The sequence below is a fragment of the Eretmochelys imbricata genome, chromosome 24 (assembly GCF_965152235.1).
Source record: "Eretmochelys imbricata isolate rEreImb1 chromosome 24, rEreImb1.hap1, whole genome shotgun sequence".
Taxonomy (NCBI): Eukaryota; Metazoa; Chordata; order Testudines; family Cheloniidae; genus Eretmochelys; species Eretmochelys imbricata.
The window spans coordinates 19,504,804-19,574,657 of record NC_135595.1 but is presented as its reverse complement, the minus strand read 5'-3'; the positions used below and the strand labels follow the sequence as shown (position 1 = coordinate 19,574,657).

The following is a 69,854-nucleotide window of genomic DNA, read 5'->3' as shown; positions in this document are numbered from 1 at the left end:
CCACCGCCGGGTGTACCATGTGAATGTGATGAAGCCATATTATGCCAGGGGGAATGTGGTGTTGGCCGTGTGTGGACAGTGGGAAGAGCAGGGAGATGACCCTTTAGTAGATCTATTCCCTGAGACCAGAGCTGGTTTCCCCCTGGAAACAATTCCCCTCTCGGATCAGCAAAGCCCTGCCCAGCAAGCTGAGGTCAGGGGGGTGCTGCATCCGTCCCGACAGCTGTTTTCCAACCAGCCTGGACGCACTAATCTGACTGTCCACCGGGTGCAGACAGGGTCGCACCCACCGATAAGATGCTCCCCCTTCCGAGTCACAGGGAAAACTGCTCAGGACCTGGAAAGAGAGGTCCGGGACATGCTGGCTTTGGGGGTGATCCAGCCATCGGCCAGCCCTTGGGCCTCGCCGGTGGTGCTGGTCCCCAAAAAGGACGGGTCGGTCCGGTTCTGTGTGGACTATCAGAAGCTCAGTGCCATCACTGTATCTGATGCCTACCCCATGCCCAGGCCGGACGAGCTCCTAGACAAGCTGGGAGGAGCTCGGTACCTTACCACCATGGACCTTACAAAGGGCTACTGGCAAGTGCCGCTGGATGCAGATGCCCGGCTGAAATCGGCCTTTATCGCCCCTCTGGGGCTCTATGAGTTCCTGACCCTGCCTTTCGGCCTCAAGGGAGCGCCGGCCACCTTCCAGCGCCTGGTGGACCAGCTCCTGAGGGGGATGGAGAGTTTTGCCGTGGCGTATATTGATGACATCTGTGTCTTTAGCCAGACCTGGGAGGACCATGTGTCCCAGGTTAGACAAGTGCTGGACCGACTCCAGGGGGCTGGGCTGACTGTAAAAGCGGAGAAGTGCAAGGTGGGGATGGCGGAAGTATCTTACCTGGGCCATCGGGTGGGGAGCGGCCGCCTAAAGCCGGAACCAGCCAAGGTGGAGGTGATCAGAGACTGGCCTGCTCCCCACACCAAAAAGCAGGTCCAAGCCTTTATTGGGATGGCAGGATACTACCGAAGATTTGTGCCCCACTTTAGCGCCATAGCCACCCCCATCACTGAGCTATGCAAGAAGGGGAAGCCAGACAAGAAAGTGCCAGGAGGCTTTCCGGGCGCTGAAGGAGGCTCTGGTCAGTGGCCCAGTTCTGGCAAACCCAGACTTTGACAAGCCCTTTGTGGTGTTCACCGACGCCTCTGACACGGGACTGGGGGCGGTGTTAATGCAGGAGGATGGAAAGGGGGAGAGACACCCCATCGTGTACCTGAGCAAGAAGTTGCTACCCCGGGAGCAACACTACACGGCCATCGAGAAGGAGTGCCTGGCCATGGTGTGGGCCCTCAAGAAACTAGAGCCCCGTCTCTTCGGGCGACACTTCACCGTCTACACTGACCCCTCTCCCCTGACCTGGCTGCACCAGATGAAAGGAGCCAACACCAAGCTCCTGAGATGGAGCCTGCTCCTGCAGGATTACGACATGGACGTGGTCCACGTGAAGGGAAGGGCCAACCTGATAGCGGATGCGCTGTCCCGGAGAGGGGGCCCCGAACTTCCCCAGGTCACTGGTCTCAGTGACCCCGCTCAGTTCAGTCTAGAAGGGGGGAGAGATGTGAGGATGGGACGCAGCAGGGAGGGGGGAGTGTTGACCTGGGAATGTGCCCTGGGGAGGGGAGACCTGAGAGCCTGTCACCTGAGCCGGGAGGGGGAGGGGGAGGTGACACCTCTGCCCAGGAATGTGGACAGAGGCTGCAGGAAGGAGCCTGCTGGGGGGGTTTAGTTTCAGTTTGGGGCTGGGTGGAGGAACACAGGGAACCCCAGGGCTGGGGTCTAAGCTCCCTGCTCCCCCAGAAGGACGTGATTGAGGCGTCCTGGTTGTACCCACAAGCTCTGTTGTGGACTGTGTTCCTGTGGTCCAATAAACCTTCTGTTTTACTGTCTCAGTGGATCCCAGGAAGAGGGGTGCAGGGCCTGGACTCCCCCACACTCCGTGACACACGCCCAGCAGTGCTCAGCGGATGCTGGGCCCCGTCGCCCTGGGCAGCATCTTGCCCAGTCTGGCTGGGCTCCTGGCAGTGAAATTCCTCTCCTAACGCCCCCTCTGTGTTGCCCCCCCTCCGCCAGGGGGAGCCACCCCACAGCTGAATGATGCCCTCATAGTCCGTGGGTCTCTCTCCTCTCCCCACGCCCACCCACGCCTCAGTTTCCCCATCTGAGCCCAAAGGATAATGAAGCTGAACTGCTTTTGCAAAGATCCAGGGAGTCAGGGCCCCAGGCAAAGCCCATTACAGCCAGAGTGGGAGGAGGGGGCGCGTGTGTCTCTGGACAGACTGTGACGTCCTGTGGAACAGCGCTGAGTCTTATTGTATTCCACAGCAGCCCCTGAAAGTCCAGCGTGGGGACAGAACTGGGGACAGCGTGGGGACAGCCTGGCCTCCCAGCCCCCACTGCTCTACCCCATCAGCCCCCACTCCTCTCCCAGAGCTGGGATAGAACCCAGGAGTCCTGGCTCCCAGCCACCCCGCTCTAACCACGACACACCACTCCCTTCGGAGAGCCAGGGATAGAACCCAGGAGCCCTGACACCCAGCACTCCCTGATTTAACGCTATCTATTTCCAGAAGTAAAGGCACTGAATAAAGCTGGGTCCTAAACTGAAATTCCCCAGAGCTCGTGTGTGTGTTTGGACAAGTTGCCACACCGCTGCCCGCATCTGCACTGAACCCAGGTGTCCTGGCACACACACCCCCGGTCTCGGTCTCCGGGAGCTGGGACATTGGATTAAGCTTGGCTGGAGCTGAATCCAATATCCCAGCCTCAGCTCCCAGAGACCAAAGAGGCGGAGAGGGGGAAGGGGTCTCCTTTGTTCTTTCTCCTTTTGATCCTCCTGTGCAAAGGGCGTCCCTGGGACATTCCCCAGCCTACAGCCTGGACCCATGACCTGCCAGGGCCCCTCAGTTCTCCATCCCAGGGGTGGGCAAACTATGACCGGGGGCCGGATCCGGCCCTCCAGATGGTTTAATCCGGCCCTCGAGCTCCCACTGAGGAGTGGGGTCCGGGGCTTAGCCCGCTCTGGTGCTCCAGCCAAGGAGTGGGGTGGGGGGCTTGTCCCGCTCTACACGGCTCCCAGAAGCAGCAGCAGGTCCCCCCTCCGGCTCCTATGCGTGGGGACCCCCGCAGCGCCCACTGGCTGGGAACTGTGGCCCATGAGAGCTGCAGGGACGGCGCCTGCGGACGACGTGGCGCCCAGAGCCTCGGCGTAGGAGCCAGAGCGGGGACATGCCGCTGCTTCGGGGAGCTGCTTGAGGTAAGCGCCGCCCGGAGCCTGCACCCCTGAACCCCTCCTGCACCCCAGCCCCCTGCCCCAGCCCTGATCCCCCTCCCTCCATCTGAACCCCTGGGTCCCAGCCCGGAGCACCCTCCTGCACCCCCAACCCCTCATCCCTAGCCAGAGCCCTCAGCCCCTCACCCCCAATTTCCTGAGCAGTCATTGCCGGCCATACAATTTCCATACCCAATTGTGGCCCTCGGGCCAAAAAGTTTGCCCACCCCTGCTCCAGCCTGCAAATCGCTCCCCGTTATATTGCAGCCAGACCCCTCCCCCACCCCTCAAGAATAACACTGCAGAGCGACCCCAGCAAACCCCCCAGCCCAGCAAACCCCCCTGCCCAGAACTCCCAGCGCCCTCCGGGCCAACACAAGCTCCTAGAAAGTCCACTGCTGATTCCTTGAAAGGAGACGCCCCGATCCTGTCGGCCCAAGGGAAGGTCCCAGACACACCCTGCTTTAGATCGAACACTGAGAACCAGGGAAGGGCAGGAGCTAAGTGATTACAAGCCAGAAAAGGCAGAAACGGTCTGTGTGAGGGGTGTGATGGCGCCTCCCTCTGGCCAAATGTGGCACAGCCCCAAGGTTCACGTAGCCCAACCGGGGCAGGGGGGATCCCAGGCCTGCCCAATCCTCTGACTGCCGGCTCAGGGCCCTCCAACGAAATAAACGGGCTCAGAGGAGCTCCCACCCTGCCAGAGCCCGGAGCACCTCCCTACCTCCCCCCGGGGCTCTGCGTCCCTGCACCTTTGGGGGCTTGCAGCCAGCCGCTCCCTCCTCTCTGGCAGCTGCTCTGCCCCACGGCTTTCCAGCCCCTTTATTCCTCCCAGCTGTGGTTAGCAGGGCACGCATTAGACCTTCAGTCTCTGGAACACCATGGGGTGCGTACGTCCCAAGACAGGTACAAAGAAATCAAAGGTCAAAGGCAAGCGATGCCTCCCTTCACAGGCTAAGTCAGTTCAAAGCAAAGGTTTCCTGGCTCCCAGCTCCCACCTGTTGCACCCCCATTCCCCTTTCAAGCCCGGGGAATGAACCCAGGAGTCCTGGCAGGAATCTCAGCACTGACGGGCAGGGGAACATTTCCAAGCAGGATTACATGTGGATGGGGGTGGTGCTCCTCATCGGGATGACCCCAAGCCCGGGCGAGAGATGGAGGAGGAACGAGAAGAAGGAAGGACAGACGGACTCAGACCCGCTGGCCAGGCCCCTAGCGTGGGCTGTGGGAGTCCCAAGCTCCAATCCCTGCTCTCCCCAATTCAGTCGGGGGACATGGCCCCGGGTTTTCCTCTCGCTGGTTTTACCCACAAATTCCATCCTGACCCCAGAATCCGCCATCCACAGCGGCACGTTCCCCAGGTGAAATCCCGCCCCCACCACCCGGCTCCCTGTGCCTGGGGACGGACGGGACTCACCTGTGGCCAGGAGAGTGGACAGCAGGCAGAGGGGCAGAGCCACCCACATGGTGCCCAGGTGTTTGCTGCAGTGAGCAGAACAGCGAGGAAGCATCTGGCTGTGGTTTTCTCAGGCAGGTTGGCAAATACCTGCCCCCTGGGGCATCGGCTGGGGCTGCCCCATGACATCCTGGTGCGCCCGGAGATGGGAGATTTCACAGCCCTGCATGTGACACTGGCTGATCAGGTGATGCCAATGTGTACTGAGGCCAATTCCCTTGTGCATTAGTGGAGATCAGCGGTTCTCAGCCAGGGGTCCGTGTACCCCAGGGGTACGCACAGGTCTTTCGGGGGCACATCAGCTCATCTAGATATTTGCCTCGTTTTACAATCAGCCACTTTAAGGCACGAGTGAAGTCAGTAAGAGCTAAACTGTCGACCCCTTGTTCACATTGCTCTATGTACTCTACACTGAAATGCCAGTGCAGGATTTGTCCTGCGTTCCCGCCCAGTTATTTTATAATGGTGGAAATGAGAAAGGAAGCAGCTTGTCAGCAGCAGCATGGCCGTGACATTGTGCATTTTTATGGCTGGTTTTGTGAGCAAGTCGTTTTTAAGTGAGGGGAAACTTGGGGTACCCAAGACACATCAGACTCCCGCAAGGGGTACAGCTGTCTGGAAAGGTCGAGAGCTCCTGGCCTAGATCAAAGGCATGGCGAAGGTAGAAGAGTGTGTTTGGAGTTTCGATTTCATGAAAACCAATGGGCCGTGGTATGGTTTTCCCTTCCCCGTCTGCTCTTTTAACGGAGTAACAACCATTCACCCTGAGCACAGCCCTGGGACTCACTGACCCAGCAGAGATGCCGGAGGGATGCTAAGGAGGAACTTTAGCACCAGAAAAGTGCTGACCCCAAAGGCAGGGGCCATCGTGTGTGCTGACCGCCGCGTTCCTCCCTCCCCCCATCGAAGGCAAAGCCCACGTGGGTGGGGGCCCTGCCAGCTTGTTCTCTGGGAGAAGAAGCTGTAAGGATGGATTCAAGGAAGGATCCTGCCTCACTGGGCCGGCTGGACTCTTACAGGGACCGGAACCGGATGCAAAGCGGGGATCCCTGGAGACCGTCTGGGGGCACCTGAAAAGACTTGGGAAAATGGCAGTTTCTTCCATCACCGCCACCGTTTGGAATTACAGACTGCGACTCACCTGGGCATGAATTTTACCGGCTTTAACCCCTCGTGACCCTCATTCCCTTTCCTTAGCTCATGAACCTTTAGCGAGTTTCCTACAGACCTGGCTGCCAGCGTTGCCTTTGGTGTAGGATCTGGGGTCCCGTGGCTCTGGGGTAAGTGACCAGTCTCCTGGGGCAGGGGACAACCTGGGTGGGCTGGTTTGGGGTGTACGTGAGGTTTCCTCCCAAAGTCCGGCTTGTCTGAGAGTATCTGAGGGGACTGGCTGTGACTCCGGGGTCAGACGGGGGCAGCGATCCAGGAGTTCACGCTGGGTGAAATCTGCTCACAGAGCACCACCGGCTGGGGGGATCTGCCCTGTTTCCTGACACCTTCCCTGAGCCCGGCACTCCCAGTGGAGCCGCCCCAGAGAGCGGGACGAACTGAGCCCTGCAAAATCAACCTAGAAGGACATTGCTCCCCTCCAGGGCGTTCCCGCCCGCCTGGACAGCTGGGTGAGCCACGGCCTCTCCTTCCCACAGCCCTCCTTCCCCAGGGGAGCTCAGCCAGCCGGTGCCTTTCCCCCGGCCACGGGCCTTGCCTTCCGGGAGGGGGTCCAGGCAGGACTCCTGGGTTCCATTCCCTGGCCCTGCAAGGGGAGAGGGGTCCAGTGGTTAGAGCAGGGGGCTTGGGAGCCAGGACTCCTGGGGTCTATCCCTGGCTTTCAGAAGGGAGTGGGCTCTGGTGGGTTACTGGGGGGATTACTGGGAGTCAGGACTCCCGGGTTCTCTTCCTGCCAGCATCACTTGTGCACAGATAGGGACGGGGGGGGGCCCGGTACGGGGCGGTCAGGGGACAAGGAGCTAGGGGGGTGCTTTCCCCACAACTCGCTTGATTCAGCCAATGCAGAAAAGAAACCCGCAATCCCCCCAAAGAGAAGCAGCAGCCGGTGGCTGCTGAAGGGAGGTTCACTGCAGCCCGGCATGCAGCAGAAGGGCAGGACTCCAGACTGGGGCTCAGGGCTCCCCGATGCCTCCACCGGCCCTGGGAGCTGGGTAGCACTCGGCCCGGATCAGCATCTCCACCATGCCCTGGGCGTATTTCCTCTCCCCCTCTCTCTTCATGCAAGCGCCAGGGGAGGCACATCCAGCCACAGCCTTCTTCACGGTGATGTTACCTGGACCGGGGGAGAGAGACGTCATCAGGGGCTCCCACATCCCCTCCCCTGACCCCCATGTGGTTTGTCACACACTCCCCTCCCACCAGGACTGCACCCGGCTCTGCAGGCAGAGTGGGGTCTCGTGCGCAGAGCAGGGGGCTGGAACTACGTGAGAACATAACAGAGGAACGGCCCTCCTGGGCTACACCAAAGGTCCATCTAGCCCAGTATCCTCTGGCCAATGCCAGGTGCCCCAGAGGGAATGAACAAAACAGGGAACCTTCCGGTGATCCATCCCCTGTCGCCCATTCCCAGCTCCTGGCAAACAGAGGCTAGGGCCACCATCCCTGCCCACCCTGGCTAATAGCCACAGATGGACCTGTCCTCCAGGAACTTCTCTCGTTCCTGTTTGAACCCTGTTATAGTCTTGGCCTTCAAAACATCCTCTGGCAAGGAGTTCCACATGTTGACTGTGCATTGTGTGAAGCAGTACTTCCTTTTGTTTGTTTTAATCCTGCTGCCTGTGGTGACCCCCCGTTCTTATGTTAGGAGGAATAAATAACTCTTCCTTATTTCCTTCCTCCACACCCTTCAATCTTCTCAAGACCTCGATCATATGCCCCCTTAGCCGTCTCTTTTCCAAGGTGAAAAGTCCCACTCTTATTAATCTCTCCTCATATGGCAGCACTTCCATCCCCCTCATCATTTTGGTTGGGCTTTTCTGAAGCTTTTCCAATTCCAATATCTCTTTTTTGAGAAGGGGCGACCACATCCGTACGCAGTGTTCAAGCTGTGGGCGTCCCATGGATTTATATAGAGGCAACATGCTATTGTCTGTCTTATTCTCTGTCCCTTTCTTAATGATTCCCAGCATTCTGTTCGCTTTCTTCACGGCCGCTGCACATGGAGTGGATGATTTCAGAGAACTCTCCACTATGACTCCAAGATCTTTCTTGAGTGGTAAATTCGACCCATCATTGTGTATGTCTAGTTGGGATAACGTTTGCCCATGTGCATTACTTTGCATTTATCAACATTGAATTTCATCTGCCGTTTTGTTGCCCAGTCACCCAGTTCTGAGAGATCCTTTAGTACCTCTTCGCAGTCTCCTTTGGACTTAACTATCTTGAGTAGGTTTGTATCTTCTGCAAATTTTGCCACCTCACTATTTACCCTTTTTTCCAGAACATTTCGGAATATGGTGAATAGCACTGGGCCCAGTGCAGATCCCTTGGGGACTCCCACTATTTACCTCTCTCCGTTCTGAACACTGACCATTTTTCCTACCCTTTTTTCCCTATCTTTTAACCAGTTACTGAGCCATAAGAGGATTTTATCCCATGACAGTTCACTTTGCTTAAGAGCCTTTGGTGAGGGACGCTTTCTGAAAATCTAAGTACATTATATTCATGGGATCCCCCTTGTCCACACGCTTGTTGACCCCCTCAGAGAATTCTAGTAGATTGGTGAGGCGTGATTTTCCTTTACCGAAACCATGTTGACCCTTCCCCAACAAATTATGTTCATCTATGTGTCTGACAGTTCTCTTCTTTCCTATAGTTTCAATGAGTTTGCCCAATACTGAAGTCAGACTTATTGGCCTGTTGTTCATGGGATCACCTCTGGAGCCCTTTTTAGAAATTGGCATGTCATTAGCCATCCTCCAGCCATTTGGGACAGAAGCTGATTTAAATGGTAGGTTACAAACCACAGTTAGTAGTTCTGTAATTTGACATTTGAGTTCCTTCCGAACTCTTGGGCGAATCCCATCTGGTCCTGGTGACTTATTACTGTTTAATTTATCAATTTCTTGCAAAAACTCCTGTAATGACTCCTCAATCTGGGACAGTTCCTCAGATTTGTTATGAAAACAGAATGGCTCAGGTTTGGGAATCTCCCTCCCAGCCTCAGCCGTGAAGAGCGATGCACAGAATTCATTTAGTTTCTCCGCAGTGGCCTTATCCTCCTTGGGTGCTCCTTTGGCATCTCGGCAAGTAGGACTCCAGGGTTCTCTCTGCAAATCTGCCAGGGGAGTGGAGTCTAGTGGGTCAGAGCAAGGGGGGCTGGGACTGAGCCAGGACACCTGGGCTCCACCTCGTACTCTGTGTTCAGACCCCGCCCCCATCTGGAGGACTTACCCAGTGTTAATATCCCAGATTCCTCAACACAATGGTCCTCGGCGCCGGTGCAGGCCAAGATCCCCACCGGCTGCTTGTCAAAACGATCCACTATGAAAACCATCTGGCACTGCCGGCCATTGGGGACGGAGCTCACAGTTGGCACTGAGAACAGTTAGACACACACAATCAGCCAGGGGTGGGGAGTCACCACACGCTGGGCTCGATCCCAGCTCGGGGAAGGGAGTGGGGTCTAGTGGTTAGAGCAGGGGAGCTGGGAGCCAGGACTCCTGGGTTCTGTCACCAGCTGTGGGAGGGAAGTGGGGTCTAGGGGATAGAGGTGGGGGGTGAGGCTGGGAGCCAGGACTCCTGGGTTCTCTCCAGGCAGGTGTGGCCGGAGCAGAGCTCTAGGTTTGCAGCAGACACACACCTGGGATGGCCCCGGCGTTGCAGCCGTCGGTGTCACAGCAGGCGATGTTCGCCCGCATGGTGACATTCTGCGCGTAGGTCAGCGAGAAGGGACCGGACTCACAGTTCTTGGGCTCCAGGCACGATTTAGCCGTGTAGGAGAAGGAGGATCCCTCTGTGGAAGAGAAACAGAGAATCACCTCTGAGCTCCCCAATGGATCCCCAGCTGCTCCATCCTCCCTTTTTGTTCCATCCACCCCACCCCCAACTAATCTCATCTTTCCCCCGACCCCCAATAAAATCCTCTCTTCTGTCTGATCCAGGCCCCACAGTCACCCACTGCAATTCCCCATCTCATCCCATCCCCTGTCTATGACATTATCTTTCCAGACTGAGCAGTCCCTGCTCCTGGAGAGGAGCGGAGGCTATTGGTTAGAGTAGGAGGAGGGGGTGGGAGCCAGGACTCCTGGGTTCGACCCCTGGCTTCAGGAGGACAATGGTGTCTACACTTAGTAGGAATCTTCTTTCACTCACCCCGCCTGATCTCTGCCACGACGGTGACGCAGGTCCCTTCCGAGGGGGCGCAGGGCTGCAGGGGGCCGGAGCACGATAGCTCTCTGGACGCACACACCTCGCATTGCAGAGCGCTCCCTGGAGGTTGGAAAAATCCCTTCTCAGTACAAACCCCGGCTCCCCACCCCTCCCCAGGCAGTGCCCGTGGGCGAAATACCACCAGGAACCAAGAGGTGGCGCTGTGGGAGTTGTTACCACCAATGCCTCCTCACTGAACGTGTGGGCAGGCAGATCTTGGAGAAATGCCACCTGCTTTTGCAGCAGTTCTGCCCAGTTCCATTTAACTCTCCGGATGGGGAAAGGCATCTTGCTAGCTGGTCATTTGTATCTGACTCAACACTGCAGACAAGTCTGTTTGCTGCCTGAGTGTCTGTGGCTAGAATACATTTTCAGCTGCTGACGTGGCTATCTGGGGTGCAGCTTGTGCCTGCGAACAAACCCCACTCGTCTGTGTAGACAGAAAAACAAGAATTCGGCTGCTCTGAAGACGGGTTTCTGCCTGGCTTTGCGGTGAACCTTTCACACACACACACACACACACACACACACCCCGCTGTCACTCTCTGCTCCAGGCCTCTGCCTCTCAGAGTTATGTCAGCTCAGCCATACTCGACTTCAGCCCACTTTTCATCGCTGATCCTCCCAATTCTCTTCTTCAGAATACGATTGATGCTTGTTAAGCCTTTGGATAGATGGCTGTGCGCCTCCTGCCAGTGATCCCTGGAGCATCAACTCTTTCCTCTCCATAGCGTGGGGGCCTTTAAATTCATGATGTGCGTGTAAGGTTTTTAAGAAAGAAAGAAAGAAAGAAAGAAAGAAAGAAAGAAAGAAAGAAAGAAATTTGCCCACTTTGGTTTTTTTAGAGCTTTCATGTGGAAACATCAATTAAACCTCAGAACGCCTTCCCCTGCCCCTTCTATGTCCCTAGAATGTAGCAAAGTTATATTATCATATTATATTATCACTATCAAAGAAATATGGAAACTGAGGTAGAAAAAAGATGTGTTCAATTCAGGGTTAGAACCAAGAAGACAGTCGAGAAGTCCTCACTCCTGACTCCCAGCTCACTCTAACCCATGAGACCCCACTCCTCTTTCAGGCCACGGACAGAACCCGGGAGTCCTGATTTGCAGCCATCTCTGCTCAAACTCACTACACCCCAGCCCGCTTCTACAGCTGGGGAATGAGCTCAGGAGTCCTGGCTCCCAGCCCCAACCCGTTGCACCCCCATTCCCCTTTGAAACCCGGGGAATGAACCCAGGAGTCCTGGCAGGAATCTCAGCGCTGATGGGCAGGGGAACATTTCCAAGCAGGATTACATGTGGATGGGGGTGGTGCTGCTCATCGGGATGACCCCAAGCCCAGGTGAGAGCTGGAGGAGGAACGAGAAGAAGGAAGGACAGACGGACTCAGACCCGCTGGCCAGGCCCCTAGCGTGGGCTGTGGGAGTCCCAAGCTCCAATCCCTGCTCTCCCCAATTCAGTCGGGGGACGTGGCCCCGGGTTTTCCTCTCGCTGGTTTTACCCACAAATTCCATCCTGACCCCAGAATCCGCCATCCACAGCGGCACGTTCCCCAGGTGAAATCCCGCCCCCACCACCCGGCTCCCTGTGCCTGGGGACGGACGGGACTCACCTGTGGCCAGGAGAGCGGACAGCAGGCAGAGGGGCAGAGCCACCCACATGGTGCCCGGGTGCTTGCTGCAGTGAGCAGAACAGCGAGGAAGCATCTGGCTGTGGTTTTCTCAGGCAGGTTGGCAAATACCTGCCCCCTGGGGGATCGGCTGGGGCTGCCCCATGACATCTTGGTGGGCCCGGAGATGGGAGATTTCACAGCCCTGCATGTGACACTGGCTAATCAGGTGATGCCCATGTGTACTGAGGCCAATTCCCTTGTGCATTAGTGGAGATCAGCGGTTCTCAGCCAGGGGTCCGTGTACCCCAGGGGTACACACAGGTCTTCCGGGGGTACATCAGCTCATCTAGATATTTGCCTCATTTTACAACCGGCCACATTAAGGCACGAGTGAAGTCAGTACGAGCTAAACTGTCGGCCCCTTGTTCATATTGCTCTATATACTCTACACTGAAATGCAAGCACCAGAAAAGTGTCGACTCCAAAGCCGGGGACCATCCTGTCCTGTCAACTCTCTTCTTCCAAATTTGATTGGTGATCGTTCACCCTTGCCACTGATGGCTTCACACCTCCATCATGCATGCAAAAACTCTGGACTGGCTGAAGAGATCCCATGATCGTTAACTCTTTCCTGTCCAGAGCTTGGGAGAGTTTCAATTCAGTCAGTGAACGTAAGTTTTTAATTGAAGGACGAAAGAAAGAAAACCAATTGGTCCACTTTGGTTTTTTTCAGAGCTTTCATCTGGAAACATCACTTCAACCTCCAAAAGCCTTCTCCCGCCTTTGCCAGGGTCCCAGGTGGGAGGAAGGGAACATTACCCCCATCTTATAATCAGGGAAACTGAGGCAGAAAGAGGCAGTGTCAGACTCGGAGCCACGAATACAGCCAAGGAATCAGATTTCAGAGTAGCAGCCGTGTTAGTCTGAATCCCCAAAAAGGACGGGAGTACTTGTGGCATCTTAGAGACTAACAAATTTTTATGAATTTGTTAGTCTCTAAGGTGCCACAAGTACTCCTGTTCTTTTAAGCAAGGAGTCCGAATTGCTGCTGGCTTCCAGCCTATTCTAGACCCACCCCGTCCCTGACCTGGGGATAGAACCCAGGAGTCCTGGCTCCCAGAAATGAGACCATGTGAGTCAGTGCGATGGTGCAACAGTGTCCCCTCCTGGCCAAGCACGGCTCGGTCCCGGCTCACGCAGCTCAGCGCGGCCCTCACGCTAGTCCCTGTGCCCAGGAATCTGCAAACCCCTCCCGCTGCTCGGCCCTTTTCTCCCTGCGCTCGCTGGGCCAGCGTGGGGCACATACACCTCAGAAGAGACGCCCCACTCCCTCCCAGAGCCGGGGAATGAACCCAGGAGTCCTGGCAGGAATCTCAGTGCTGGGGGCAGGGGAACATTTCCAAGCAGGATGACAAGGGTGGGGGACGGTTTTCCTGGCTCCTGAGAATTTTCTGTTTTTTCCAAGCATTTCCTGCTCCTCATCGGTGCCCGGCTCCCTGTGCCTGGGGACGGAAGGGTCTCCCCTGTGACCAGGAGAGCAGACAGCAGGCAGAAGGGCTGGGGCACCCACATGGTGGCTGGGCATTTTCTGCAGTGACCAGAGCAGTGGTGAAGCAGCTGGCTGTGGGTACGGCAGGCAGGTTCAGAGAATCAGAGAACCATAGAAGATCAGGGTTGGAAGAGAGCTCAGGAGGTCATCTAGTCCAACCCCTGCTCAAAGCAGGACCCACCCCAACTAATTCATCCCAGCCAGGGCTGTGTCAAGCTGGGTGTTAAACACGTCAAAGGGTGGAGATTCCACCCCCTCCCTAGGGAACCCAATGCAGCGCTTCACCACCCTCCTATTGAAATGGTGTTTCCTAATCTCCAGCCTAGACCTCCCCCACTGCAACTGGAGACCATTGCTCCTCGTTCTGTCATCTGCCACCACTGAGAACAGCTGAGCACCACCCTCTTTGGAGCCCCCCTCAGGTAGTTGAAGGCTGCTATCAAATTCCCCCTCACTCTTCTCTTCTGCAGACAAAAGAAGCCCAGTTCCCTCAGCCTCCCCTCCTAAGTCACGTGCCCCAGCCCCCTAATCATTTTCCTTGCCCTCCGCTGGACTCTCTCCAATTTTTCCACATCCCTTCTGTAGTGGGGGGCCCAAAACTGGACCCAGTAGTCCAGATGTGGCCTCACCAGTGCCGAATAGAGGGGAATAATCACTTCCCTCCATCTGCTGGCAACGCTCCTACTGATGCAGCCCAAAACGCCATTGGCCTTCTTGGCAACAAGGCCACCCTGCTGTCTCATAGCCAGCTTCTCATCCACTGTAATCCCCAGGTCCTGCTCTGTGGAAAGGTTGGCAAATACCTGCCCCCTGGGGGATCGGCTGGGGCTGCCCCGTGACATCCTGGTGGGCCCGGAGATGAGAGATTTCACAACCCTGCATGGGACACTGGCTGATCAGATGATACCAATGTGTCTTGAGGCCAATTCCCTTGTGCATTAGTGCAGATCAGTGGTTCTCAGCCAGGGGTCCATGTACCCCAGGGGTACACACAGGTCTTCCGGGGGGAACATCAGCTCATCTTGATGTTTGCCTCGTTTTACAACCGGCCGCATTAAGGCACGAGTGAAGTCAGTACGAGCTAAAATGTCGACCCCTTGTTCACATTGTTCTATATACTCTACACTGAAATTCCAGTGCAGGATTTGTCCTGCGTTCCCACCGAGTGATTTTATAATGGCGGAAATGAGAAAGGAAGCAGCTTGTCAGCAGCAGCACGGCCATGACATTGTGCATTTTTATGGCTGGTTTTGTGAGCAAGTCGTTTTTCAGTGAGGGGAAATTTAGGGTACCCAAGACACATCAGACTCCCGCAAGGGGTACAGCTGTCTGGAAATGTCGAGAGACCCTGGCCTAGATCAAAGGCATGGCGAAGGTAGAAGAGTGTGTTTGGAGTTTCGATTTCATGAAAACCAATGGGCCGTGGTATGGTTTTCCCTTCCCCGTCTGCTCTTTTAACGGAGTAACAACCATTCACCCTGAGCACAGCCCTGGGACTCACTGACCCAGCAGAGACGCCGGAGGGATGCTAATGAGCAACTTTAGCACCAGAAAAGTGCTGACCCCAAAGGCAGGGGCCATCGCGTGTGCTGACCGCCGCGTTCCTCCCTCCCCCCATCGAAGGCAAAGCCCACGTGGGTGGGGGCCCTGCCAGCTTGTTCTCTGGGAGAAGAAGCTGTAAGGATGGATTCAGGGAAGGATCCTGCCTCGCTGGGCTGGCTGGACTCTTACAGGGACCAGAACGGGATGCAAAGCGGGGAGCCCTGGAGACTGTCTGGGGGCACCTGAAAAGACTTGGGAAAACGGCAGTTTCTTCCATCACCGCCACCGTTTGGAATTACAGACTGCGACTCACCTGGGCATGAATTTTACCGGCTTTAACCCCTCGTGACCCTCATTCCCTTTCCTTAGCTCACGAACCTTTAGCGAGTTTCCTACAGACCTGGCTGCCAGCGTTGCCTTTGGTGTAGGATCTGGGGTCCCGTGGCTCTGGGGTAAGTGACCAGTCTCCTGGGGCTGGGAACAACCTAGGTGGGCTGGTTTGGGGTGTACATGAGGTTTCCTCCCAAAGTCCGGCTTGTCTGAGAGTATCTGAGGGGACTGGCTGTGACTCCGGGGTCAGACGGGGGCAGCGATCCAGGAGTTCACGCTGGGTGAAATCTGCTCACAGAGCACCACCGGCTGGGGGGATCTGCCCTGTTTCCTGACACCTTCCCTGAGCCCGGCATTCCCAGTGGAGCCGCCCCAGAGAGCAGGACGAACTGAGCCCTGCAAAATCAACCTAGAAGGACATTGCTCCCCTCCAGGGCGTTCCCGCCCGCCTGGACAGCTGGGTGAGCCACGGCCTCTCCTTCCCACAGCCCTCCTTCCACAGCCCTCCTTCCCCAGGGGAGCTTAGCCAGCTGGTGCGTTTCCCCCCGCCACGGGCCTTCCCCTGGGGGAGGGGGTCTAGGCAGGACTCCTTGGTTCCATTCCCTGGCCCTGCAAGGGGAGGGGGTCCAGTGGTTAGAGCAGGGGGCTTGGGAGCCAGGACTCCTGGGCTCTATCCCTGGCTTTCAGAAGGGAGTGGGCTCTGGTGGGTTACAGGGTGGGGTACTGGGAGTCAGGACTCCCGAGTTCTCTTCCTGCCAGCATCACTTGTGCACAGATAGGGGCGGGGGGGCCCGGTACGGGGCGGTCAGGGGACAAGGAGCAAGGGGGGTGCTTTCCCCACAACTCACTTTATTCAGCCAATGCACAAAAGGAACCCAGAATCCCCCCCAAAGAGAAGCAGCAGCCGGTGGCTGCTGAAGGGAGGTGCACAGCAGCCCGGCATGCAGCAGAAGGGAAGGACGCTAGTCCGGGACTCAGGGCTCCCCGATGCCTCCACCGGCCCTGGGAGCTGGGTAGCACTTGGCCCGGCTCAGCATCTCCACCATGCCCTGGGCGTATTTGTTCTTCCCCACGCTCTTCATGCAGGCGCCAGGGGAGCCACATCCAGCCGCAGTCTTCATCACGGTGATGTCACCTGTACGGGGGGAGAGAGACGTAATCAGGGGCTCCCACATCCCCCCCCAACCCCAATAAGGTCTCTCACACACTCCCCTCCCAGCAGGACTGCACCCGGCTCTGCAGGTAGAGTGGGGTGTAGTGCTCAGAGCAGGGGGCTGGAACTACGTGAGAACATAACAGAGGAACGGCCCTCCTGGGTCACACCAAAGGTCCATCTAGCCCAGTATCCTCTGGCCAATGCCAGGTGCCCCAGAGGGAATGAACAGAACAGGGAACCTTCCGGTGATCCATCCCCCGTCGCCCATTCCCAGCTCCTGGCAAACAGAGGCTAGGGCCACCATCCCTGCCCACCCTGGCTAATAGCCACAGATGGACCTGTCCTCCAGGAACTTCTCTCGTTCCTGTTTGAACCCTGTTGTAGTCTTCGCCTTCACAACATTTCCCGGCAATGACTTCCACAGGTTGACTGTGCGTTGTGTGAAGCAGTACTTCCTTTGGTTTTTTTAAACCTGCTGCCCGTTCATTTCATTTGGTGGCCCCTAGTTCATATGTTAGAAAGAGTAATAACACTTCCTTCACACCCTTCAACCTTTTATAGAACTCTTTCCTATCCCCCCTTAGCCGTCTCTTTTCCAGGATGAAAAGTCCCACTCTTATTAATCTCTCCTCATATGGCAGCCGTTCCATCCCCCTCGTCATTTTGGTTGGGCTTTTCTGAAGCTTTTCCAATTCCAGTAGATCTTTTTGGAGACAGGGCGACCACATCCGCACTCAGTGTTCAGCTGTGGGCCTCCCAATGATTTATATTGAGGCAACACGATTTTTTCTGTCCTATTCTCTGTCCCTTTCTTAATGATTCCCAGCATTCTGTTCGCTGTTTTCACAGCCGCTGCACATGGAGTGGATGATTTCAGAGAACTCTCCATAGAGACTCCAAGATCTTTCTTGAGTGGTAAATTTGACCCATCATTGTGTATGTCTAGTTGGGAGTATGTTTGCCCATGTGCATTATTTAGCATTTATCAACACTGAATTTCCTCTCCCGTTTTGTTGCCCAGTCACCCTGTTTTGAGAGACCCTTTAGTACCTCTTCACAGTCTGCTTTGGACTTAACTATCTTGAGTAGGTTTGTATCTTCTGCAAATTTTGCCACCTCACTATTTACCCCTTTTTCCAGAACATTTCGGAATATGGTGAATAGCTAATGTACTCAATGCTTTTTTGACTCTGTCTTCAGGAACAAGGTCGGCTCCCAGACTGCTGCGCTGGGCATCACAGCATGGGGAATAGGTGGCCAGCCCTCTGTGGAGAAAGAGGTGGTTCGGGACTATTTAGAAAAGCTGGACATGCACAAGTCCATGGGGCCGGATGCCTTGCATCCGAGAGTGCTAAAGGAGTTGGTGGATGTGATTGCAGAGCCATTGGCCATTATCTTTGAAAACTCGTGGCGAATGGGGGAAGTCCCAGATGACTGGAAAAAGGCTAATGTAGTGCCCATCTTTAAAAAAGGGAAGAAGGAGGATGCTGGGAACTACAGGCCAGTCAGCCTCACCTCAGTCCCCGGAAAAATCATGGAGCAGGTCCTCAAGGAATCAATCCTGAAGCACTTACATGAGAGGAAAGTGATCAGGAACAGCCAGCATGGATTCACCAAGGGAAGGTCATGCCTGACTAATCTAATTGCCTTCTATGATGAGATTACTGGTTCTGTGGATGAAGGGAAAGCAGTGGATGTATTGTTTCTTGACTTTAGCAAAGCTTTTGACACGGTCTCCCACAGTATTCTTGTCAGCAAGTTAAAGAAGTATGGGCTGGATGAATGCACTATAAGGTGGATACAAAGTTGGCTAGATTGTCGGGCTCAATGGGCAGTGATCAATGGCTCCATGTCTAGTTGGCAGCCGGTATCAAGTGGAGTGCCTCAAGGGTCAGTCCTGGGGCCGGTTTTGTTCAATATCTTCATAAATGATCTGGAGGATGGTGTGGATTGCACTCTCAGCAAATTTGCAGATGATACTAAATTAGGAAGAGTGGTAGATACGGTGGCAGGTAGGGTTAGGATACAGAGGGACCTAGACAAATTAGAGGATTGGGCCAAAAGAAATCTGATGAGGTTCAACAAGGACAAGTGCAGAGTCCCGCATTTAGGACGGAAGAATCCTAGGCACCGCTACAGACTAGGGACCGAATGGCTAGGCAGCAGTTCTGCGGGAAAGGACCTAGGGGTGACAGTGGACGAGAAGCTGGATATGAGTCAGCAGTGTGCCCTTCTTGCCAAGAAGGCCAATGGCATTTTGGGATTTATAAGTAGGGGCATAGCCAGCAGATCGAGGGACGTGATCGTTCCCCTCTATTCGACATTGGTGAGGCCTCATCTGGAGTACTGTGTCCAGTTTTGGGCCCCACACTACAAGAAGGATGTGGATAAATTGGAGAGAGTCCAGCGAAGGACAACAAAAATGATTAGGCGTCTGGAGCACATGACTTATGAGGAGAGGCTGAGGGAACTGGGATTGTTTAGTCTGCAGAAGAGAAGAATGAGGAGGGATTTGATAGCTGCTTTCAACTACCTGAGAGGTGGTTCCAGAGAGGATGGTTCTAGACTATTCTCAGTGGTAAAAGATGACAGGACAAGGAGTAATGGTCTCAAGTTGCAGTGGGGGAGGTTTAGGTTGGATATTAGGAAAAACTTTTTCACTAAGAGGGTGGTGAAACACTGGAATGCGTTAACTAGGGAGGTGGTAGAATCTCCTTCCTTAGAAGGTTTTAAGATCAGGCTTGACCAAGCCCTGGCTGGGATGATTTAATTGGGGATTGGTCCTGCTTTGAGCAGGGGGTTGGACTAGATGACCTCCTGAGGTCCCTTCCAACCCTGATATTCTATGATTCTATGAATAGGACTGGGCCCAGTGCAGATCCCTGGGGGACTCCCACTTTTTACCTCTCTCCGTTCTGAAAGCTGACCATTTCTTCCTACCCTTTTTTCCCTATCTTTTAACAAGTTACTGAGCCATGAGAGGATTTTATCCCATGACAGCTCACGTTTCTGAAGAGCCTTTGGTGAGGGACCTTTTCAAAGGCTTTCTGAAAATCTAAGTACACTGTATCCACTGGATTCCCCTTGTTCACACGCTTGTTGACCCCCTCAGAGAATTCTAGTAGATTGCTGAGGCGTGATTTCCCTTTACCGAAACCATGTTGATCCTTCCACAACAAATTATGTACCTCTATGTGGCTGACAATTCTCTTCTTTCCTGTAGTTTCAATGAGTTTGCCCTGTACTGAAGTCAGACTTATTGGCCTGTAGTTGCCAGGATCACCTCTGGAGCCCTTTTTAAAAATTGGCGTGTCATTAGCCGTCCTCCAGCCAGTTGGGACAGAAGCTGATTTAAATGGTAATTTACAAACCACAATAAGTCGTTCTGTAATTTGACATTTGAGTTCCTTCCGATCTCTTGGGCGAAACCGATCTCGTCCTGGTGACTTATTACTGTTTAATTTATCAATTTGTTGCAAAAACTCCTGTAATGACTCCTCAATCTGGGACAGTTCCTCAGATTTGTCATGAAAATAGAATGGTTCCGGTTTGGGAATCTCCCTCCCAGCCTCAGCCGTGAAGACCGATGCACAGAATTCATTTAGTTTCTCCGCAGTGGCCTTATCCTCCTTGAGTGCTCCTTTGGCATCTCGGCAAGTAGGACTCCAGGGTTCTCTCTGCAACTCTGCCACGGGAGTGGAGTCTAGAGGGTCAGAGCAAGGGGGCCTGGGACTGAGCCAGGACACCTGGGCTCCACCTCGTGCTCTGTGTTTAGACCCCCTCCTACATCTGGAGGACTTACCCAGTGTTAATATCCCAGATTCCTCAACACAATGGTCCTCGGCTCCGGTGCAGGCCAAGGGCTTGTTGTCCTGACAGTTTCCTCCCCACAGGTAGAAGCATGACGGGCACTGCCGGCCGTTGGGGACGGAGCTCACAGTTGGCACTGAGAACAGTCAGACACACACAGTCAGCCAGGGGTGGGGAGTCACCACACGCTGGGCTCGATCCCAGCTCGGGGAAGGGAGTGGGGTCTAGTGGTTAGAGCAGGGGGGCTGGGAGCCAGGACTCCTGGGTTCTATCCAGGCAGGTGTGGGCAGAGCAGGGCTCTAGGTTTGCAGCAGACACACAGCTGGGATGGCCCCGGCGTTGCAGCCGTCGGTGTCACAGCAGGCGATGTTCGCCCACACGGTGACATTGTACGCATAGGTCAGAGAGAAGGGGCCTGGCTCACAGTTCTTGGGCTCCAGGCACGATTTAGCCGTGTAGGACAAGGAGGATCCCTCTGTGGAAGAGAAACAGAGCATCACCTCTGAACTCCAAAATGGACCCCCAGCTGCTCCATCCTCCCCTTTTGTTCCATCCACCCCACCCCCAACTAATCACATCTTCCCCCTCACCCAGATAAAATCCTGTCTTCTGTCTGATCCAGGCCCCACAGCCACCCAGTGCAATTCCCCATCTCATCCCGTCCCCCGTCTATGACATTATCTTTCCAGACTGAGCAGTCCCTGCTCCTGGAGAGGAGCGGAGTCTATTGGTTAGAGTAGGGGGAGGGGCTGGGAGCTAGGACTCCTGGGTTCGACCCCTGGCTTCAGGAGGACAATGGTGTCTACACTTAGTAGAAATCTTCTTTCACTCACCCAGTCTGATCTCTGCCACGACGGTGACGCAGGTCCCTTCCGAGGGGGCGCAGGGCTGCAGGGAGCCGGAGCACGATAGCTCTCTGGACGCACACACCTCGCATTGCAGAGCGCTCCCTGGAGGTTGGAAAAATCCCTTCTCAGTACAAACGCCGGCTCCCCACCCCTCCCCAGGCAGTGCCCGTGGGCGAAATACCACCAGGAACCAAGAGGTGGCGCTGTGGGAGTTGTTACCACCAATGCCTCCTCACTGAACGTGTGGGCAGGCAGATCTTGGAGAAATGCCACCTGCTTTTGCAGCAGTTCTGCCCAGTTCCATTTAACTCTCCGGATGGGGAAAGGCATCTTGCTAGCTGGTCATTTGTATCTGACTCAACACTGCAGACAAGTCTGTTTGCTGCCTGAGTGTCTGTGGCTAGAATACATTTTCAGCTGCTGACGTGGCTATCTGGGGTGCAGCTTGTGCCTGCGAACAAACCCCACTCGTCTGTGTAGACAGAAAAACAAGACTTCGGCTGCTCTGAAGAGGGGTTTCTGCCTGGCTTTGCGGTGAACCTTTCACACACACACACACACACACCCCGCCGTCACTCTCTGCTCCAGGCCTCTGCCTCTCAGCCACACTCGACTTCAGCCCACTTTTCATGGCTGATCCTGCCAATTCTCTTCTTCAGAATACGATTGACGCTTGTTAAGCCTTTGGATAGATGGCTGTGCACCTCCAGCCAGCGATCCCAGGAGCATCAACTCTTTCCATTCCAGAGCATGGGGGCCTTTAATTCATGACGTGAGCGTAAGGTAGTTTTAAGAAAGAAAGAAAGATTTTCCCACTTTGGTTTTTTTAGAGCTTTCATGTGGAAACATGAATTAAACCTCAGAACGCCTTTCCCTGCCCCTTCTATGTCCCTAGATGGTAGCAAAGTGATATTCTCCCCATCTAAGAAATAGGGAAACTGAGGTAGAAAAAAGATGTGTTCAATTCAGGTTTAGAACCAAGAAGACAGCCGAGAAGTCCTGACTCCCCGCCCACTCTTACCCACGAGACCCCACTCCTCTTTCAGAGCCATGGACAGAACCCGGGAGTCCTGATTTGCAGCCATCTCTGCTCAAACTCACTACACCCCAGCCCTCTTCCACAGCTGGGGAATGAGCCCAGGAGTCCTGGCTCCCAGCGCCTACCCGTTGCACCCGCATTCCCCTTTCAAACCCGGGGAATGAAGCCAGGAGTCCTGGCAGGAATCTCAGCGCTGGTGGGCAGGGGAACATTTCTAGGCAGGATGACATGTGGACGGGGGTGCTGCTCCTCATCCGGATGACCCCAAGCTTGGGCGAGAGCTGGAGGAGGAACGAGAAGAAGGAAGGACAGACGGACTCAGACCCACTGGCCAGGCCCCTAGCGTGGGCTGTGGGAGTCCCAGACTCCAATCCCTGCTCTCCCCGAGTCAGCCTGGGGACGTGGCTCCGGGTTTTCCTCTTGCTGGTTTTACCCACAAATTCCATCCTGACCCCAGAATCCACCATCGACAGCAGCACTTTCCCCAAGTGAATTCCCGACCGCATCACCCGGCTCCCTGTGCCCGGGGACGGACGGGACTCACCTGTGGCCAGGAGAGCGGACAGCAGGCAGAGGGGCAGAGCCACCCACATGGTGCCTGGATGTTAGCTGCAGTGAGGAGAACAGCGAGGAAGCATCTGGCTGTGGTTTTATCCGGCAGGATGGCAAATACCTGCCCCCTGGGGGATCGGTTGGGGCTGCCCCGTGACATCCTGGTGGACCCGGAGATGGGAGATTTCACAACCCTGCATGTGACTTTGGCTGATCAGGTGATGCAATGTGTCTTGAGGCCAATTCCCTTGTGCGTTAGTGGAGATCCGTGGTTCTCAGCCAGGGGTCTGTGTACTCCAGGGGTACACACAGGTCTTCAGGGGGTACATCAGCTTATCTTGATGTTTGCCTCATTTTACAACAGGCCAGATATAAAGCACTAGTGAAGTCAATACGAGCTAAAATTACCTTGGGGAAGTTTTAACCTAAGCTGGTAAAAGTAAGCTTAGGAGGTTTTCATGCAGGTCCCCACATCTGTACCCTAGAGTTCAGAGTGGGGAAGGAACCTAGACAGGTGTGTAGGGGGATGGATGGACAGGCATGAAGGCAGATGGATGGATGGACAGACAGTCTCTTAGGGGAATGGATGGATGGGTGTGTGGGGGGAAGGGTGGACATGTAGGAGGATGGACGGACAGAAGGATGGGTGTTGTCAGGGAGTCCCCGGGCGATGCTCTGGACCTGCTCCCTACGAAGGCAGGCAGGACTCTGGGGAAGTCTCCTCTCTGGGAGCAGCCTGTCTGCAGGACACAAAGCTCACCCGGCTCCACCTTCCTGGGTCTGACCTCGGAGCATTCAGCCTCCTCTGCCATTCCATGCGCTTCCCACAGCCAGTCCGCCCAGGCGGGGTCCTGGGGAAGCCAGAGGGTCCTGCACCCCAACTCCACAGCCAGACGTGACTCTCAGCCAGCCAGTAAAACAGAGGTTTGCAGGGGGGAAGGGCCCAGGCCATCAGTGGCCAGGAAACAGGGTGTCGGCCATTCTCTGTGTCCAGACCCCTGCACACACCTGCCCTCTCGGGCTCTGCAAGGATCATACACCCTTATCCCACCTAGATACTTAAGAACTGCCTAGGGGAAACTGAGGCACCCCCACACTATTCAGAGGAAACATTAAGAACGCTTCCACTTCCTCACAGGTTTATCGGGGATGGATGGAGGGGCGGCCCTGCACAGCCTTGCAAAGCACAGAGGGAAACTGAGGCACTCCATGGCATCGTAGAAATAGGAGCTCAATTTCCACTTTGTCGCATCCCTCTGTGCCGCAAACTGCTGCAGACACCAGCCGGTGCACCCTGCCACTGCCAGCACCTATCCAAGGCACTAGCTTTAACAGGGGGAGTGAGATTTAACAGGGGGAGTGAGATCAGCCAAGGCCACCTCCATGAACCCGAGGCCTTCGGGGACCGGACAAGAAAAGGGGGACGCTGGCACCAGAAATTAAAATGGAAATCCTGCTTTATTTCCCTCCTCACCAGATCCTGTTACCAGTGTAGGAGAAATTCTGTGAGCAACTGCCCTGCTCAGCCACAGCCCTGCCCCGCTGGTCACAGCACCTGCCTCGGTGTCTAGGAGGCAAACGCACTGGTCAAGGGTGGGTGGCGCTGACTTTCCACCATCGGTCTCTGCACCGACCGTTTGCCGGCTGTGGTTTGGACACGCGTGCCAAGGGCTTAGCACACCTGGGCTCCAGGCCCCTCTCTGCCAGCCGCCCTGTGTGACCTGGGACACACCACTTAGGCCTAGAGATTCAAAGAGTTAGGTCCTGCTGAGGATCTGTGCCTCAGTTTCCCCCATCTGTTCAATGGGGCTGACAGCCCTGCCCCATCCCACAAGGTGGCTGTGAGGATAATGCATTAAAGATGATGAGGGGTTCAGATGCCATGGTGATGGGCGCCAGATAAGTATTTAGCTAGACATGCTGGGGAGGGTGGTTAACAAGCTCCCTAGGGATGCGGTGGATGCGCCGTCCCTCGGCATCCCCCAGGCCAGGCTGACTGTCCTCCTGGAAGATGCTTTCATCAAACGCACGTGATCGGGCCCCGTGTAGGGAGGACTTCTCCAGCCTGGGCTATGCGGCAGGTCAGACTAGATGCTGGGTATGGGCCCTTCTGGCCTGGGACGCCAGAAAAAAGGGTGAGGTGGCTCCCAGGAATCACCAGCCCTTGGGGCGCTGGTTTCATCTGTAAATAATTTTTGTATCTGTTTTGCTTCTGTAAGCAGTGTCAGGATGAGCTCCACCCTGACATCTGGTGGTGAGGTGTGGCAAGTTGTGGAAAAGAACTTCAGGGACTGATCTCATTTGCATAAGCACACCCACCACGCCTAGAATGAGGCCATAGCTGCCCAAATGGTCACTTTGGCTGCTATGGGATCCCCAGTGTCTCTGTTATTGGGGCAGGAAGAATAAATTGTTATTATCCTGATTATGGGAACTGTGCTGGGAACTGTACTTGGCCTTTTGTTATGATGGAGGGACTCACCATCAACTAAGTAGCACTCGCTGGGCAAGGGTCATGGGTTCCAAAACTCTGTGAATGGAGAGTGGTTGGGGACAAGTTTTAATACTTGGTGGTATGGGCCTATTGGTGAGGGTCTTACATGTTAATTCTCTCTCCCTTCCTCTCCTGTCTCCACTGTGGAATAGCAGAGGTAATTTTGATTTCATTAGAAGTCTAGTTACAGGCTGCTGAGCTCCGTTTGGGCTAATAGTGCACCAGTACTGAGGTTCCCCTACTACAAGCTGAATTCACCAAAGAGCTGAACTGACTAAGAGCTGAAATCACTGAGCGTTGTGTTAAGTAGTGGGGGAGCCTGAAGTTCTATCGTGGAGCAGTTTGCAGGACGGCTGGAGTGCCTTGTGGACAAGCTGGTGGAGCAGTTTGTAGGACAGCAGGAGCTGCTGGTGGGACGCAGAGCAGTTTGTGGACCGGCTGGTGGAGCAGTTCGTTGGATGGCGGGAGCTGCTTGTGGGCCGCGGAGCGGAGCTGAGCGAAGGAGTTCGTGGGGCGGCTGGAGGAGCGGAGCGAAGGCCTATGGAGCTGTGGGGCGGTCAGCTGCAGATCATGTAAGGTGCCTCTTACCCCTGTCCCATCTCCACCCAGGCTGGGGGGTAAGGCTCCGCAGATAAACTTTCGAACTCTGGGGCTGCCCTGACCAGGGACAGAGACTTTTGGGTCCTTAGACTTTTGGGACTTTGGGTGATTTGGGGTTGCTGGACTCAAGAAGCAAAGGGAAAGGGGCATGCCCCAATTTGCTTGGGGTGGGTTTTTTTTGCTCATGGGTTGTGTTATGAATCCTGTTGGTGTTTCCCCAACATAATGCCACATTGTTTCTCTCTCTTATTAAAAGGCTTTTGCTACACTCAGATTGCCTCTTGGAGGCGCTCAGCAGGGGTCAGGTCCCAGGTCACTGGTTGGGGGCTCAAGCCGGTTTGCATTGTGTTATTGGAATGGATCCCCTAGATATTGAACCCGGCCCTTGTTGCTGCCAACTCTGACGGGCAGAAGGGTTACACTTCTAACCAGAAGCGAAGGGAAATGCAGGCTATTCCTTCTCCTGTGTATCCTCCGCCACGCCCAGGAACATCTCCCTCTTCTTTGTGAAGATTCAATCCCGGACCTGCTCTACGAACAGCTGCAATACCCAGTTCTCTCCTGTCCGTACATCTCTGCATCCCTCCCTGCTCGTTCCCAGTGGCCCAGGCTCCGACTGAGTGTCAAACTGGTTCGGAAAAGGTTCTTTTCTGGAGAAGGGTGGGGTCCCGTGTAGCACCTGGTGCCATAGGGGGGACCCTGATCTCAGGGGAGGGAGGCGTGCAGTGCCTGGCACAATGGGGGGCCCCCAGTAGCAGGCTGGGGGGATCTATGCAGTGCCCAGTGCAATCAGGGCCCCTGCTCTGGGGAGTCTGTGCAGCTCTTGGCACAAGGGGGTCCCTGATCTCAGTTATTGCGGTGCTAGAAATAAGTGGTAACAAAGTAGAGAAGGCACCTGTCCTCAGCCCAGCCCGTCAACCCCCACCGACCCTCTCTTCAGGGTCTTGCAGGGCCGATCATCAACACCGTCTAGACGGGAGGCCGGTGCCCGATCTGCATTGCCCCGGGTCGGAGCAGCTGTTCCAGCACGGAGACCCTGCAGTGCGAGGGCCGTGCCAGCCAGTGCATTTCCATCAGCGGGCAGATCTCGGAAGGTGAGCGCCTGTCCCGGATTCCTTCCAGCCCCGGCTCTCCGGGCCCATCGGCACTAGGACAAAGGGAGGCCCGGGGCCGGGATTTCCAGTGGGCCAGGCCCCCGCAGCCTCCCGGCAGTTCCCCCTTTACCTGGCTACGCCCTTGGCCCAGCTCTAGGCAAGGCTCAGCCCCAGGCTCCCTATGGGGCCAGAGCCTCTTGTCACACCCTGTGGCTTTGCAAGCGAGTTCGGAGCCACGCTCCCCTGTTCCAAAGCCAGCCGGCTTCCCCCCTCCCTGTGGACATGGCTCTGATCCGTGTTTAAACCCAAACCCCGCTCCGTCCACACACAGAGCCCCCTGCCCCCACCTGCCCCGCCCTGCCAGGGCAGCTCAGCCAGGGGAGCCCGCACCCCTACCCGCAGTGCAGCGGTGGCGGATTAGCCAATGGGCCGTCAGGGCCTGTGCCCAGCAGCCTCAGCCCATTGGGGGCCCCCTGGAAAATGGGCACCCCTGCACCCCAAGCCCGGTGCCTGGCAGAAGTGCCAGGTGTCGGGGGGAAGCCCCAGCGCCCGGATCCCAGCTGCGGCTGTGGCCCGGGGACTGGAAGAGCTCTCACCCCCAGCTGGTGACGGGACAGATCTTTCCCGGTCTTGGGGACGTGGGTGGGGGGGCTGCAAGGGGGTGGGTGGACGGGGACAGGACTGTGGGTGGAACTGGGGCAGGGCCACGGGGGAAGGAGCAGAACAGGGGTGGGACTGCAGACAGAAGGGGCGGGCGGGCCCCAGGGCCTGCACAGCCCAGCCTTCCCGGCTTCTCGCTGGCCACCATGAGCCTGAAGTAGCAACCGCCGCCGATGGAAGAACAAGAGACGCATGCAGCATGCGGCCAGCTGCTCCCCAGGGCCGGCCAGCTGAGCTCTCACTGCTGTGACCTGCCCTGGGGTCCCGGTTGCTGTCCCGTGGATGCCGTCCCTCCCCTTGACCTCCAACCTAGACCTCCCCCACTGCAACTGGAGACCATTGCTCCTCGTTCTGTCTTCTGCCACCACTGAGAACAGCCGAGCTCCATCCTCTTTGGGACCCCCCTCAGGTAGTTGAAGGCTGCTATCGAATTCCCCCTCACTCTTCTCTTCTGCAGACAAAAGAAGACCAGTTCCCTCAGCCTCCCCTCCTAAGTCACGTGCTCCAGCCCCCTCATCATTTTCGTTGCCCTCCGCTGGACTCTCTCCAATTTGTCCACATCCCTTCTGTAGTGGGGGGCCCAAAACTGGACCCAGTACTCCAGATGTGGCCTCACCAGTGCCGAATAGAGGGGAACAATCACTTCCCTCCATCTGCTGGCAACGCTCCTACTGATGCAGCCCAAAATGCCTTTGGCCTTCTTGGCAACAAGGGAAGATTCTTTTCTACTTCTATTAAAAGTCTTCTTGCTGGGGAGGGTGGTTAACAAGCTCCCTAGGGATCTCCCTAAGGAAACTCAATGTTTTTTCTTTGTCCTAAGATCCAAGGGTTTGGGTCTGTGGTCACCTATGCAAATTGGTGAGGATTTTTACCAAACCTTCCCCAGGAAGTGGGCTGCAAGAGTTGGGAGGATTTTGGGGGGAAAGACGTTTCCAAACTATGTTTTCTCAGGAACCCAGATAAAGTTTGGTGGTGGCAGTGGAAATCCAAGGGAAAGGGTAAAATAGATTGTACCTTGGGGAAGTTTTCACCTAAGCTGGTAAAAGTAAGCTTAGGAGGTTTTTCATGCAGGTCCCCACATCTGTACCCTAGAGTTCAGAGTGGGGAAGGAACTTGACAATGCTGTAGGGATGCTAACGAAGAACTTTAGCACCAGAAAAGTGCTGAGTCCAAGGGCAGGGGCCATGGCGTGTGCTGACTGCCATGTTCCTCCCTCCCCACATCGAAGGCAAAGCCCACGTGGGTGGGGGCCCTGCCACCTTGTTCTCTGGGAGAAGAAGCTGTAAGGATGGATTGAGGGAACCCTGCCTCGCTGGGCTGGCTGGACGCTTACAGGGACCGGAACCGGATGCAAAGCGGGGGTCCCTGGAGACCGTCTGGGAGCACCTGAAAAGACTTGGGAAAATGGCAGTTTTTCCTTCACCGCCACCGTTTGGAGTTACAGACTGCGACTCACCTGGGTATGAATTTTACCTGCTTTAACCCCTTGTCACCCTCATTCCCTTTCCTTAGCTCACGAACCTTTAGCAAGATTCCTACAGAGCTGGCTGCCAACGTTGCCTTTGGTGTAGGATCTGGGGTCCCGTGGCCCTGGGGTAAGAGACCGGTCTTCTGGGGCAGGGGACAACCTGGGTGGGCTGGTCTGGGGTGTCCGTGAGGTTTCCTCCCAAAGTCCGGCTTGTCTGAGAGTATCTGAGGGGACTGGCTGTGACTCCGGGGTCAGACGGGGGCAGCGATCCAGGAGTTCACGCTGGGTGAAATCTGCTCACAGAGCACCACCGGCTGGGGGGATCTGCCCTGTTTCCTGACACCTTCCCTGAGCTCGTCACTCCCAGTGGAGCCGCCCCAGAGAGCGGGACGAACTGAGCCCTGCAAAATCAACCTAGAAGGACATTTCTCCCCTCCAGGGCGTTCCCGCCCGCCTGGACAGCTGGGTGAGCCACGGCCTCTCCTTCCCACAGCCCTCCTTCCGCAGGGGAGCTCAGCCAGCCGGTGCCTTTCCCCCGGCCACGGGCCTTGCCTTGGGGGAAGGGATCTAGGCAGGACTCCTGGGTTCCATTCCCTGGCCCTGCAGTGGGCTTGGGAGCCAGGACTCCTGGGCTCTATCCCTGGCTTTCAGAAGGGAGTGGGCCCTGTTGGGTTACAGGGTGGGGTACTGGGAGTCAGGACTCCAGCGTTCTCTTCCTGCCAGCATCACTTGTGCACAGATAGGGGCGGTGTGGGGCCCGGTACGGGGCAGTCAGAGGACAAGGAGCTAGGGGGGTGCTTTCCGGACAACTCACTTTATTCAGCCAATGCACAAAAGGAACACGCAATCCCCCCAAAGGGAGGTGCACTGCAGCCCAGCACGCAGCAGAAGGGGAGGACGCCAGGCCGGGGCTCAGGGCTCCCCGATGCTTCCACTGGCCCAGGGAGCTGGGTAGCAGTCAACCGGGCTCAGCATCTCCACCACGCCCTGGGTGTATTTCTTCACCAATAATCTCTTCTTGCAGGCGCCAGGGGAGCCACATCCAGCCGCACTCTTCCTCAGTTTGATGTCACCTGGATGAGGGGAGAGAGACGTAATCAGGGGCTCCCAGATCCACCCCCCGACCCCAATAAGGTCTCTCACACACTCCCTTCCCAGGAGGACTGCACCCGGCTCTGCAGGCAGAGTGGGGTCTAGTGCTCAGAGCAGGGGGCTGGAACAATGTGAGAACATAAGAGGAATGGCCCTCCTGGGTCACCCCAAAGGTCCATCTAGCCCAGTATCCTCTGGCCAATGCCAGGTGCCCCAGAGGGAATGAACAGAACAGGGAACCTTCCACTGATCCATCCCCTGTCGCCCATTCCCAGCTCCTGGCAAACAGAGGCTAGGGCCGCCATCGCTGCCCATCCTGGCAATAGCCACAGATGGACCTGTACTCCAGGAACTTCTCTCGTTCCTGTTTGAACCCTGTTATAGTCTTGGCCTTCAAAACATCCTCCGGCAATGAGTTCCACAGGTTGACTGTGCGTTGTGTGAAGCAGTACTTCCTTTTGTTTGTTTTAATCCTGCTGCCTGTGGTGACCCCTCCTTCTTATGTTAGATGGAGTAAATAACACTTCCTTATTTACTTCCTCCACACCCTTCAACCTTCTCTAGACCTCAATCATATCCCCTCTTAGCCATCTCTTTTCCAGGCTGAAAAGTCCCACTCTTATTCATCTCTCCTCATATGGCAGCCGTTCCAACCCCCTCATCATTTTGTTTGGGCTTTTCTGAAGCTTTTCCAATTCCGATATCTCTTTTCTGAGAGTGGGCGACCACATCCGCCTGCAGTGTTCAAGCTGCGGGCTTCCCATGCATTTATATTGAGGCAACACGATCTATTCTGTCCCATTCTCTGTCCCTTTCTTAATATTTCCCAGCATTCTGTTCCCCTTTTTCACGGCCGCTGCACATGGAGTCATTTCAGAGAACTCTCCACAATGACTCCAAGATCTTTCTTGAGTGGTAAATTCGACCCATCATTGTGTATGTCTAGTTGGGATTACGTTTGCCCATGTGTGTTACTTTGCATTTATCAACATTGAATTTCCTCTGCCGTTTTGTTGCCCAGTCACCCAGTTCTGAGAGATCCTTTAGTACCTCTTCACAGTCTGCTTTGGACTTCACTATCTTGAGTAGGTTTGTATCTTCTGCAAATTTTGCCACCTCACTATTTACTCCTTTTTCCAGAACATTTCGGAATATGGTGAATAGGACTGGGCCCAGTGCGGATCCCTGGGGGACTCCCACTATTTACATCTCTCCGTTCTGAAAACTGACCATTTCTTCCTACCCTTTTTTCCCTATCTTTTTAACCACTTACTGAGCCATGAGAGGATTTTATCCCATGACAGCTTACTTTGCTTAAGAGCCTTTGGTGAGGGACCTTTTCAAAGGCTTTCTGAAAATCTAAGTACACTATAGCCACTGGATCCCCCTTGTCCACACGCTTCTTGACCCCCTCAGAGAATTCTAGTATACTGGTGAGGCGTGGTTTTCCTTTACCGAAACCATGTTGACCCTTCCCCAACAAATTATGTTCATCTGTGTGGCTGACAGTTCTCTTCTTTCCTATAGTTTCAATGAGTTTACCCTGTACTGAAGTCAGACTTACTAGTCTGTAGTTGCTGGGATCACCTCTGGAGCCCTTTTTAGAAATTGGCGTATCATTAGCCATCCTCCAGCCATTTGGGACAGAAGCTGATTTAAATGGTAGGTTAGGAACCACAGTTAGTCATTCTATAATTTGAAATTTGAGTTCCTTCCGAACTCTTGGGCGAATCCCATCTGGTCCTGGTGACTTATTACTGTTTAATTTATCAATTTGTTGCAAAAACTCCTGTAATGACACCTCAATCTGGGACAGTTCCTCAGATTTGTTATGAAAACAGAATGGCTCAGGTTTGGGAATCTCCCTCCCAGCCTCAGCCGTGAAGACCGATGCACAGAATTCATTTAGTTTCTCCGCAGTGGCCTTATCCTCCTTGGGTGCTCCTTTGGCATCGCGGCAAGTAGGACTCCAGGGTTCTCTCTGCAACTCTGCCAGGGGAGTGGAGTCTAGTGGGTCAGAGCCAGGGGGGCGGGGACTGAGCCAGGACACCTGGGCTCCACCTTGTACTCTGTGTTCAGACCCCGCCCCCATCTGGAGGACTTACCCAGTGTTAATATCCCAGATTCCTCAACACAATGGTCCTCGGCGCCAGTGCAGGCCAAGAGCACCTTCTTCTTCTCCTTCTCATTCCCGTGATATGGCCACACGTTGAAGAACGACAGGCACTGCCGGCCGTTGGGGACGGAGCTCACAGTTGGCACTGAGAACAGTCAGACACACACAGTCAGCCAGGGGTGGGGAGTCACCACACGCTGGGCTCAATCCCAGCTCGGGGAAGGGAGTGGGGTCTAGTGGTTAGAGAAGGGGGGCTGGGAGCCAGGACTCCTGGGTTCTCTCCAGGCAGGTGTGGCCGGAGCAGAGCTCTAGGTTTGCAGCAGACACACACCTGGGATGGCCCCAGCGTTGCAGCCGTCGGTGTTACAGCTCACGATGTTCACCCGCACGGTGACATTGTGCGGGTAGGTCAGCGAGAAGGGGCTGGGCTCATAGTTCTGGGGCTCCAGGCACGATTTAGCCGTGTAGGAGAAGGGGGATCCCTCTGTGGAAGAGAAACAGAGAATCACCTCTGAGCTCCCCAATGGACCCCCAGCTGCTCCATCCTCCCCTTTTGTATCCATCCACCCCACCCCCAACTAATCTCATCTTCCCCCCCACCCCCAATAAAATCCTCTCTTCTGTCTGATCCAGCCCCACAGCCACCCACTGAAATTCCCCATCTCATCCCATCCCCCGTCTATGACATTATCTTTCCAGACTGAGCAGTCCCCGCTCCTGGAGAGGAGCGGAGGCTATTGGTTAGAGTAGGGGGAGGGGCTGGGAGCCAGGACTCCTGGGTTCGACCCCTGGCTTCAGGAGGACAATGGTGTCTACACTTAGTAGAAATCTTTTTTCACTCACCCAGCCTGATCTCTGCCACGACGGTGACGCAGGTCCCTTCCGAGGGGGCGCAGGGCTGCAGGGAGCCGGAGCACGATAGCTCTCTGGACGCACACACCTCGCATTGCAGAGCGCTCCCTGGAGGTTGGAAAAATCCCTTCTCAGTACAAACCCCGGCTCCCCACCCCTCCCCAGGCAGTGCCCGTGGGCGAAATACCACCAGGAACCAAGAGGTGGCGCTGTGGGAGTTGTTACCACCAATGCCTCCTCACTGAACGTGTGGGCAGGCAGATCTTGGAGAAATGCCACCTGCTTTTGCAGCAGTTCTGCCCAGTTCCATTTAACTCTCCGGATGGGGAAAGGCATCTTGCTAGCTGGTCATTTGTATCTTACTCAACACTGCAGACAAGTCTGTTTGCTGCCTGAGTGTCTGTGGCTAGAATACATTTTCAGCTGCTGACGTGGCTATCTGGGGTGCAGCTTGTGCCTGCGAACAAACCCCACACGTCTGTGTAGACAGAAAAACAAGAATTCGGCTGCTCTGAAGAGGGGTTTCTGCCTGGCTTTGCGGTGAACCTTTCACACACACACACACACACACACACACACACACCCCGCTGTCACTCTCTGCTCCAGGCCTCTGCCTCTCAGCCACACTCGACTTCAGCCCACTTTTCATGGCTGATCCTGCCAATTCTCTTCTTCAGAATACGATTGACGCTTGTTAAGCCTTTGGATAGATGGCTGTGCACCTCCAGCCAGCGATCCCAGGAGCATCAACTCTTTCCATTCCAGAGCATGGGGGCCTTTAATTCATGACGTGAGCGTAAGGTAGTTTTAAGAAAGAAAGAAAGAAAGATTTTCCCACTTTGGTTTTTTTAGAGCTTTCATGTGGAAACATCAATTAAACCTCAGAACGCCTTCCCCTGCCCCTTCTATGTCCCTAGATGGTAGCAAAGTGATATTCTCCCCATCTAAGAAATAGGGAAACTGAGGTAGAAAAAAGATGTGTTCAATTCAGGCTTAGAACCAAGAAGACAGCCGAGAAGTCCTGACTCCCCACCCACTCTTACCCACGAGACCCCACTCTTCTTTCAGAGCCATGGACAGAACCCGGGAGTCCTGATTTGCAGCCATCTCTGCTCAAACTCACTACACCCCAGCCCTCTTCCACAGCTGGGGAATGAGCCCAGGAGTCCTGGCTCCCAGCGCCTACCCGTTGCACCCGCATTCCCCTTTCAAACCCGTGGAATGAAGCCAGGAGTCCTGGCAGGAATCTCAGCGCTGACAGGCAGGGGAACATTTCTAGGCAGGATGACATGTGGACGGGGGTGCTGCTCCTCATCCGGATGACCCCAAGCTCGGGCGAGAGCTGGAGGAGGAACGAGAAGAAGGAAGGACAGACGGACTCAGACCCACTGGCCAGGCCCCTAGCGTGGGCTGTGGGAGTCCCAGACTCCAATCCCTGCTCTCCCCGAGTCAGCCTGGGGACGTGGCTCCGGGTTTTCCTCTTGCTGGTTTTACCCACAAATTCCATCCTGACCCCAGAATCCACCATCGACAGCAGCACTTTCCCCAAGTGAATTCCCGACCGCATCACCCGGCTCCCTGTGCCCGGGGACGGACGGGACTCACCTGTGGCCAGGAGAGCGGACAGCAGGCAGAGGGGCAGAGCCACCCACATGGTGCCTGGATGTTAGCTGCAGTGAGGAGAACAGCGAGGAAGCATCTGGCTGTGGTTTTATCCGGCAGGATGGCAAATACCTGCCCCCTGGGGGATCGGTTGGGGCTGCCCCATGACATCCTGGTGGACCCGGAGATGGGAGATTTCACAACCCTGCATGTGACTTTGGCTGATCAGGTGATGCAATGTGTCTTGAGGCCAATTCCCTTGTGCATTAGTGGAGATCTGTGGTTCTCAGCCAGGGGTCCCTGTACTCCAGGGGTACACACAGGTCTTCAGGGGGTACATCAGCTTATCTTGATGTTTGCCTCATTTTACAACAGGCCAGATATAAAGCACTAGTGAAGTCAATACGAGCTAAAATTTCCTGATACAATGACTTGTTTGTGCAGCTCTATGTACTATCCACTGAACTGTAAGAACAATATTTATATCCCAGTGGAGTTATCTTATAATTACACGGTGGAACTGAGAAAGGAAGTTATTTGTCAGTCACAATGTGGCCATGACACTTATGTATTTTTAGAATAACATAAGAAAGGACCTGTCATAAATATAAAGGGAAGGGGAACCACCTTTCTGTCCCCGGAGCTATAAAATCCCCCATGCCCCGTGGCAAAATACTTTCACCTGTTGTCATAAATAGAAAGGGAAGGGTAAACTCCTTTATAATCCCTCCTCTCCAGAGGAAAAATCCTCTCACCTGTAAAGGGTTAAGAAGCTAAAGGTAACCTCGCTGGCACCTGACCAAAATGAGCAATGAGGAGATAAGATGCTTTCAAAAGCTGGGAGGAGGGAGAAAAACAAAGGGTCTGTGTCTGTCTGTGTGATGCTTTTGCCGGGGACAGAACAGAAATGGACTCTTAGAACTTAGTAAGTAATCTAGCTAGGTATGTGTTAGATTATGATTTCTTTACATGGCTGAGAAAATAGCTGTGCTGAATAGAATGGATATTCCTGTCTGTGTGTCTTTTTGTAACTTAAGGTTTTGCCTAGAGGCATTCTCTCTGTTTTGAATTTAATTCCCCTGTAAGGTATTTGCCTTCCTGATTTTACAGAGGTGATTCTTTTCTACTTCTATTAAAAGTCTTCTTGTAAGGAAACTCAATGCTTTTTCATTGTTCTAAGATCTAAGGGTTTGGGTCTGTGGTCACCTATGCAAATTGGTGAGGATTTGTACCAAACCTTCCCCAGGAAGTTGGGTGCAAGGGTTGGGAGGATTTGGGAGGGAAAGACGTGACCAAACTACGTTTCCCAGTAAACCCAGTTAAAGTTTGGTGGTGGCAGTAGAAATCTAGGGGCAAAGGACAAAAATAATTTGTACCTTGGGGAAGTTTTAACCTAAGCTGGTAAAAGTAAGCTTAGGAGGTTTTCATGCAGGTCCCCACATCTGTACCCTAGAGTTCAGAGTGGGGAAGGAACCTAGACAGGTGTGTAGGGGGATGGATGGACAGGCATGAAGGCAGATGGATGGATGGACAGACAGTCTCTTAGGGGAATGGATGGATGGGTGTGTGGGGGGAAGGGTGGACGTGTAGGAGGATGGACGGACAGAAGGATGGGTGTTGTCAGGGAGTCCCCGGGCGATGCTCTGGACCTGCTCCCTACGAAGGCAGGCAGGACTCTGGGGAAGTCTCCTCTCTGGGAGCAGCCTGTCTGCAGGACACAAAGCTCACCCGGCTTCCACCTTCCTGGGTCTGACCTCGGAGCATTCAGCCTCCTCTGCCATTCCATGCGCTTCCCACAGCCAGTCCGCCCAGGCGGATTCCTGGGGAAGCCAGAGGGTCCTGCACCCCAACTCCACAGTCAGACGGGACTATCAGCCAGCCAGTAAAACAGAGGTTTGCAGGGGGGAAGGGCCCAGGCCATCAGTGGCCAGGAAACAGGGTGTCGGCCATTCTCTGTGTCCAGACCCCTGCACACACCTGCCCTCTCGGGCTCTGCAAGGATCATACACCCTTATCCCACCTAGATACTTAAGAACTGCCTAGGGGAAACTGAGGCACCCCCACACTATTCAGAGGAAACATTAAGAACGCTTCCACTTCCTCACAGGTTTATCGGGGATGGATGGAGGGGCGGCCCTGCACAGCCTTGCAAAGCACAGAGGGAAACTGAGGCACTCCATGGCATCGTAGAAATAGGAGCTCAATTTCCACTTTGTCGCATCCCTCTGTGCCCCAAACTGCTGCAGACACCAGCCGGTGCACCCTGCCACTGCCAGCACCTATCCAAGGCACTAGCTTTAACAGGGGGAGTGAGATTTAACAGGGGGAGTGAGATCAGCCAAGGCCACCTCCACGAACCCGAGGCCTTCGGGGACCGGACAAGAAAAGGGGGACGCTGGCACCAGAAATTAAAATGGAAATCCTGCTTTATTTCCCTCCTCACCAGATCCTGTTACCAGTGTAGGAGAAATTCTGTGAGCAACTGCCCTGCTCAGCCACAGCCCTGCCCCGCTGGTCACAGCACCTGCCTCGGTGTCTAGGAGGCAAACGCACTGGTCAAGGGTGGGTGGCGCTGACTTTCCACCATCGGTCTCCGCACCGACCGTTTGCCGGCTGTGGTTTGGACACGCGCGCCAAGGGCTTAGCACACCTGGGCTCCAGGCCCCTCTCTGCCAGCCACCCTGTGTGACCTGGGACACACCTCTTAGGCCTAGAGATTCAAAGAGTTAGGTCCTGCTGAGGATCTGTGCCTCAGTTTCCCCAATCTGTTCAATGGGGCTGACAGCCCTGCCCCATCCCACAAGGTGGTTGTGAGGATAATGCATTAAAGATGACGAGGGGTTCAGATGCCATGGTGATGGGCGCCAGATAAGTATTTAGCTAGACATGCTGGGGAGGGTGGTTAACAAGCTCCCCAGGGATGCGGTGGATGCGCCGTCCCTCGGCATCCCCCAGGCCAGGCTGGCTGTCCTCCTGGAAGATGCTTTCATCAAACACACGTGATCGGGCCCCGTGTAGGGAGGACTTCTCCAGCCTGGGCTATGCGGCAGGTCAGACTAGCTGCTGGGAATGGGCCCTTCTGGCCTGGGACGCCAGAAAAAAGGGTGAGGTGGCTCCCAGGAATCACCAGCCCTCGGGGCGCTGGTTTCATCTGTAAATAATTTTTGTATCTGTTTTGCTTCTGTAAGCAGTGTCAGGATGAGCTCCACCCTGACATCTGGTGGTGAGGTGTGGCAAGTTGTGGAAAAGAACCTCAGGGGCTGATCTCATTTTCATAGGCACACCCACCACGCCTAGAATGAGGCCATAGCTGCCCAAATGGTCACTTTGGCTGCTGCGGGATCCCCAGTTTCTCTGTTATTGGGGCAGAAAGAATAAATTGTTATTACCCTGATTATGAGAACTGTGCTTGGAACTGTACTTGGCCTTTTGTTATGATGGAGGGACTCACCATCAACTAAGTAGCACTCGCTAGGCAAGGGTCATGGGTTCCAAAACTCTGTGAATGGAGAGAGGCTGGGGACAAGTCTTAATACTTGGTGGTATGGGCCCATTGAATTACATGTTAATTGTGCTTTTCTCTCTCTCCCTCTACTGTGCAATTTCAGAGCTACTTTTGATTTCATTAGAAGTCTAGTTACAGGCTGCTGAGCTCACTTTGGGCTAATAGTGCACCAGCACTGAGGCTCCCCTACTACAAGCTGAATTCACCAAAGAGCTGAACTGACTAAGAGCTGAAATCACTGAGCGTTGTGTTAAGTAGTGGAGGAGCCTGAAGTTCTATCGTGGAGCAGTTTGCAGGATGGCTGGAGTGCCTTGTGGACAAGCTGGTGGAGCAGTTCGTAGGACAGCAGGAGCTGCTGGTGGGACGCAGAGCAGTTTGTGGACCGGCTGGTGGAGCAGTTCGTTGGACGGCGGGAGCTGCTTGTGGGCCGCGGAGCGGAGCTGAGCGAAGGAGTTCGTGGGGCGGCTGGAGGAGCGGAGCGAAGGCCTATGGAGCTGTGGGGTGGTCAGCTTCAGATCATGTAAGGTGCCTCTTACCCCTGTCCCATCTCCACCCAGGCTGGGGGGTAAGGCTCCGCAGATAAACTTTCAAACTCTGGGGCTGCCCTGACCAGGGACAGAGACTTTTGGGTCCTTGGACTTTTGGGACTTTGGGTGATTTGGGGTTGCTGGACTCAAGAACCAAAGGGAAAGGGGCATGCCCCAATTTGCTTGGGGTGGGTTTTTTTTGCTCATGGGTTGTGTTATGAATCCTGTTGGTGGTGTTTCCCCAACATAATGCCACATTGTTTCTCTCTCTTATTAAAAGGCTTCTGCTACACTCAGATTATGTGCTTGCGAGAGGGGAATATTGCCTCTTGGAGGCGCTCAGCAGGGGTGGTATATATTTGTCCCAGGTCACTGGGTGGGGGCTCAAGCTGGTTTGCATTGTGTTATTGGAATGGATCCCCTAGATATTGAACCCGGCCCTTGTTACTGCCAACTCTGACGGGCAGAAGGGTTACACTTCTAACCAGAAGCGAAGGGAAATGCAGGCTATTCCTTCTCCTGTGTATCCTCCGCCACGCCCAGGAACATCTCCCTCTTCTTTGTGAAGATTCAAACCCGGACCTGCTCTACGAACAGCTGCAATACCCAGTTCTCTCCTGTCTGTACATCTCTGCGTCCCTCCCTGCTTCTTCCCAGTGGCATAGGCACTGACTGAGTGTCAAACTGGTTTGGAAAAGGTTCTTTTCTGGAGAAGGGTGGGGTCCCGTGTAGCACCTGGTGCCATAGGGGGAACCCTGATCTCAGGGGAGGGAGGCGTGCAGTGCCTGGCACAATGGGGGGCCCCCAGTAGCAGGCTGGGGGGATCTATGCAGTGCCCAGTGCAATCAGGGCCCCTGCTCTGGGGAGTCTGTGCAGCTCTTGGCACAAGGGGGTCCCTGATCTCAGTTATTGAGGTGCTAGAAATAAGTGGTAACAAAGTAGAGAAGGCACCTGTCCGCAGCCCTGCCCGTCAACCCCCACCGACCCTCTCTTCAGGGTCTTGCAGGGCCGATCATCAACACCGTCTAGACGGGAGGCCGGTGCCCGATCTGCATTGCCCCGGGTCGGAGCAGCTGTTCCAGCACGGAGACCCTGCAGTGCGAGGGCCGTGCCAGCCAGTGCATTTCCATCAGCGGGCAGATCTCGGAAGGTGAGCGCCTGTCCCGGATTCCTTCCAGCCCCGGCTCTCCGGGCCCATCGGCACTAGGACAAAGGGAGGCCCGGGGCCGGGATTTCCAGTGGGCCAGGCCCCCGCAGCCTCCCGGCAGTTCCCGCTTTACCTGGCTACGCCCTTGGCCCAGCTCTGGGCAAGGCTCAGCCCCAGGCTCCCTATGGGGCCAGAGCCTCTTGTCACACCCTGTGGCTTTGCAAGCGAGTTCGGAGCCACGCTCCCCTGTTCCAAAGCCAGCCGGCTTCCCCCTCTCCCTGTGGACATGGCTCTGACCCGTGTTTAAACCCAAACCCCGCTCCGTCCACACACAGAGCCCCCTGCCCCCTGCCCCCACCTGCCCCGCCCTGCCAGGGCAGCTCAGCCAGGGGAGCCCGCACCCCTACCCGCAGTGCAGCGGTGGCGGATTAGCCAATGGGCCGTCAGGGCCTGTGCCCAGCAGCCTCAGCCCATTGGGGGCCCCCTGGAAAATGGGCACCCCTGCACCCCAAGCCCGGTGCCTGGCAGAAGTGCCAGGTGGCGGGGGAAGCCCCAGCGCCAGGATCCCAGCTGCGTCTGTGGCCCGGGGACTGGAAGAGCTCTCACCCCCAGCTGGCGGCGGGACAGATCTTTCCTGGTCTTGGGGACGTGGGTGGGGGGGCTGCAAGGGGGTGGGTGGACTGGGACAGGACTGTGGGTGGAACCGGGGCAGGGCCACGGGGGAAGGAGCAGAACAGGGGTGGGACTGCAGACAGAAGAGGCGGGCGGGCCCCAGGGCCTGCACAGCCCAGCCTTCCCGGCTTCTCGCTGGCCACCATGAGCCTGAAGTAGCAACCGCCGCCGATGGAAGAACAAGAGACGTCCACCATGCAGCGTGCGGCCAGCTGCTCCCCAGGGCCGGGCAGCTGAGCTCTCACTGCTGTGACCTGCCCTGGGGTCCCGGTTGCTGTCCCGTGGATGCCGTCCCTCCCCTTGACCTCCAACCTAGACCTCCCCCACTGCAACTGGAGACCATTGCTCCTCGTTCTGTCTTCTGCCACCACTGAGAACAGCCGAGCTCCATCCTCTTTGGGACCTCCCTCAGGTAGTTGAAGGCTGCTATCGAATTCCCCCTCACTCTTGTCTTCTGCAGACAAAAGAAGACCAGTTCCCTCAGCCTCCCCTCCTAAGTCACGTGCCCCAGCCCCCTCATCATTTTCGTTGCCCTCCGCTGGACTCTCTCCAATTTGTCCACATCCCTTCTGTAGTGGGGGGCCCAAAACTGGACCCAGTACTCCAGATGTGGCCTCACCAGTGCCGAATAGAGGGGAACAATCACTTCCCTCCATCTGCTGGCAACGCTCCTACTGATGCAGCCCAAAATGCCGTTAGCCTTCTTGGCAACAAGGCCACCCTGCTGTCTCATAGCCAGCTTCTCATCCACTGTAATCCCCAGGTCCTGCTCTGTGGAAAGGTTGGCAAACACCTGCCCCCTGCGAGATCGGCTGGGGCTGCCCCGTGACATCCTGGTGGGCCCGGAGATGGGAGATTTGCCAACCCTGCATGTGACACTGGCTGATCAGGTGATGCCAATGTGTCTTGAGGCCAATTTCCTTGTGCATTCGTGGAGACCAGTGGTTCTCAGCCAAGGGTCCGTGTACCCCAGGGGTACACACAGGTCTTCCAGGGTGGTACATCAGCTCATCTTGATGTTTGCCTCATTTTACAACAGGCCAGATAAAAAGCACTAGTGAAGTCAGTACGAGCTCCTGAAGATGATGTTGCACATCTTCCATCTCAGAGAGAGCTATCTTCCTAGATCTCTCCCTGAAAGGTCGAGAGTCATGTAGTCTGATATTGTGTTCTACTCCTTTTGCACATCCCACATCCCACTCATGCAGTGAGAACACCTTGGATCTTTCACAAAGTTTCTTCCTCAGGCGATTTTTCCACTCCTCGGACACTGGTGAATCTCCAAAGTCTAACTTTGCAGGGTCTATCGTCGGAACTTGAGTTTCACACTGGGGGGTTACAATTGACTCGGGCTCAAAGAGGTCTGCTGTCTTCTGTCCTTGCCTCACAAAAATATCACGACTTGTTTCATTAGCAATCAGTATAGTCACCCTTTCCTGGGCGTCAGGAGTAGGGTTATGACTCCACTAAGAACCAGCCCTCCTTCTCCTTCAGGGAGCCCTCCCTTGGTCGGCTGCTCTACCACTGCTAATGTTCTCTTACTGCCTTTCAGGCAGGTACTCATGACAATCACCTCCTTTTCTGTCATTGCAGGCACCACTAAGGGGACCGGGCCTGCGTACCTCAGTGCTCCCACCGGCAAATCAGGCATCACTCTTTTTGCGTCCTCAATTTTTCTGTAGACTGCGGCACAATGTGTGTGTATCACCAAGGTATTCAGGTATTGGTCCCCTGCTCGCTGTCTGCAGTAATCTGCAAGTACCTTAAAGAGGCTGGAGTTGGTCCCTATTAGCACAGACACCTCAGAGACACCTTTAGGGTCAGGGCATATTAAAGCGACAGTGTCCACCTCCTGTCTTACCCCAGCGATCTCTTCTGGGAATTCCAGGTGTACAATGACATACCCCTGATACGGGTATTCATCCATGCTGAGACCACACAGGCCGAGCCCTGTCAAGGGCTGTATAGGCAGATGCATAAGCATCTGCTGGTAGAAAGACTGGAATATGATAGTCACTTGGGATCCCGTGTCAAGCACTGCTCTACATTCTGTCCCTTCAACCTTTACAGTGACCTCAGCTCGAGGTCCTATCAATCCTGGTGGGATTCGGGTGGCATGGTTCTTCGCAGGGGAGCCTACAAACCCTGCAGGCCTAGGCGGCTCCCTTCCCAGGCCCTGGGGCCGTTTCCCGACTTTCCCCAGGTGGTCCTCAGCTTTTGGTATACTAGCGGGGGATTCTCTGCATTCTGACACCTGGCAGCAATGTGCCCACCCTGGCCACACCGGTAGCAGAAGAAGGATTGCCCTTTCCCGTGTTGCCGGGGTGGGGCAGAGATTCTAAATGTAGTCTTCTGGACCGTGGTAACGGGGGGTTCCTTGTACGCTGAAGTCTTTGCTGAATCGATAGTATTCTCTAGTTCAGCCACTTTCTGTGTCAGGACCTGCACTCATTGGGTAAGTTCCTCTTGAGGATTCACCATCAGCGCCTTGGGCGTTCATATGGATGTTGTGGCAGTTGCCTGGGGTGGCCGAACCTCCCAAACCTCACCAGCTGCCTGCCTCTCTTCCTCCTCTCGGACCTCTTTTATCAGCCGAGAGTAACCCGGTGGATTGTCTTGGCGCTCCCTTAATCGAAGGTGGAGAAGGATTGGGTTCTGATATTGAATTCCCCTCACAATCTGAGCCAATCCAGTCCGGTCCATTTGCTCAACCGCTACTGCTCCCCTCATGAAGGCTCTCTGTAGTAATTTCTCCAACCTCTGTACATAGGCAGAAACTTTCTCTCCCTTTTGTTACCTGGCATTGAGGAACTTGCAATAAACATCCTCTGAGCCCTCGGTTCTCCCAAAGGCATGATCAAGGGCCTCTAGGCAGTCCTTTACCTTGACCCCAGGGTTACTGAGCTTCAGTGTGCGAATCACATCTAGGGCTGGCCCCCTAAGGCACTCTACTAGTCACCTTCTCTTTTCAGCATCAGGTACTGCCCATTCCTGCAGCATTTCAGTGGTGTGTTCCAGCCAGGGTTCAAATGCTTCTTCCCCAGGCATTGGGGTGTGAACCCCAGAAAACAACCTCAGTTTACGATAGGGGCTTGACTTAGGGTGGGGTGGCACAACCTTCTCTAATGCTTGCCCAAAGCCTTCACCCACTCATCAGGTGACGGAGCAGCCTCCCGGGGTGGGACTCCTGGGTAAAGGCAAAACAGACCCGGCATATCAGTCAAGGTCTTCCCCTCTTTCCCCAAAAAGGCAGACATTTTCTTTAAAAACTCCACTTCAGAGGCAAGGGCTAGTGAGGGCTGGCTCCCAGTAGTTATTATCTTCCACTCACCATCTTCCACTGCTATTGGGCCTGGAACCTGTAGAGGGTCCACAGCCAACGACAGCTCACACAGTACAGCAAAATCTCTGCCTTCCCTCCCAAACATGCGCCCACACCACCAGGTACTAATACCTGTCTCAAGCCTCTCTCTATTCCCAGAGTTTTGGAACCCATGTCCCTTGCCTTGCGAGTGCTATTTAGTTGATGGTGAGTCCCTCCATCATAACAAAAGGCCAAGTATAGTTCCAAGCACAGTTCCCATAATCAGGGTAATAACAATTTATTCTTCCTGCCCCAATAACAGAGACACTGGGGATCCCACCACAGCCAAAGTGACCATTTGGGCAGTTATGGCCTCATTTTAGGTGGGGTTGTTGTGCCTATGCAAATGAGATCGGCCCCTGAAGTTTTTTTCCACAACTTGCCACACCTCACCACCAGATGTCAGGGTGGATGAAACTCCACGCCATATCTCCAAAGGTGACTTCAAAAGGGGTGTCGTCGTTGATAGTGTTCCAGCTGTGCGGGTGTTGTATTTCCACTAACCCCACCTCCCAGGAACCCGGGAGATCCAAGGGCTTCATAAGCCGTATTGTAAAGTTCAAGCTGGTGTTTTGGGGAAAAACTGCAGAGCTGGCGTTGCTGGGCAAAGTAATGTAAAACCCGCTGTCGCTCATCTTCTCTGTCTTTGTAGGAGGAATAACTTTTGTTTGTTTTTGTTGTTTGTTTGTTGTTTGTGTCTAAAGGTCACAGAGTTGAGAAGCTTTCACCCCGCTGTTAAACTTATCAGGCCACCCCAACCATTTCACCAGTAGTTGCTTTTTTCTCCCTTTTCCTTTCTCTGCTAGAATTTTTTCAATCCTGTAAATCCTGTCTCGTTTGGTGTTTACTTTTTGTAATTCTTCAGGGCAAAAAGATCCAGGAACTGTCTCACCCTCGTAGTCTTTTAATCGGTATACAGGTCTCTGACCCCTGGTTAAGGCTTCATCCACTATGACTATCTCATCGGTAAATGTCTGTTCATAACCTTTTTCAAAAGCTCCTTTGGTTTTAGATAAAATAGCTCCACATCCTAGTTTTTAAAGTTCTGTTAAACCGCTCCACAACCCCTGCTTTGACTTCATTATTAGCAACAAAATGGGGAATGCCATGCCGTTTTAACAATCTGCTTAAGGGTTTGTTTAAAAATTCTTTCCCCCGATCGGTTTGTAATTTTTGAGGCACAGACCCTTCGCTAAAAATAGCTTGAAAGGCCTTGGATACCTCACCACTCGTCTTGTCTCTTAGGCCTAAGGCCCAGGCATTTTTGGATAGAATGTCTACCACTGTTAAGATGTACATAAAATTGCTGTTGTGTCTGGAGAACTGGTGCATATCCACCAAATCTGCCTGCCATTGCGCATCCACATCTGAAACAATGGTCTTGTTTCTTGTAAAACGTATTCGAGCCGCTTTGTGTAAAGTATAAGCATCCTGGTCTGAAAGCCAAGCTGTTACTTGTCTTCTATTTGAAGTTTTACTCTGCTTTTTGGCCACTTGAAAAAGAGGGTTCACCCCGCCAAAGCTCCCAGCTTCCCCGGGGGTGTAATATATTTTCTTTAACAGAGCCGCCTGTGGAGACATGACTGTTCCTGGTACCATCTTTTACTAACACAAGTGTGGGTGGGGGACAACATTCATATGAACACATCTAAATAAGTTTTATTAATCGCCTGGTTTAACACAACCTTTTACAACCGCCCGTAAAAATGGACGCCATGAGTCCTAACATGAGGGTGTCTGTGCTGGTTCATTCTTCCATTTTGTCCTTTTCCTCTTGAGATCTGTGTCTCAGACATGAGCAAAACCAGCTGATGCATGATACATTTACTCCCACGGGGCTACCGATGTGTAAGTTCTCAAAGGCCTCCAGAAAGGCACCATCGAGCTGTCGAGAGATTTTTTCAAAAAAGAAACAGCGTAAGCTCCCCACTGCTTGGTTTTTGATTTAAACAATCCCTGGTTCCTAGCCCCCCCATTACACACCCCCACCCCGACCCTCACTTCTTAAACATTCATTTACCTGAGCCACGTCTTTTTCATTCACTTTGTCCGCCCGTAACTCCCCCAAGCCGTGATCACCTTCCACCTCCAGGGGGGAGGACAACAAGAGGCCATGACGCTCATCGCGGTGCCTCACAAGCAGCCGGGTTTCGGGGTCGGTTTCCGGTGTGTCCGTCAATGGCTGGGCCAAAGGGTCCTCCTCAGAACTCTCGCTGATGTAGCGCTTTCTCCACACAAGTCCAAAGGCCCTCGGGGCTAAAACAAAGTCCGAAGTTCCCACGGGGGGGGGTGAAGGAGTCCAGGTTTCCATGATTTCTAAAACACGCGCTCTTGGTAAAAGACAGCCTCTTCTGCCCGACGCTGGGACTTATGGGGTGATGGTGCTGCGCTCTGACTGGCAGAGGGGTCACACACCCCTCATCTAGGTGGTTCACCCCATCCCAGAACCTGCCCTATTTTGGTCAAATCAGCTCTTGGGGTGGCCTGATTGGTAGACGTTGGTGGGAGGAGGAGTTGTTAGAGGGGTCACACAAATCATTTCCGGATGGGTCACCCCGCCCCGGAACTCATCCTAATTGGTCAAATCTCCTCTTGGTCCTATCGGGACAAAACCCCTCCTGATTGGTAGAGGGTGGGAGGAGGAGTTGTTAGAGGGGTCACAAGACCCACTTGTGGAGAGGACACCCCGCCCCGGAACTCGCCCTGATTGGTCAAATCTCCTCCTGGGGGAAGCCCTACAGGGGTGAAACCTCTCCTGATTGGTAGAGGGAAGTGGGAGGAGTAGTTAGAGGGGTCACATAATATACCTTGCTTCCGGTCATGTGGCAGCCATGACCCTGGAAGTAATACCCCATGGGGCGGGACTTCCAGTGAAGGGGGCAGTGGTCCAGGGCTGGGGTTAAGGCGTCAAGGGGTGGGGTGAGTTTCACAAGACACACCTTGCTTCAGGTCTTGCGGCAGCCTTGACCCCGGAAGTAATACACCATGGGGCGGCACTTCCGGTGGGGGTCAAGGGGTGGGACTAAGGGGTCAAGGGGCGGGGTTAGTGTTTGATTGATGGTAGGGCCCTCATACTACTGAGGTTACCTTTAGCATCTTAACCCTTTACAGGTGAGAGGATTTTTCCTCTGGACAGGAGGGATTGTAAAGGAGTTTACCCTTCCCTTCCTATTTATGACAACAGGTAAAAGTGTTTTGCCTCTGGCCAAGAGGGATTTTATAGCACTGGGGACAGAAAGGTGGTTCCCCTTCCCTTTATATTTATGACAGGTCCTTTCTTATGTTATTCTAAAAATACATAAGTGTCACGGCCACATTGTGATTGACAAATAGCTTCCTTTCTCATTTCCACCGTGTAATTATAAAATAACTCCACTGGGATATAAATATTGCTCTTACATTTCAGTGGATAGTACATAGAGCTGCACAAACAAGTCATTGTGTCAGGAAATTTTAGCTCGTACTGACTTCATTAGTGCTTTTTATCTGTCCTGTGGGAAAACGAGATAAACATTAAGATGAGCTGATTTACCCCCGGAAGACCTGTGTGTACCCCTGGGGTACACGGATCCCTGGCTGAGAACCACAGATCTCCACGAAGGCACAAGGGAATTGGCCTCAAGACACATTGGCATCATCTGATCAGCTAGTGTCCCATGCAGGATCTCCCATCTCCGGGCCCACCAGGATATCATGGGGCAGCCCCAGCCGATCTCGCAGGGGGCAGGTGTTTGCCAACCTTTCTGCAGAGAAGGACCTGGGGATTACAGTGGATGAGAAGCTGGCTATGAGACAGCAGGGTGGCCTTGTTGCCAAGAAGGCTAACGGCATTTTGGGCTGCATCAGTAGGAGCGTTGCCAGCAGATGGAGGGAAGTGATTATTCCCCGCTATTCGGCACTGGTGAGGCCACATCTGGAGTACTGGGTCCAGTTTTGGGCCCCCCACTACAGAAGGGATGTGGAGAAATTGGAGAGAGTCCAGCGGAGGGCAATGATGAGGGGGCTGGGGCACGTGACTTAGGAGGGGAGGCTGAGGGAACTGGGCTTCTTTTGTCTGCAGAAGAGAAGAGTGAGGGGGAATTTGATAGCAGCCTTCAACTACCTGAGGGGGGTTCAAAGAGGGTGGAGCTCGGCTGTTCTCAGTGGTGGCAGATGACAGAACGAGGAGCAATGGTCTCCAGTTGCAGTGGGGGAGGTCTAGGCTGGAGATCATGAAACACTATTTCAATAGGAGGGTGGTGAAGCGCTGCATTGGGTTCCCTAGGGAGGGGGTGGAATCTCCACCCTTTGAGGTGTTCTATGGTTCTCTAATTCTCTGAACCTGCCTGCCGTACCCACAGCCAGCTGCTTCATGGCTGCTCTGGTCCCTGCAGAAAATGCCCGACCACCATGTGGGCGCCCCAGCCCCTCTGCCTGCTGTCTGCTCTCCTGGTCACAGGGGAGTCCCATCTGTCCCCAGGCACAGGGAGCTAGGCACTGATGAGAAGCAGGAAACCTTTGGAAATCACAGACAAATCTCAGGAGGCAGGAAAAGCGTCCCCCACCCTTGTCATCCTGCTTGGAAATGTTCCCCTGCCCCCTGCGCTGAGATTCCTGAGATTCATCTACATTTGTTAGTCTCTAAGGTGCCACAAGTACTCCCGTTCTTTTTGGGGATACAGACTAACATGGCTGCTACTCTGAAATCTGACTCCTTGGCTGTATTCGTGACTCCAAGTCTGACACCGCCTCCTTCTGCCTCAGTTTCCCTGTTTGTAAGGTGGGGATAATGTTCCCTTCCTCCCACCTGGGACCCTGGCAAAGGCAAGAGAAGGTATTTGGAGGTTGAAGTGATGTTTCCAGAGGAAAGCTCTGAAAAAAACCAAAGTGGACCAATTGGTTTTCTTTCTTTCGTCCTTCAATTAAAAACTTATGTTCACTGACTGAATTGAAACTCTCCCAAACTCTGGACAGGAAAGAGTTAACGATCATGGGATCTCTTCAGCCAGCCCAGAGTTTTTGCATGCATGATGGAGGTGTGAAGCCATCAGTGGCAAGGGTGAACGATCACCAATCAAATTCGGAAGAAGAGAGTTGACAGGACAGGATGGTCCCGGGCTTTGGAGTCGACACTTTTCTGGTGCTTGCATTTCAGTGTAGAGTATATAGAGCAATATGAACAAGGGGTCGACAGTTTAGCTCGTACTGACTTCACTCATGCCTTAATGTGGCCGGTTGTAAATCGAGGCAAATATCTAGATGAGCTGATGTACCCCCGGAAGACCTGTGTGTACCCCTGGGGTACACGGACCCCTGTCTGAGAACCACTGATTTCCACTAATGCAAAAGGGAATTGGCCTCAGTACACATTGGCATCATCTGATCAGCCAGTGTCACATGCAGGGCTGTGAAATCTCCCATCTCCGGGTCCACCAGGATGTCATGGGGCAACCCAAGCTGATCCCCCAGGGGGCAGGTATTTGCCAACCTGCCTGATAAAACCACAGCCAGATGCTTCCTCGCTGTTCTGCTCACTGCAGTAAACACCCGGGCACCATGTGGGTGGCTCTGCCCCTCTGCCTGCTCTCCGCTCTCCTGGCCACAGGTGAGTCCCGTCCGTCCCCCGGCACAGGGAGCCGGAATTCACCTGGGGAACGTGCCGCTGTCGATGGCGGATTCTGGGCTCAGGATGGAATTTGTGGGTAAAACCAGCGAGAGGAAAACCCAGGGCCACGTCGCCCGGCTGACTCGGGGAGAGCAGGGATTGGAGCCTGGGACTCCCACAGCCCAGGCTAGGTGCCTGGCCAGGGGGTCAGAGTCCGTCCGTCCTTCCTTCTTCTCGTTCCTCCTCCAGCTCTCACCCAGGCTTGGGGTCATCCCGATGAGGAGCACCACCCCCATCCACATATAATCCCGCTTGGAAATGTTCCCCTGCCCACCAGCGCTGAGATTCCTGCCAGGACTCCTGGGTTCATCCCCCGGGTTTGAAAGGGGAATGGGGGTGCAACGGGTGGGGGCTGGGAGCCAGGACTTCTGGGCTCATTCCCCAGCTGTAGAAGCGGGCTGGGGTGTAGTGAGTTTGAGCAGAGACGGTTGCAAATCAGGACTCCCGAGTTCTGTCCGTGGCTCTGAAAGAGGAGTGGGGTCTCGTGGGTTAGAGTGGGCTGGGAGTCAGGAGTGAGGACTTCTCGGCTGTCTTCTTGGTTCCTGAATTGAACACATCTTTGTTCTACCTCAGTTTCCCTATTTCTTAGATGGGGAGAATATCACTTTGCTACCATCTAGGGACATAGAAGTGGCAGAGGAAGGCGTTCTGAGGTTTAATGGATGTTTCCACATGAAAGCTCTAAAAAAACCGAAGTGGGAAAATTTTTCTCTTTCTTTCTTTCTTTCTTAAAACTACCTGACGCTCACGTCATGAATTTAAAGGCCCCACCCTCTGGAGAGGAAAGAGTTGATGCTCCTGGGATCGCTAGCTGGAGGTGCACAGCCATCAATCCAAAGGCTTAAGAAGCATCAATCGTATTCTGAAAAAGAATTGGCAGGATCAGCGATGAAAAGTGGGCTGAAGTCAAGTGTGGCTGAGCTGACGTAACTCTGAGAGCAGAGAGTGACAGCGGGGTGTGTGTGTGTGTGTGTGTGTGTGTGTGTGTGAAAGGTTCACCGCAAAGCCAGGCAGAAACCCCTCCTCAGAGCAGCTGAATTCTTGTTTTTCTGTCTACACAGACGTGTGGGGTTTGTTCGCAGGCACAAGCTGCACCCCAGATAGCCACGTCAGCAGCTGAAAATGTATTCTAGCCACAGACACTCAGGCAGCAAACAGACTTGTCTGCAGTGTTGAGTCAGATACAAATGACCAGCTAGCAAGATGCCTTTCCCCATCCGGAGAGTTAAATGGAACTGGGCAGAACTGCTGCAAAAGCAGGTGGCATTTCTCCAAGATCTGCCTGCCCACACGTTCAGTGAGGAGGCATTGGTGGTAACAACTCCCACAGCGCCACCTCTTGGTTCCTGGTGGTATTTCGCCCACGGGCACTGCCTGGGGAGGGGTGGGGAGCCGGGGTTTGTACTGAGAAGGGATTTTTCCAACCTCCAGGGAGCGCTCTGCAATGCGAGGTGTGTGCGTCCAGAGAGCTATCGTGCTCCGGCCCCCTGCAGCCCTGCGCCCCCTCGGAAGGGACCTGCGTCACCGTCGTGGCAGAGATCAGGCTGGGTGAGTGAAAGAAGATTTCTACTAAGTGTAGACACCATTGTCCTCCTGAAGCCAGGGGTCGAACCCAGAAATCCTGGCTCCCAGCCCCTCCCCCTACTCTAACCAATAGACTCCACTCCTCTCCAGGAGCAGGGACTGCTCAGTCTGGAAAGATAATGTCATAGACGGGGGATGGGATGAGATGGGGAATTGCAGTGGGTGACAGTGGGGCCTGGGTCAGACAGAAGAGAGGATTTTATCGGGGGTCGGAAGGAAGATGAGATTAGTTGGGGGTGGGGTGGATGGAACAAAAGGGGAGGATGGAGCAGCTGGGGGTCCATTGGGGAGCTCAGAGGTGATGCTCTGTTTCCCTTCCACAGAGGGATCCTCCTTCTCCTACACGGGTAAATCGTGCCTGGAGCCCCAGAACTGTGAGCCCGGCCCCTTCTCGCTGACCTACGCGCACAATGTCACCGTGCGGGTGAACATCGCCTGCTGTGACACCGACGGCTGCAACGCCGGGGCCATCTCAGGTGCGTGTCTGCTGCAAACCTAGAGACGTGCTCTGGCCACACCTGCCTGGAGATAACCCAGGAGTCCTGGCTCCCAGCCCCCCTGCTCTAACCACTAGACCCCACTCCCTTCCCCGAGCTGGGATCGAGCCCAATATGTGGTGACTCCCCACCCCTGGCTGACTGTGTGTGTCTGACTGTTCTCAGTGCCAACTGTGAGCTCCGTCCCCAACGGCCAGCAGTGCCTGACACTTTTCAATGTGGAGCCTTTTCACAGGCAGGGGAGTGGGATGTTGGCTTGCACCGGTGCCGAGGACCATTGTGTTGACGAATCTGGGCGATTAACAGTGGGTAAGTCCTCCAGATGGGGGCGGGGTCTGAACACAGAGCACAAGGTGGAGCCCAGCTGTGGCTGAGTCCCAGCCCCCCTTGCTCTGACCCTCTAGACTCCACTCCCCTGGCAGAGTTGCAGAGAGAACCCTGGAGTCCTACTTGCCGAGATGCCAAAGGAGCACCCAAGGAGGATAAGGCCACTGCGGAGAAACTAAATGAATTCTGTGTATCTGTCTTCACGGCTGAGGATGGGAGGGAGATTCCCAAACCTGAGCCATTCTGTTTGGTGACAAATCTGAGGAACTGTCCCAGATTGAGGAGTCATTACAGGAGTTTTTCCAAAAAATTGATAAATTAAACAGGAATAAGTCACCAGGACCAGATGGGATTCGCCCAAGAGTTCGGAAGGAACTCAAATTTCAAATTATAGAATGACTAACTGTGGTTTGTAACCTACCATTTAAATCAGCTTCTGTCCGAACTGGCTGGAGGATGGCTAATGACACACCAGTTTCGAATAAGGGCTCCAGAGGTGATCCCGGCAACTACAGGCCAATAAGTCTGACTTCAGTACAGGGCAAACTCATTGAAACTAGAGGAAAGAAGAGAACTGTCAGCCACATAGATGAACATAATTTGTTGGGGAAGGGTCAACATGGTTTCGGTAAAGGGAAATCACGCCTCACCAATGTACTAGAATTCTCTGAGGGGATCAACAAGCGTTTGGACAAGGGGGATCCCGTGGATATAGTGTACTTAGATTTTCAGAAAGCGTCCCTCACCAAAGGCTCTTAAGCAAAGTGAGCTGTCATGCGATAAAATCCTCTCATGGCTCAGTAACTGGTTAAAAGATAGGGAAAAAAGGGTAGGAAGAAATGGTCAGTTTTCAGAATGGAGAGAGATAAATAGTGGGAGTCCCCCAGGGATCTGCACTGGGCCCAGTCCTATTCACCATATTCCAAAATGTTCTGGAAAAAGGGGTAAATAGTGAGGTGGCAAAATTTGCAGAAGATACAAACCTACTCAAGATAGTGAAGTCCAAAGGAGATTGCGAAGGGGTACTAAAGGGTCTCTCAGAACAGGGTGACTGGGCAACAAAACGGCAGATGAAATTCAATGTTGATGAATGCAAAGTAATGCACATGGGCAAATGTAATCCCAGGTAGACATATACAATGATGGGTCGAATTTACCACTCAAGAAAGATCTTGGAGTCATTGTGGAGAGTTCTCTGAAATCATCCAGTCATGTGCAGCGGCTGTGAAGAAAGCGAACAGAATGCTGGGAATCATTAAGTAAGGAACAGAGAATAAGACAGACAATAGCATGTTGCCTCTGTATAAATCCATGGGATGCCCACAACTTGAACACTGCGTGCGGATGTGGTCGCCCCATCTCAAAAAAGAGATATTGGAATTGGAAAAGCTTCAGAAAATGCCAACCAAAATGATGAGGGGGATGGAACGGCTGCCATATGAAGAGAGATTAATAAGAGTAGGACGTTTCACCTTGGAAAAGAGACGGCTAAGGGGGAATATGATCGAGGGCTAGAGAAGGTTGGAGGGTGTGGAGGAAGTAAATAAGTAAGTGTTATTTACTCCTCCTAACATAAGAACGAGGGGTCACCACAGGCAGCAGGTTTAAAACAAACCAAAGGAAGTACTACTTCACACAATGCACAGTCAACCTGTGGAACTCCTTGCCAGAGGATGTTTTGAAGGCCAAGACTATAACAGGGTTCAAACAGGAACTAGAGAAGTTCCTGGAGGACAGGTCCATCTGTGGCTATAGCCAGGATTGGCAGAGAAGGTGGCCCCAGCCTCTGTTTGCCCAGGAGCTGGGAATGGGTGACGGGGGATGGATCACTGGATGATTCCCTGTTCTGTTCATTCCCTCTGGGGCACCTGGCATTGGCCAGAGGATACTGGGCTAGATGGACCTTTGGTGTGACCCAGGGGGGCCATTCCTCTGTTATGTTCTCACGTTGTTCCAGGCCCCTGCTCTGAGCACTAGACCCCACTCTGCCTGCAGAGCCGGGTGCAGTTATGCTGGGAGGGGAGTGTGTGAGAAACCACATGGGGGTCGGGGGAGGGGGGATGTGGGAGCCCCTTATTACGTCTCTCTCCCCCTGTCCAGGTGGCATCACTGTGATGAAGATTGCGGCTGGATGTGCCTCCCCTGGCGCTTGGGGGAAGAAAGTGGGGGAGAGGAAATACGTCCAGTGTGTGGGGGATTGGCTGATCCGGGCCAAGTGCTACCCAGCTCCCAGGGCCGGCGGGGGCATCGGGGAGCCCTGAGCCCCGGCCTGGCATCCTCCCCTTCTGCTGCGTGCTGGGCTGCAGTGAACCTCCCTTCAGCAGCCACCAGCTGCTGCTTCTCTTTCGGGGGGATTGCGGGTTCCTGTTGTGCATTGGCTGAATCAAGCGAGTTGTGGGGAAAGCACCCCCCTTGCTCCTTGTCCCCTGACCGCCCCGTACCGGGCCCCCCCGTCCCTATCTGTGCACAAGTGATGCTGGCAGGAAGAGAACCCGAGAGTCCTGACTCCCAGTACCCCACCCTGTAACCCACCAGAGCCCACTCCCTTCTGAAAGCCAGGGATAGAGTCCAGGAGTCCTGGCTCCCAAGCCCCCTGCTCTAACCACTGGACCCCTCTCCCCTTGCAGGGCCAGGGAATGGAACCCAGGAGTCCTGCCTAGACCCCCTCCCGGAAGGCAAGGCCCATGGCCGGGGGAAAGGCATCGGCTGGCTGAGCTCCCCTGGGGAAGGAGGGCTGTGGGAAGGAGAGGCCGTGGCTCACCCAGCTGTCCAGGCGGGCGGGAACGCCCTGGAGGGGAGAAATGTCCTTCTAGGTTGATTTTGCAGGGCTCAGTTCGTCCCGCTCTCTGGGGCGGCTCCACTGGGAGTGCCGGGCTCAGGGAAGGTGTCAGGAAACAGGGCAGATCCCCCCAGCCGGTGGTGCTCTGTGAGCAGATTTCACCCCGCGTGAACTCCTGGATCGCTGCCCCCGTCTGACCCCGGAGTCACAGCCAGTCCCCTCAGATACTCTCAGACAAGCTGGACTTTGTGAGGAAACCTCACGTACACCCCAAACCAGCCCACCCAGGTCGTCCCCTGCCCCAGGAGACTGGTCACTTACCCCAGAGCCACGGGACCCCAGATCCTACACCAAAGGCAACGCTGGCAGCCAGGTCTGTAGGAATCTCAGTAAAGGTTCGTGAGCTAAGGAAAGGGAATGAGGGTCACGAGGGGTTAAAGCCGGTAAAATTCATGCCCAGGTGAGTCGTAGTCTGTAATTCCAAACGGTGGCGGTGATGGGAGAAACTGCCATTTTTCCCAAGTCTTTTCAGGTGCCCCCAGACGGTCTCCAGGGCTCCCCGCTTTGCATCCCGTTCTGGTCCCTGTAAGAGTCCAGCCGGCCCAGCGAGGCAGGATCCTTCCCTGAATGCATCCTTACAGCTTCTTCTCCCAGAGAACAAGCTGGCAGGGCCCCCACCCACGTGGGCTTTGCATTCGATGGGGGGAGGGAGGAACGCGGCGGTCTGCACACACGATGGCCCCTGCCTTTGGGGTCAGCACTTTTCTGGTGCTAAAGTTACTCCTTAGCATCCCTCCGGCATCTCTGCTGGGTCAGTGAGTCCCAGGGCTGTGCTCAGGGTGAATGGTTGTTACTCCACTAAAACAGCAGATGGGGAAGAGAAAACCATACCACGGCCCATTGGTTTTCATGAAATCGAAACTCCAAACACACTGTTCTACCTTCGCCATGCCTTTGATCTAGGCCAGCGGCTCTCGACCTTTACAGACAGCTGTACCCCTTGTGGGAGTCTGATGTGTCTTGGGTACCCCAAATTTCCCCTCACTTAAAAACGACTTGCTCACAAAACCAGCCATAAAAATGCACAATGTCACGGCCATGCTGCTGCTGACAAGCTGCTTCCTTTCTCATTTCCGCCATTATAAAATAACTCGGTGGGAACACAGGACAAATCCTGCACTGGCATTTCAGTGTAGAGTATATAGAGCAATATGAACAAGGGGTCGACAGTTTAGCTCATACTGACTTCACTCGTGCCTTAATGCAGCCGGTTGTAAAACGAGGCAAACATGAAGATGAGCTGATGTTCCCCCCGGAAGACCTGTGTGTACCCCTGGGGTACATGGACCCCTGGCTGAGAACCACTGATCTGCACTAATGCACAAGGGAATTGGCCTCAAGACACATTGGGATCATCTGATCAGCCAGTGTCCCATGCAGGGTTGTGAAATCTCCCATCTCCGGGCCAACCAGGATGTCACGGGGCAGCCTCAGCTGATCCCCCAGGGGGCAGGTATTTGGCAACCTTTCTGCAGAGAAGGACCTGGGGATTACAGTGGATGAGAAGCTGGCTATGAGAGAGCAGGGTGGCCTTGTTGCCAAGAAGGCCAACGGCGTTTTGAGCTGCATCAGTAGGAGCGTTGCCAGCAGATGGAGGGAAGTGATTGTTCCCCTCTATTCGGCACTGGTGAGGCCACATCTGGAGTACTGGGTCCAGTTTTGGGCCCCCCACTACAGAAAGGATGTGGAAAAATTGGAGAAAGTCCAGCGGAGGGCAAGGAAAATGATTAGGGGGCTGGGGCACGTGACTTAGGAGGGGAGGCTGAGGGAACTGGGCTTCTTTCGTCTGCAGAAGAGAAGAGTGAGGGGCGATTTTATAGCAGCCTTCAACTACCTGAGGGGGTCCCAAAGAGGATGGAGCTCGGCTGTTCTCAGTGGTGGCAGATGACAGAACGAGGAGCAATGGTCTGCAGTTGCAGTGGGGGAGGTCTAGGCTGGAGATTAGGAAACACTATTTCAATGGGAGGGTGGTGAAGCGCTGCATTGGGTTTCCTAGGGAGGGGGTTGAATCTCCATCCTTTGAGGTGTTTAAGGCCCAGCTTGCCACAGCCCTGACTGGGATGAATTACTTGGGGTTGGTCCTGCTTGGAGCAGGGGTTGGACTAGATGACCTCCTGAGCTCTCTTCCAACCCTGATCTTCTTTTGTTCTCTGATTCTCTGAAGCTGCCTGCCGTTCCCACAGCCAGCTGCTTCATCGCTGCTCTGGTCACTGCAGAAAATGCCCGGCCACCGTGTGGGCGCCCCTGCCCCTCTGCCTGCTGTCTGCAGGGAGTGCGGGTCTCTTCTGGGGTGTATGTACCCCACGCTGGCCCAGCGAGCGCAGGGAGAAAATGGCCGAGCAGCGGGAGGGGTTTGCAGATTCCTGGGCACAGGGACTAGCGTGAGGGCCGCGCTGAGCTGCGTGAGCCGGGACCGAGCCATGCTTGGCCAGGAGGGGACACTGTTGCACCATCGCACTGACTCACATGGTCTGAGTTCTGGGAGCCAGGACTCCTGGGTTCTATCCCCAGGTCAGGGACGGGGTGGGTCTAGAATAGGCTGGAAGCCAGCAGCAATTAGGACTCCTTGGTTAAAAGAACAGGAGTACTTGTGGCACCTTAGAGACTAACCAAGTACTCCCGTTCTTTCTGGGGATACAGACTAACACGGCTGCTACTCTGAAATCTGACTCCTTGGCTGTATTCGTGGCTCTGAGTCTGACACTGCCTCTTTCTGCCTCAGTTTCCCTGTTTATAAGATGGGGATAATGTTCCCTTCCTCCCACCTGGGACCCTGGCAAAGGCAGGAGAAGGCTTTTGGAGGTTGAAGTGATGTTTCCAGAGGAAAGCTCTGGAAAATACCAAAGTGGACCAATTGGTTTTCTCTCTTTCGTCCTTCAATTAAAAACTTATGTTCACTGACTGAATTGAAACTTTCCCAAGCTCTGGACAGGAAAGAGTTAAGGATCATGGGATCTCTTCAGCCAGCCCAGAGTTTTTGCATGCACGATGGAGGTGTGAAGCCATCAGTGGCAAGGGTGAACGATCACCAATCAAATTCGGAAGAAGAGAGTTGACAGGACAGGATGGTCCCCGGCTTTGGAGTCGACACTTTTCTGGTGCTAAAGTTCTTCATTAGCATCGCCGGGTGTCTTTGCTGGGTCAGTGAGTCCCAGGGCTGTGCTCAGGGTGAATGTTTGTTCCTCCATTAAAACAGCAGACGGGGAAGGGAAAACCGTACAACAGTCCATTGGTTTTAATGAAATCGAAACACCAAACACACTGTTCTACCTTAAAAAGAAAAGGAGTCCTTGTGGCACCTTAGAGACTAACCAATTTATTTGAGCATGAGCTTTCGTGAGCTACAGCTCACTTCATCAGATGCATACTGTGGAAACTGCAGCAGACTTTATATATACACAGAGAATATGAAACAATACCTCCTCCCACCCCACTGTCCTGCTGGTAATAGCTTATCTAAAGTAATCTTCAGGTTAAGCCATTTCCAGCACAAATCCAGGTTTTCTCACCCTCCACCCCCACACACAAATTCACTCTCCTGCTGGTGATAGCCCATCCAAAGTGACAACTCTTTACACAATGTGCATGATAATGAAGTTAGGCCATTTCCTGCACAAATCCAATGGCATAACATTCTTTTTCACTGACTGACCAGTTGCTTTCCCTCTCAGACAGTTTTTTGGTGAGAAACACTACAGGGTGGAATTCTTGATCAGGTCCTTTCTGCATTAAAACTGCTCCCACACCACGCTCGGACGCATCTGTGGTTACTAGGAACAGTTTGTCAAAGTCTGGGGCCCTTAGTACAGGGTCAGACATGAGTGTCGCTTTAAGCTGGTTAAAGGCCTCCTGACACTTTTTGGTCCACTGAACAGCGTTTGGCTGTTTCTTTTTGGTTAGGTCTGTCAGCGGGGTGGCGATTTGGCTGTATTGCGGTACAAATTGTCTGTAATAACCAGCCAAGCCTAAGAAGGATTGAACCTGTTTCTTTGACTTTGAGACAGGCCATTTTTGGATCGCATCCACTTTGGCTGATAGTTCCTTGACCCACCTGGTGTCCAAGGTAAGTCACACTGTTTAGGCCTATTTGACACTTCTTAGCCTTAACAGTTAGTCCTGCCTCCCTTATGCACTCAAGGACTTTTTGTAGATGTTCCAGGTGTTCTGCCCAGGAATCCGAAAATATGGCCACATCGTCAAGGTAGGCGACTGCATATTCTCCTAATCCCGCTAGGAGACCATCTACAAGTCTTTGGAAGGTGGCGGGTGCATTCCGCAGCCCGAAAGGGAGGACATTAAATTCATACAGCCCGAGACGTGTGATGAAGGCTGAGCTTTCCTTGGTGGATTCATCTAGCGGTACCTGCCAGTACCCCTTGGTTAAGTCCAAGGTAGAGATGTACTGGGCCCGTCCCAGTTTCTCTAATAGTTCATCTGTGCGTGGCATTGGATAGTTGTCTGGGCGAGTTACAGCATTTAGCTTATGATAGTCCACACAAAAACGTATCTTCCCATCTGGTTTGGGAACTAGAACCACTGGAGATGCCCATGCACTCTGTAACATATCCTGGATCTCCCGGTCTATAGCAGTTTTAGCTTGAGGAGACACCCGGTAAGGTTGGACTTTAATTGGGTGAGCATTACCTGTGTCAATGGAGTGGTATGCCCGTTCAGTCAGTCCTGGGGTGGATGAGAACGTCGACGCGTAGCTAGTGCACAGCTCCTTGGTCTGCTGTCGCTGCATACGCCCAAGGGTCATGGAGAGGTTCACCTCTTCCACACCACCAACAGTTTTCCCTTCGTAATAGACACCTTCAGGCCACTCAGCGTCGTCTCCTCCCTGGGCTGTAAACTGACAAAGCTTTAATTCTCTGGAATAAAAGGGCTTTAGAGAATTAATATAGTACACTTTAGCTTTCGGTTGGAGGTGGGGAATGCTATGAGGTAATTAACAGCTCCCAGGAGCTCCTGGACCATGAATGGCCTTTCCCTTGATGCTTCCATTTTATGGGCCTGGAGCGCCTTTAAGACCATGACCTGGTCCCCTACTTTGAAGGAACGCTCTCTGACATGTTTATCACACCAGGCTTTCTGCTCTTTTTGAGCATCCTGTAAGTTTTCTTTAGCAAGGGCTAAAGAGGTTCGGAGGGTGTTTTGTAGGTTGGTTACAAAGTCCAGAATGTTAGTTCCTGGAGAAGGTGTAAATCCCTCCCATTGCTGTTTCACCAACTGTAATGGCCCCTTAACCTCACAGCCATATACAAGTTCAAATGGGGAAAACCCTAAACTGGGATGTGGTACAGCTCTGTAGGCAAAGAGCAACTGCTGCAACACTAGGTCCCAATCATTGGAGTGCTCATTTACGAATTTACGTATCATGGCCCCCAAAGTCCCATTAAACTTCTCCACCATGCCGTTTGTTTGATGGTGGTAAGGAGTGGCAACTAAGTGATTTACCCCATGAGCTTCCCAGAGGTTTTCCATAGTTCCTGCCAGGAAATTAGTCCCTGCACCTGTGAGGATGTCGGAGGGCCAACCTTCCCTGGCAAAAATGTCTGCTAGTGCCTGGCACACACTTTTAGCCCTGGGGTTGCTTAGAGCCCCTGCTTCCGGCCATCGGGTGGCAAAATCCATGAAAGTCAGTCTGTACTGCTTCCCTCTGGGTGTCTTTTTCAGAAAAGGACCCAGAATATCCACAGCTACTCACTGAAATGGAACTTCAATGATGGGGAGTGGTTGGAGAGGGGCTTTGACCTGGTCTTGGGGTTTTCCCACTCTTTGGCATCCTTCACAAGACCGGACATAGGTAGAAACATCCTTGCCCATTCCCTCCCAGTGGAATGGCCCCCCAAAAACGGTCTTTGGTCCTGTTCAGCCCAGCATGGCCACTAGGGTGATCATGGGCTAAGCTCAAGAGCTTGGCCCGGTATTTAGTTGGACCTACCAACTGTCTCTGAGGATGCCAGTCTTCCTGGTGTCCACCAGAAAGAGTTTCTTTGTATAAAAGTCCTCTTTCTACAACAAACCTGGATCGATTAGAAGAGCTGAGAGGCGGTGCGTTGCTCCGTGCCGCCGTCCAAGCTCTCTGGAGGCTTTAATCCGCTTCCTGTTCGGTCTGGAACTGTTCCCTTGATGCTAGAGACATCAGTTCCTCATTGGATTGTGGACCTATGCTTGGTCCCTCTGGAAGCGATGTAGGGGATGGGGCTGTTTCCGTTGACTGTGAACCGCTCTCCGCTGGGACACTATGTTGGGGTTCAGGCTCTGGCTGAGTCTCTTGTGTAGGGTTAAGGGCTGCTGCCGGTTCAGGTTCGGTGGGGCCCTCTGGTGTTGGGGTTGCAAGTACTAGATTCAGTGCTGGCAATGGGTGTGGTGCTGGTTGTTCGGCTGGTTCCGGTTCTGGGACTGGTTCCGTCTGGGTCTCTGGGACTGGATCCACTACTGTTGTTGCAGACATTGGCCTGGGGTCCAGGTCCATCACCTCTGACCGGGTCCTGATAGAAGTTTCCTGAACAGAGCTAGGCCTCACAGCTTGTTTAGCCTGGCTGCGGGTGACCATTCCCACCCTCTTGGCCCGCTTCACATGATTGGCCAAGTCTTCCCCCAACAGCATGGGGATGGGATTATCATCATCGACTGCAAAAGTCCACATTCCTGACCAGCCCTGGTACTGGACAGGGAACTTGGCTGTAGGCAAGTTGAAAGAGTGGGACTTGAAGGGTTGAATCGTCACTTGGATCTCTGGGTTGATTAAATTGGGGTCCACTAAGGAAGCATGGATAGCTGACACTTGTGCTCCGGTGTCCCTCCACACGGTGACCTTCTTCCCGCCCACACTCACAGTTTCCCTCCACTCCAAGGGTATCTGGGAGGTATCTGGGCCTGCGGATCTTTGGTGTGATTCTGGTGCAATGAACTGTAATCTGTTGGGGTTCTTGGGGCGGTTGGCCTTTACATGCCCCAGCTCATTACATTTAAAACATCGTCCAGCTGACGGGTCACTGGGGTGAGGCGGGTTGCTGGAGAACGGGGTGGTGGGACGATAAGGTGTCTGGAGGGTTCTTTGGGAGGTAGGTGGGGCCTTGGGCGGCCCCCGGTAATAGGGTGTGGTCTGGGGTTGTCCCTTCTGGTCTCCACTCCAACTGCAACCAGTTTTCTTCTTCTCTGCTACCTCCACCCATCTGGCTCCAATCTCACCTGCTTCGATTACAGTTTTGGGTTTCCCATCTAGTATGTATCTTTCTATTTCCTCAGGAACACCCTCTAAGAATTGTTCCATTTGCATTAGGAAGGGCAAGTTTACTGGAGATTCAACACTTGCTCCTGATATTCAGGCATTCCAATGTTTCACAATGTGGTAGGCATGTCGGGTAAATGACACGTCTGGTTTCCACCTTAGGGCTCTGAACCTCCGACGGGAATGCTTGGGTGTTATCCCCATTCTGACTATCGCCTTGGATTTAAACAGTTCATACTCGTTCATGTGTTCTTTAGGCATTTCAGCCGCCACCTCAGCTAATTGTCCACTGAGCTGCGGCCTCAGCTGTACCATGTATTGGTCTGTAGGGATGCTGTACCCAAGGCAGGCCCTTTTGAAGTTTTCTAAGAAGGCCTCGGTATCATCGCCTGCCTTGTAGGTGGGGAACTTTCTGGGATGGGAAGTGGTACCTGGAGAAGGATTGCTAGGGTTTGTTGGTATATTCTGCTGAGTCTTTACCTTCTCCATCTCCAGTTCATGCTTCCTCTCTTTTTCCTTCTCCTCCTCCACATGCTTCCTTGCCTCCATTTCCCTCCTGTGGGCAGCCTCCTGTACCTCCTTCTCCAGCCGCATGAGTTCTATCTGTCTTTCATGTTCCTTTTGTTTTTCCTCAGCCTGAAATCTGGCTAATTCCAGCGTTTCTTGAGCCGTGGATTCTGTCATCCAAACCTCTCCGTTTTTAACTAACTTTACACCCGAGGTTTGGAAATAAACAAACAAACAAAACTTGGCTGTAAAATTTTGCTGTGCTGGAATAGGATACCTATTCTCTGATAGTGATTGTCAGCCTACAGAAAAAGACAATTCCCTTTGTCTCTGCTCTGGCCCCAAATCAAAGCAAAAAACCTCCAACTACTTGGAAACCTGCTTATCAGCAGCCCCAAAGGAAAAAAAAAATTTGTGTTCAAAGCTGTGCTCCTTCTAAAAAGAAATCAAAATCCTAAAAAAAAAAAACAACCCTGCCACTTTTGTCTCCAGGCAAATGGGTAGAACACCCCCCCCCAATTTAGTTTTAGGGGGAAAAAAACCTCAGGTTTTCGAGGACTGTGAATTTCCCTGCAGGAGATTAACTACTCTGCCTCCAGGCAAAGAAAACCTGCAATTCACAAAGATAATCCCCTTTTGTCTCTGCTCTGGCTCCAAAGCAGAGAAAAAACTAGTTGCTTTCAGTTGGACCTCCTTTCCAGCAGCCCCAAAGGAAAAAAAAATATTTCCTTTTTAAAATCCGTTTTTCTGGTTCAAAAAAATCTCAAATTGATCTCAAAATGATTTCAGGTTAATCCCACCACTCTGCCACCATGTCAAGGTTCCTTCCCCACTCTGAACTCTAGGGTACAGATGTGGGGACCTGCATGAAAATCTCCTAAGCTTACTTTCCCCAAGGTACAAATTAATTTTGTCCTTTGCCCCTAGATTTCTACTGCCACCACCAAACTTTAACTGGGTTTACTGGGAAACGTAGTTTGGACACGTCTTTCCCCCCAAATCCTACCAACCCTTGCACCCCACTTCCTGGGGAAGGTTTGGTAAAAATCCTCACCAATTTGCATAGGTGACCACAGACCCAAACCCTTGGATCTTAGAACAATGAAAAAGCATTGAGTTTCCTTACAAGAAGACTTTTAATAGAAGTAGAAAAGAATCACCTCTGTAAAATCAGGATGGCAAATACCTTACAGGGGAATTAGATTCAAAACAGAGAGAATCCCTCTAGGCAAAACCTTAAGTTACAAAAAGACACACAGACAGGAATATCCATTCTATTCAGCACAGCTATTTTCTCAGCCATTTAAAGAAATCATAACCTAACACATACCTAGCTAGATTACTTACTAAGTTCTAAGAGTCCATTCCTGTTCTGTCCCCAGCAAAAGCATCACACAGACAGACACAGACCCTTTGTTTTTCTCTTTCCTCCCAGCTTTTGAAAGTATCTTATCTCCTCATTGCTCATTTTGGTCAGGTGCCAGCGAGGTTACCTTTAGCTTCTTAACCCTTTACAGGTGAGAGGATTTTTCCTCTGGAGAGGAGGGATTATAAAGGAGTTTACCCTTCCCTTTCTATTTATGACAACAGGTGAAAGTGTTTTGCCACTGGCCATGGGGGATTTTATAGCACCGGGGACAGAAAAGTGGTTCCCCTTCCCTTTATATTTATGACAGGTCCTTTCTTATGTTATTATAAAAAATACATAAGTGTTACGGCCACATTGTGACTGACAAATAGCTTCCTTTCTCAGTTCCACCGTGTAATGATAAGATAACTCCACTGGGATATAAATATTGTTCTTACAGTTCAGTGGATAGTACATAGAGCTGCACAAACAAGTCATTGTGTCAGGAAATTTTAGCTCGTACTGACTTCACTAGTGCTTTATATCTGGCCTGTTGTAAAATGAGGCAAACATCAAGATAAGCTAATGTACCCCCTGGAAGACCTGTGCGTACCCCTGGAGTACACAGACCCCTGGCTGAGAACCACAGATCTCCACTAACGCACAAGGGAATTGGCCTCAAGACACATTGCATCACCTGATCAGCCAAAGTCACATGCAGGGTTGTGAAATCTCCCATCTCCGGGTCCACCAGGATGTCATGGGGCAGCCCCAGCCGATCGCCCAGGGGGCAGGTATTTGCCATCCTGCCGGATAAAACCACAGCCAGATGCTTCCTCGCTGTTCTGCTCACTGCAGCTAACATCCAGGCACCATGTGGGTGGCTCTGCCCCTCTGCCTGCTGTCCGCTCTCCTGGCCACAGGTGAGTCCCGTCCGTCCCCGGGGACAGGGAGCCGGGTGGTGGGGTCGGGAATTCACTTGGGGAAAGTGCTGCTGTCGATGGTGGATTCTGGGGTCAGGATGGAATTTGTGGGTAAAACCAGCAAGAGGAAAACCCGGAGCCACATCCCCCGGCTGACTCGGGGAGAGCAGGGATTGGAGCCTGGGACGCCCACAGCCCATGCTAGGGCCTGGCCAGCGGGTCTGAGTCCGTCTGTCCTTCCTTCTTCTCGTTCCTCCTCCAGCTCTCGCCCGAGCTTGGGGTCATCCCGATGAGGAGCAGCACCCCCATCCACATGTCATCCTGCCTAGAAATGTTCCCCTGCCTGTCAGCGCTGAGATTCCTGCCAGGACTCCTGGCTTCATTCCCCGGGTTTGAAAGGGGAATGGGGGTGCAACAGGTGGGGGCTGGGAGCCAGGACTTCTGGGCTCATTCCCCAGCTGTAGAAGCGGGCTGGGGTGTAGTGAGTTTGAGCGGAGATGGCTGCAAATCAGGACTCCCGGGTTCTGTCCGTGGCTCTGAAAGAGGAGTGGGATCTCGTGGGTTAGAGTGGGCTGGGAGTCAGGAGTGAGGACTTCTCAGCTGTCTTCTTGGTTCTAACCCTGAACTGAACACATCTTTTTTCTACCTCAGTTTCCAAATTTCTTTGATAGGGATAATATAACTTTGCAACCATCTAGGGACATAGAAGGGGCGGGGAAGGTGTTCTGAGGTTTAATTGATGTTTCCACATGAAAGCTCTAAAAAAACCAAAGTGGGAAAATCTTTCTTTCTTTCTTTCTTTCTTTCTTTCTTTCTTTCTTTCTTTCTTCTTAAAACTACCTTACGCTCACGTAATGAATTAAAGGCCCCCACACTCTGGAGAGGAAAGAGTTGATGCTCCTGGGATCGCTGGATGGAGGCGCACAGCCATCTATCCAAAGGCTTAACAAGCGTCAATCGTATTCTGAAGAAGCGATGAAAAGTGGGCTGAAGTTGAGTGTGGCTGAGCTGACGTAACTCTGAGAGGCAGAGGCCTGGAGCAGAGAGTGACAGCGGGGTGTGTGTGTGTGAATGTGTGTGTGTGTGAAAGGTTCACCGCAAAGCCAGGCAGAAACACCTCTTCAGAGCAGCCGAATTCTTGTTTTTCTGTCTACACAGACGAGTGGGGTTTGTTCGCAGGCACAAGCTGCACCCCAGATAGCCACGTCAGCAGCTGAAAATGTATTCTAGCCACAGACACTCAGGCAGCAAACAGACTTGTCTGCAGTGTTCAGTCAGATACAAATGACCAGCTAGCAAGATGTCTTTCCCCATCCGGAGAGTTAAATGGAACTGGGCAGAACTGCTGCAAAAGCAGGTGGCATTTCTCCAAGATCTGCCTGCCCACACGTTCAGTGAGGAGGCATTGGTGGTAACAACTCCCACAGCGCCACCTCTTGCTTCCTGGTGGTATTTCGCCCACGGGCACTGCCTGGGGAGGGGTGGGGAGCCGGGGTTTGTACTGAGAATGGATTTTTCCAACCTCCAGGGAGCGCTCTGCAATGCGAGGTGTGTGCATCCAAAGAGCAATCGTGCTCCGGCCCCCTGCAGCCCTGCGCCCCCTCGGAAGGGACCTGCGTCACCGTCGTGGCAGAGTTCAGACTGGGTGAGTGAAAGAAGATTTCTACTAAGTGTAGACACCATTGTCCTCCTGAAGCCAGGGGTCGAACCCAGGAGTCCTGGCTCCCAGCCCCTCCCCCTACTCTAACCAATAGACTCCACTCCTCTCCAGGGGCAGGGACTGCTCAGTCTGGAAAGGTAATGTCATAGACGGGGGATGGGATGAGATGGGAATTGCAGTGGGTGGCTGTGGGGCCTGGATCAGACAGAAGAGAGGATTTTATTGGGGGTCGGGGGGAAGATGAGATTAGTTGGGGGTGGGGTGGATGGAAAAAAAAGGGGAGGATGGAGCAGCTGGGGGTCCATTGGGGAGCTCAGAGGTGATGCTCTGTTTCCCTTCCACAGAGGGATCCTCCTTCTCCTACACGGGTAAATCGTGCCTGGAGCCCAAGAACTGTGAGCCCGGCCCCTTCTCGCTGACCTTCGCAAACAATGTCACCGTGCGGGTGAACATCGCCTGCTGTGACACCGACGGCTGCAACGCCGGGGCCATCCCAGGTGTGTGTCTGCTGCAAACCTAGAGCCGTGCTCTGGCCACACCTGCCTGGAGATAACCCAGGAGTCCTGGCTCCCAGCCCCCCTTCTCTAACCACTAGACCCCACTCCCTTCCCCGAGGTGGAATCGAGCCAAGCGTGTGGTGAATCCCCACCCCTGGCTGACTGTGTGTGTCTGACTGTTCTCAGTGCCAACTGTGAGCTCCGTCCCCAACGGCTGGCAGTGCCTGTCGTTCTTCAAAATGGGGGCAGATGGCTGGCAGGAGAAGGAGAAGGAGCTCTTGGCCTGCACCGGCGCCGAGGTCCATACTGTTGGGGAATCTGGGATATTAACACGGGGTAAGTCCTCCAGATGGGGGCGGGGTCTGAACACAGAGTACGAGGTGGAGCCCAGGTATCCTGGCTCAGTCCCAGCCCCCCTTGCTCTGACTCACTAGACTCCACTCCCCTGGCAGAGTTGCAGAGAGAACCCTGGAGTCCTACTTGCTGAGATGCCAAAGGAGCACCCAAGGAGGATAAGGCCACTGCAGAGAAAGTAAATGAATTCTGTGCATCGGTCTTCACGGCTGAGGCTGGGAGGGAGATTCCCAAACCTGAGCCATTCTGTTTTGTTGACAAATCTGAGGAACTGTCCCAGATTGAGGAGTTATTACAGGAGTTTTTGCAACAAATTGATAAATTAAACAGCGATAAGTCACCAGGACCAGATGGGATTCGCCCAAGAGTTCGGAAGGAACTCAAACGTCAAATTACAGAACTACTAACTGTGGTTTGTAACCTACCATTTAAATCAGCTTCTGTCTCAACTGGCTGGAGGATGGCTAATGACACACCAATTTTCTAAAAAGGGCTCCAGAGGTGATCCCGGCAACTACAGGCCAATAAGTCTGACTTCAGTACTGGGCAAACTCATTGAAACTAGAGGAAAGAAGAGAACTGTCAGACACATAGATGAACATAATTTGTTGGGGAAGGGTCAACATGGTTTTGGTAAAGGGAAATGACGCCTCACCAATGTACTAGAATTCTCTGAGGGGGTCAACAAGAGTGTGGACAAGGGGCATCCCGTGGATATAGTGTACTTAGATTTTCAGAAAGCGTGCCTCACCAAAAGCTCTTAAACAAAGTGAGCTGTCATGCGATAAAATCCTCTCATGGCTCAGTAACTGGTTAAAAGATAGGGAAAAAAGGGTAGGAAGAAATGGTCAGTTTTCAGAAGGGAGAGACGTAAATAGTGGGAGTCCCCCAGGGATCTGCACTGGGCCCAGTCCTATTCACCATATTCCAAAATGTTCTGGAAAAAGGGGTAAATCGTGAGGTGGGAAACTTTGCAGAAGATACAAACCTACTCAAGATAGTGAAGTCCAAAGCAGACTGCAAGGAGGTACTAAAGGGTCTCTCAGAACTGGGTGACTGGGCAACAAAACGGGAGAGGAAATTCAATGTTGATAAATGGAAAGTAATGCACATGGGCAAACGTTATCCCAACTAGACATACACAATGATGGGTCAAATTTACCACTCAAGAAAGATCTTGGAGTCACTGTGGAGAGTTCTCTGAAATCATCCACTCCATGTGCTGCGGCCGTAAAAAAGCAAACAGAATGCTGGGAATCATTCATAAAGGGACAGAGAATAGGACAGAAAAGATCGTGTTGCCTCAATATAAATCCATGGGACGCCCACATCTTGAACACTGTGCGCGGATGTGGTCGCCCTGTCTTAAAAAAGATCCATTGGAATTGGAAAATCTTCAGAAAAGCCCAACCAAAATGATGAGGGGGATGGAACGGCTGCCATATGAGGAGAGATTAATAAGTGTGGGACTTTTCATCCTGGACAAGAGATGGCTAAGAGGGGATATGATTGAGGTCTAGAGAGGGTTGAAGGGTGTGGAGGAAGGAAATAAGGAAGTGTTATTTACTCCTCTTAAAATAAGAACGAGGGGTCACCACAGGCAGCAGGTTTAAAACAAACCAAAGGAAGTACTGCTTCACACAATGCACAGTCAACCTGTGGAACTCCTTGCCAGAGGATGTTTTGAAGGCCAAGACTATAACAGGGTTCAAACAGGAACGAGAGAAGTTCCTGGAGGACAGGTCCATCTGTGGCTATTAGCCAGGGTGGGCAGTGATGGTGGCCCCAGCCTCTGTTTGCCAGGAGCTGGGAATGGGCGACAGGGGATGGATCACTGGATGATTCCCTGTTCTGTTCATTCCCTCTGGGGCACCTGGCATTGGCCAGAGGATACTGGGCTAGATGGACCTTTGGTGTGGCCCAGGGGGGCCGTTCCTCAGTTATGTTCTCACGTAGTTCCAGCCCCCTGCTCTGAGCACGAGACCGAACTCTGCCTGCAGAGCCGGGTGCAGTCCTGCTGGGAGGGGAGTGTGTGAGAAACCACATGGGGGTCAGGGGAGGGGATGTGGGAGCCCCCGATCACGTCTCTCTCCCCCGTCCAGGTGCCATCACCCTGACGAAGATTGCGGCTGGATGTGCCTCCCCTGGCGCCTGCGTGAAGAGAGTGGGGGAGAAGAAATACGCCCAGGGCGTGGTGAAGATGCTGATCCGGGCCAAGGGCTACCCAGCTCCCAGGGCCGGCGGGGGCATCGGGGAGCCCTGAGTCCCGGACTAGCGTCCTGCCCTTGTGCTGCGCACTGGGCTGCAGTGAACCTCCCTTCAGCAGCCTCCGGCTGGTGGTTCTCTTTGGGGGGGATTGCGGGTCCCTTTTGTGCATTGGCTGAATAAAGCGAGTTGTGGGGAAAGCACCCCCCTAGCTCCTTGTCCCCTGACCGCCCCCTACCGGGCCTCCCCCGCCCCTATCTGTGCACGAGTGATGCTGGCAGGAAGAGAACCTGGGAGTCCTGACTCCCAGTACCCCACCCTGTAACCCAACAGGGCCCACTCCCTTCTGAAAGCCAGGGATAGAGCCCAGGAGTCCTGGCTCCCAAGCCCCCTGCTTTAGCCACTGGACCCCTCTCCCCTTGCAGGGCCAGGGAATGGAACCCAGGAGTC

General features: G+C 53.7%; 2 protein-coding genes across 2 annotated transcripts; one reads left to right on the top strand and one right to left on the bottom strand.

Moving 5' to 3' along the window:
- Nucleotides 1-6,887: 6,887 nt before the first annotated feature.
- Nucleotides 6,888-11,857, bottom strand: LOC144279622 (phospholipase A2 inhibitor and Ly6/PLAUR domain-containing protein-like). Its single transcript, XM_077841199.1, has 5 exons — nucleotides 11,764-11,857; nucleotides 10,090-10,206; nucleotides 9,578-9,730; nucleotides 9,169-9,312; nucleotides 6,888-7,048 (listed from the first exon to the last, which is right to left on the bottom strand). Exons 1-5 carry the CDS (start codon nucleotides 11,855-11,857, stop codon nucleotides 6,888-6,890), a joined length of 669 nt encoding a protein of 222 aa, XP_077697325.1.
- A 37,415-nt stretch (nucleotides 11,858-49,272) lies between these two features.
- On the top strand, nucleotides 49,273-69,462 carry LOC144279617 (phospholipase A2 inhibitor and Ly6/PLAUR domain-containing protein-like). Its single transcript, XM_077841194.1, has 5 exons — nucleotides 49,273-49,366; nucleotides 50,858-50,974; nucleotides 51,334-51,486; nucleotides 51,673-51,816; nucleotides 69,302-69,462. The coding sequence occupies exons 1-5, from the start codon at nucleotides 49,273-49,275 to the stop codon at nucleotides 69,460-69,462; spliced, it is 669 nt and encodes a 222-aa protein (XP_077697320.1).
- The last annotated feature ends 392 nt before the right edge of the window (nucleotides 69,463-69,854 follow it).

Coding starts and splice junctions, on each gene's coding strand:
- LOC144279617 (XM_077841194.1), top strand. CDS start 49,273: ATGCTTCCTCGCTGTTCTGCTCACTGCAGTAAACACCCGGGCACCATG. Junction 50,975..51,333: donor CGTGGCAGAGATCAGGCTGG/GTGAGTGAAAGA, acceptor TCCCTTCCACAG/AGGGATCCTCCTTCTCCTAC. Junction 51,817..69,301: donor ATCTGGGCGATTAACAGTGG/GTAAGTCCTCCA, acceptor TCCCCCGTCCAG/GTGCCATCACCCTGACGAAG.
- LOC144279622 (XM_077841199.1), bottom strand. CDS start 11,857: ATGCTTCCTCGCTGTTCTGCTCACTGCAGCAAGCACCCGGGCACCATG. Junction 9,313..9,577: donor CAACGCCGGGGCCATCCCAG/GTGTGTGTCTGC, acceptor AACTGTTCTCAG/TGCCAACTGTGAGCTCCGTC. Junction 7,049..9,168: donor ATCTGGGATATTAACACTGG/GTAAGTCCTCCA, acceptor CCCCCGGTCCAG/GTAACATCACCGTGAAGAAG.